This window comes from Nicotiana tabacum, chromosome 15, assembly GCF_000715075.1.
Source record: "Nicotiana tabacum cultivar K326 chromosome 15, ASM71507v2, whole genome shotgun sequence".
NCBI lineage: Eukaryota > Viridiplantae > Streptophyta > Magnoliopsida > Solanales > Solanaceae > Nicotiana > Nicotiana tabacum.
In genome coordinates this window covers 109,133,006-109,196,304 of record NC_134094.1, presented here as the reverse complement: position 1 = coordinate 109,196,304, position 63,299 = coordinate 109,133,006, and the positions used below count along the sequence as shown (strand labels likewise).

The 63,299-nt window shown below is 36.8% G+C and overlaps 4 protein-coding genes across 4 annotated transcripts; 2 read left to right on the top strand and 2 right to left on the bottom strand.

The window, feature by feature from the left end:
- Nucleotides 1–3,613: 3,613 nt before the first annotated feature.
- LOC107823952 (3-ketoacyl-CoA synthase 17-like) lies at nucleotides 3,614–6,229 on the top strand. The gene is made up of 2 exons (XM_016650663.2): nucleotides 3,614–4,532; nucleotides 5,470–6,229. Exons 1-2 carry the CDS (start codon nucleotides 3,659–3,661, stop codon nucleotides 5,979–5,981), a joined length of 1,386 nt encoding a protein of 461 aa, XP_016506149.2. The 5' UTR covers nucleotides 3,614–3,658; the 3' UTR covers nucleotides 5,982–6,229.
- Nucleotides 6,230–13,168: 6,939 nt separating this feature from the next.
- LOC107823955 (uncharacterized) lies at nucleotides 13,169–17,388 on the top strand. The gene is made up of 2 exons (XM_016650667.2): nucleotides 13,169–16,490; nucleotides 16,784–17,388. Exons 1-2 carry the CDS (start codon nucleotides 13,598–13,600, stop codon nucleotides 17,161–17,163), a joined length of 3,273 nt encoding a protein of 1,090 aa, XP_016506153.2. The 5' UTR covers nucleotides 13,169–13,597; the 3' UTR covers nucleotides 17,164–17,388.
- A 677-nt stretch (nucleotides 17,389–18,065) lies between these two features.
- Nucleotides 18,066–28,027, bottom strand: LOC107823954 (DEAD-box ATP-dependent RNA helicase 39). Its single transcript, XM_016650666.2, has 9 exons — nucleotides 27,229–28,027; nucleotides 25,357–25,452; nucleotides 25,085–25,273; nucleotides 24,874–25,014; nucleotides 21,059–21,199; nucleotides 20,052–20,194; nucleotides 19,366–19,495; nucleotides 19,210–19,258; nucleotides 18,066–18,641 (listed from the first exon to the last, which is right to left on the bottom strand). The coding sequence occupies exons 1-9, from the start codon at nucleotides 27,775–27,777 to the stop codon at nucleotides 18,190–18,192; spliced, it is 1,890 nt and encodes a 629-aa protein (XP_016506152.1). The 5' UTR covers nucleotides 27,778–28,027; the 3' UTR covers nucleotides 18,066–18,189.
- Nucleotides 28,028–30,225: 2,198 nt separating this feature from the next.
- LOC107764770 (ras-related protein Rab7-like) lies at nucleotides 30,226–37,008 on the bottom strand. Its single transcript, NM_001324860.1, is given in 9 exon segments — nucleotides 30,226–30,619; nucleotides 33,900–33,930; nucleotides 33,932–33,942; nucleotides 33,945–34,042; nucleotides 34,120–34,200; nucleotides 35,755–35,901; nucleotides 36,001–36,100; nucleotides 36,733–36,759; nucleotides 36,919–37,008. Coding segments are annotated over 9 exon segments (612 nt in total). The 5' UTR covers nucleotides 36,972–37,008; the 3' UTR covers nucleotides 30,226–30,555.
- Between the last annotated feature and the right edge of the window lie 26,291 nt (nucleotides 37,009–63,299).

Here is a 63,299-nt window from a genome sequence, read left to right as displayed (position 1 = left end):
CGGTTGCGCCAAAGATTTTGTGGCTGCGCTTTTCCAATGCAGTCAGTAGTGATTTTAGTTCTGAAAGCAGCTTCTCTGAATCTACTTTTGCGGACCGCATAATAGTGGCCACCTCAACAGTGGTCCTTACGCGGCCGCGCTTTTCTGCCGCTCTCATCGCTCCAGTCTCAGCCTTGGATTCGTGCAAGTTTGACTCCTTCATAAATTGATTATGGCTTCTTTGATTCATTTTTACCAAACCCTGCAAGCAACCACATTAAGTTAGTTTTCAGGAATACCTTTGCGCATTTTTGACCCAAACCTAAGCAAAAGAGAGCAAATAATAGGCTAAAACCCCTATCTATCAGTAATTTATCCCCAAATGTAAATGATACAGACAAGATCCATGTCCAGGTAAATTCATTACAATATAAATAAGTAAGGCAAGTCCATGCCCTGTGAAATCTATCCCGAATATATATAATCATCTACGCTAACTAGGGGTGTGTACAGACTCCGGAGGGGCTTCTTCAGTCCAAGCATGATATAAATCCTTTATGGCCTACTGCAGGCGGGCAGGCCCGATCAATATAATAATAAAGTCTATAAGGTCTGCAAGCGGGTAGCCCCGATCCATAAAATAGAAAAGCCTATAAGGTCTGCTGTGGGCGGGCAGCCCCGATCCATATAATAATAATGTATAAAGCCATTATGGCCTGCTGCAAGCAGACAGCCCCAATCCAATTAATGATAACATATATAAAGCCAATATGACCTGATGCGGCGCGCAGCTCGATCCCATAAATATCCTCACAATGGATGATATGAGTGAGTGTGAAATAATGGATATTTTATAAAAAAAAAATTGAAACAATTAATTAAATAGTAACACAACTCCATGGGTACCAAAAATATTGGCACGTAACCTAAATATGATCTTTAATAAAAGTTTCAACTCAATTTCTTTAATACGTGGGAAATGTTCAGATAATAACATGATTCTTTAATTTTTACAACTTCACAGGATTTATTCAAGTCACAATTTCTATGGTGCACGTCCACACGCTCGTCAACTATCGTGTGCATCACTTCCAAACAATTTATATAACACTAATTCGGGGATTTATACCCTCATAACCAAGTTTAGAAGTGTTACTTATCTCAAATCGTAAAATTCTTTACTGCACTAGGCCCTTGCCTCGTGAATTGGTCTCCAAACGCCTCGAATCTAGCCACAAATAATCTGATTTAGTCAATAAAATTTATTGAAATTAATTCCATAAGAAAATACTAATTTTCCAGTAAAATCCGAAATTTAGCTCAAAAATCACCTGTGGGGCTCATGTCTCGGAATCCAACAAAAGTTACAAAATCCGAAAGTTCATTCAACCACGAGTCTAACCATACTAATTTTACCAAAATTTGACCTCAACTCGACCTCCAAATCCTCAAATTTTATTTTCAAATCCCCGATTTATACCTCAAAAACACGTAATCTAGTCTGATTATTCGATGATAATTCAATATTATGGAGTAGAAATGATCACAAGTGACTTACCTCAAGATTTTTCGTGATTTCTCGCTCAAGAATCGCCCAACCCGAGCTTGAAATGCCCAAAAATGGCAAATTCTCGGAACTCATCCAATTTTATTCTGTCCAGGGCATGTCGCACCTGTGACCAGATTAGCCGCATATGCGGTCTCGCAGGTGCGACGACATGTCTGCATCTGCGATTGCCCAGAATGCTCCTTCTGCTTCTGTGCGTTTCTTTTTGCACATGCGACCACTGCCCCTCTTCACGTCTGGTCGCTTCTGCGATGGCTGGTGCACACATGCGGATTTGCACATGCGATCAGACCTCCGCAGGTGCGAAAATACCATAAGCAAAATTTCCAGCAGTGGTTTTAAGTCCAAATTTGATCTGTTAACCATCTGAAACTCACCCAACGCCACCCGGGACCTCAACCAAATATACCAACAAGTCCTATAACATAACACGGACCTACTCGAGACCTCAAATCACATCAAACAACACTAAAAACACGAATCACACATAGATTCAAGTCTAATGAACTTTGAAACTTTCAATTTCTACAAACGACGCCGGAACCTATCAAATCACTTTCGATTGACCTCAAATTTTGCACACAAGTCATAAATGACATAACAGAGGTATTTCAATTTTCAGAATTGGATTCCGACCCCGATATCAAAAAGTTAATCCCCCGGTCAAACTTCCCAAAAATTTAACTTTCAGCATTTCAAGTCTAATTCCACTGCGGACCTCCAAATAGTTTTCCGGACACGCTCCTAAGTCCCAAATCACCATACGGAGCTATTGAAATCATTAGAATTCAAATCCGATGTCGTTTACACATAAGTCGACATCCAGTCGACTTTTCCAACTTAAGCTTTCCATTATGAGACTAAGTGTCTCAATGCATTCCGAAATCTCTCCACACCCGAACCAACTAATCCGATAGGTCATAATACAGCTATAAAGCACAAATGGAGCAGTAAATGAGAGAACGGGGTTGTAATACTCAAAACGACCGGCCGGATCGTTACAGTATTATTGGAATAGGGAAAGGATTTAATGCAATGTAGGCATATCATTTCTAGTCTGAAGTAAATAAAAGCAGCGTATTCTGCCTGCTTAGAAGAGTAATAAATATTATTGACATCTGGATTGAACATCAACAAATTTCTACCTTATAAAAATTTATTAACAACCAAAATATAATTATTTTATGTTGGGTGCTATATTTGTATGTGAAACTAGGATAACATAGATATCCTACTAAAATATATTATAATACAAAACTTATAAGGGTTACGTTCAAAAACCTTTTTGGTAAACCTACAAGAGAAATTTTTGGAAGCCTAAGTCCAAACATCACTAGAAATGGACAGTGATTGTCAATCACACCATCATCATTAGTTGCCGATATCTCCAAACAATCAATTCCGCCCAAAATACCAACAAGGATCAATGTGGTAAAATGGTAATTCCTCCGTTTCAAATTAGACGAGGTACTTTCCTTTTTAGTCTGTTCCAAAATAAATGACATATTTCTAAATTTGAAAATAATTCAACTTTAAACTCTTCATTTTACTCATTTTACCCTTAATAAAAAGCTTTTATAACCACACAAATGTCATGATCCCACAAAGCTTTTACCCCTAAAGCTTTTAAGACCACAAATTTTAAAAGTCTTCTTTTGTTTTTCTTAAACTCCGTTCTTAGTCAAACTACCTCATTTAATTTAAAACGGAGGGAGTAATTATTTTTTCATTATTAATTAAAAGTTTCAGGTTTGAGTATAGAATTGTCTTTATTAACAAGTATTTTACCATATAAATTGAACTTTTCAGCGTTACTTCGGAGTTAGTCGAGTTTCAATACCAATATTTTCATTAAATACCGTGTACAGTATTTGTCATGTCGAGCACGTCGGTTCTTGCAATTTGCCAAATGCCAAATCTACATATAAATTAATCATTCTCATGAGCATTCAATGCTTTATGTCCCAACCCCCTTTAACCCCCCACCTCCCACTGCTCCTATCCCCCAAAATATACTTGTATATATAAGGAACTTTGATGTTGCATTTCTATAATTAGCAAGTTTTTTTCCCAATCAAAACCCTACGAAACAAAAGAAACAAGAACCCAAAAATGATACCACTACAAGCCCTCCAATTATCATTTTTAAGACTTTTATTCCTCACATTTTTCCTCCATATCCTATTCCATCTCCTCACCACCCACCTTCACCTTTTTCTATATTTTTTCGTCTGTGCATTTTTCTCCCTTCTCTACTACTATCATACTCGTCCACATAAGGTTTTTTTGTTAAACTATTCATGTTACAAGCCACCACCACACAGGAAATGTTCTTATCAAATTGGTGAATCATTCCTACTCAAGAATGTACACTTAGTGCAAGAATCCATCGATTTCATGCGTAACATTTACCTTAAATCTGGCTTAGGTGATGAAACTTATGGACCACCTTTCATTTTTGAAGAAGACAAAATGCCTACACTAAAGTCTGCAAATCAAGAAGCTCAAGAAGGGATATTTTCTTCCATTGATGACCTTCTAGCTAAAACCCTAATTGATCCACAATCCATTGACATTGTCATTGTTACATGTGGAAGTTTTTCGCCGTCCCCTTCGCTTTCTTCACTCATTGTGAACCATTATGAGCTTAGGTCCGACGTGAAAACATATAATTTGAGTGGAATGGGATGTAGTTCTGGGGTTATTTCCATTGATTTTGCTGCTAGGGTTTTACGTGGAAGCCAAAAAGTCCAAAATGCCCTTGTTGTGATCACCGAGAGCATAACACTGAATTGGTACAATGGTGATAATCGTTCGATGTTAGTAACAAATTGTATCTTTCGTGTTGGCTGTGCAGCTGCTATTATTAGCAATAATCCAAATCTTTTCCAAGATGCCAAAATGGAGCTTGTTCATTCTCTTAGAACACACCATGGTGCAGATGATAGTGCGTATAAAGCTGCATTTCAGGAGGAAGATGATAAAGGTATTGTTGTATATATCAGTTTTGAATGATCTGCCTTTTTTTGTTTGGCTTTGCATCCGATCTCCAGTACACGCATATGAACTCTGATTAGTGCAGCTTTACACGCATATATCAGCTTTACTGTGTAAGGCTCGAACATGAGACCTTTGATTAAGGATAAAGAGATCATATCCATCTTTATCACATACCTTGTGAATTCATATGGCTTGTAGGAATTAGGATAAGTTTTATATTTTTTCTAAGAGCATGCATTGTCGGATTATTTTTATTTATTCATATTTTAAGTCTTACGCAGTGTAAATTAAGTATACAAAACTAAGTCTATTAAAAAAGTAAATATAGATAATATCAATGATAATAATTAATAACCTGATAAAAAATAATTAATATATTATCATACCTTAACTATATTGATAGCATAAAAGATCATTGCATTGATACTAGTCATCTACAGTATTAATTTAAATCCTTCTAGACTTGTCATTGTTTTCCAGGTGATAGGTCTTATCTAATAGTAAGTCTAGAATTATCATCCGTCACCAATAAATATTTGTCATTTGATCAGTGGCAGAGCTAGGTTGAAGAGATGAATCCTCCTCTCTATATATATATTATCCCTTGACATATGAAATATTTTTAGTGAAGCGGCAAACGAGTTTAAAAATTGCTACTTTTGAATCCTCTAGTATTAATTTTTGGCGCCGTAAGGAAGTTTTCTCCACCTCTTTTGCTAATGTTAGACTCAGCTAGTCCAAAGATACTTCTGACATTGTATGAAATAGTGTATATTGGGCCAAACATATAAGTTTTTTAAAAAAAAAGGCCTCATCAAGAGTATTCGTACGCTTTATATGTAGCTTCGGCTTGACATTTTCATCTATCAGACTTTGTTCGCACACGCAATCAATAACAATTTAATATTACTTCTTTCTAACAGGTATTACCGGTGTTTCACTTACTAAAGATTTAATAAGAGTGGCAGGGATGAACCTACGTCAACACATCAAAATTCTCGCACCGCGAGTCCTTCCAATGACCCAACTAGCAAATTATGCTTACTCAATGATCATGACTATATTATCCCAAGGCAAATCAAAGCCAGTGGTTCCAGACTTTACAAAAGCTTTCGACCACATTTGTATACACACAGGTGGCAAAGCAGTAATAGATCAAGTGGGACGAGTTTTAAACTTAAGCGATGAAGTGACAGAGCCAGCTAAAATGTGTTTGAACAGATTTGGTAACACGTCTAGTAGCTTAGTGTTCTACGAGTTGGCTTATTTCGAAGCAAAAGGAAGAGTGAAAAAAGGTGATAAAATGTGGATGATTGCATTTGGGACAGGGTTTAAGGTAGGGAGTTTGGTGTGGAAATGGATTCAAGATTCAAAACAAGATTCTGATAACCCTTGGAATGACTGCATAAATAATTATCCATTGAAGATTTGGTGAAGTTGGCCAACCTATTGTTTTCTATTTTCACATAATTTTGTGGTGTGGGTGCCAAACATGCATTGGTCATTACTGCAAACAGACCAATTGTTTAAACTTTGGAAAGAGAGAACTCCACCGTATGTATCTGCATGTATTATTTTATAGAAAAGCAATAGCCAAAATAATTTTTTGGGGCACCATGTGCATGTATATTGATCATGTGTGGAGATTACATAGCTCATTTGTTTCCCAAAAGAAAATTGATACAAAAATATATGTAATAAATTGTTAGTTTTATTTCTTCACTTAATATTTATCTATATACGTATTTACTGATTATTAAAAGAACATGTTTAATTTTTATGCATGGACAGTGTAAAAAGAACTTGTACTATTAGTTGATCATTTGAAAAATAACTAATAATATGTAATTGTACATGAATTTAAGATATAGTATATATTAATAGTGAAGGAATTTTATACTATTGGTGTAACCTAACTGTTATAATAATATATTATTTTATTTTAAATATGATAATTTTTACAACAAATACACGATAATATATAAGATTCTTTACATCATCAAGTATATTAGCTAATTCCTAAAAGTTTTAGTAACACTTGAAACTCATTTTTTACGATAGCAGTATATAATGTTTGAACGTGTGCAAGGATTGAAACAGTTGTCTCCCTTGGCTCTTTTGTTTTCATTAGCTTTAATTTGTTGCGCTGTGTGAGAGGAGATGCACTTTTTCTCTGTACTTGGTTAAGAATCATTCTTATAAGGAAAAGGGAAATATTTTACACTCTTTTACTTATAATCTCATAACCTTCTAGGCAAATTAATGGTAAAATCTAATTGACTGCACTCCTTGATGTTTATACTAAATTACTAATACAAGGCATTTGTCTTGCGTACATATATTTACTTACTATAATTAAGTGATATATATTTTACTTTAACCCTTAATTTCGTGATTTTAATTTCGTGATATATATTCACTAGGTCTTCATCCTAGAGGTAAGGTTCTACTCCATAACCCTTAATTTCATAATTTTAATTGAAAATAAGTAATAAGCCAAGTAATTCTTGGGTATGAAAATTGTTTATTTTACATTCATGTACCATCAAGGGTAGTGGGGAGATTGATAAGTTCTTTTGGGTAAACTTTGGATAGTGGGGTAAAAGAATCCACCATAGGAGGATCTTGAAATCTTAATGCTCACTTAGTATTTGATAAAATGCTCAAGTGAGCTGGAACTGTGAACTCCTTCCTAATTTGTATTCAATTTTGCTATATCTCTAAATGGATCGAAGTGGCTAAGATTTTCAGAATATTGTAGTAATTTAAAAAGCTCGAGGCGAGGTATGTTGGCTAAACTTCTCTCATAGAATTGAATTCCCACGATGTTTTTGTAAGTCCCGAGTTGTCCATTATGAATTGACTTTTATGAATAAGTTTGGTGTCGAAAGATGTATTTATATGAATATGTTCAAAATGTCCTTTGGAATATTCTTATCAGGTTATGTTATTCTTCGGGAACGTGTTCAAAGTATGAGTATGTATTAAAATGTTGTGACTTCAAGTCAAACCCAAATGAAAGTGATCATATTAAATTGTGTAAGAAATCACATGTGCTTAAGACCCCAAATTGCTCAAATGTGTGCTTAAAGTCTTGAATAGAAATATTTGTTGTTGACAATCCGTGTTGATGTATGAAAGTAGAATAGTGAGCATAAATTATGAAGTACGGCCAACGTGCCAAGAATGATATTGCCTTATGGCCAATAATGCCAATAAAATTAATGACATGTAAAAGAATATGAATTGAGTAGTAAATACTTTTAATAATAAATGCCTTAGAAGTATCGTTTAGCCACCGAGGAAGGGTAGGTCGGAACAACTTAACCCCGAAACTACACGTGCCGGTGTAAGAGTAATTGAGGGGTAAATCTCCGTGTTAATGTGATGAGACTACTTTCCCTTATATGGGATGAGATTTGTGTGTTGAGATGTTTCCCCTTAAATGGGATGAGATTATTGCTAACGTGATGTGAAGTGATGTTGACCCACACGACATTATGGTGAGACGGCTTAGACGATCGGGCTAAGATCGAATGGCATGCAGTGCACATAGTGGTATTGTGAGTATATATCTCGGGTGAGACGGCTTAGTCGGTCGGACTGAGATCAGACTTCGTGCTAAGACACGGTAGTGTATCGGTGCTAAAGATCTCCCAACTTAAATTACTGAAACCTACTTAAAATTTACCTTTCCCCTAACTTTACACCTTGATATTGTTTGAGTCTCTTGTTGATTTCATGTTTTACTCTCCGTTTACTGTTGCTCGTTCTATTGAGAGGGTGTTTAGTTTTTCATACTAGTACTATTCCATATGTACTAACGTCCTTTTTTGCCGGGGGCATTGCATCTTTAATGGATGCAGGTGGTTCCATAGCAGGTGGTATTGATCAGTGATAGCAGCACACCCTCTCCTCAGTTGACTTGGTGAGCCCCAATTCATTTCGGGGTCCTGTATTTCTTATCCTTTGTACATAGAGTTTTGAGGTATAGTATGGGGCTTGTTGTCGGCACTGTCATAACACTCTTTTGTTCATGTTAGAGGCTCCGTAGACATAGTGTGGGTTGTACCTATTCTTGGAAAGTTAAACTAAAAATATTGTAATCGTATCATCTATTCCACTTTAACTATGATTGTACAAGGTACTGTTTTGGAGACTTGTTAATGACGTATCTGATGTAAATGAACTAGTTTTTCACATGACTTCTTACTGTCTAATTAATGAAATGTATTCTTCTCTTTATTCATGGGTGAGTTAGGTAGACGGTACTGTGCAAGCTTTTTCGACCAGGGGTAACTCTGTTGAGCGTCGGTCGCACTTCGCGAGGTCGGGGCGTGACAATTTTGACCAAGCGGGTCCGGGATTGACTTTTGTAGACTTATTCAATAATGATCTAAATTGAACCGCTTTCATTCGTGGGTAGTTTTTAAGGCTTATTTTGAATCGTTTGGTTGATAATTTGCTAGATTTGGTTGGTTTGGAGGCTTCTTCGAATGGCAAGGTCGTAGTTGAACTTTGAATTGGTTGCGGAGCGAGGTAAGTATCGTGGTTAACCTTGATTTGAGGGATTATGACTTGTTTTCCTATTTGCTATGTGTTTAATATGTGGGTAAAACATATATGTGAGATGACGAGTACTTATGCATTGTTGTTGGGTTAAAGCATGCATAGAACTTATTTCTTTGTGATTTATTGGCTCTTAAATTATGACACCCATGCTTAGATTAGATTATCACTTATTTGATCGTTCCTTCCGTTTTTATGGATTTATTGTGATGGTTGAGTATGTTGGAAGTTAAGGTTTGGTATCATAGAATCATCATTGACGTAAAGTACATACGTGCATTATTTATCTCCCGAATTTTTATATTCATTACTACATGGTAAGGAAGAGTGTTAAAGCATGAAGGGTGATGTCGTGCCATTTTATTACTTCATTTATTGATTAATACATTGTGAGGAATAGAGATAAAGCACGAAGGGTGATGCCGTGCCATCTATATCAATTATTCATTATTAGATGGGCAAATCGAGAGTAAAAGCACGAAGGGTGATGCCGTGCCATTTCATTATACTTATGTCATCATTTCATAGTAAGGTTGAGAGTAAAAGAACGAAGGGTGATGCTGTGCCATCTTTATTTCGTATGTTTATCCGTCTTTATTGGTTGATGATTTATTTGACGGCCTTGTGTTGTCATTTATGTTGTAGTTATCGCATCTTGTCCCCTTTTTTCTATATCCCCTCCCAACTGTACATATTAAATCTTTATTTGTTGCTGTTGGTACATATTTCTATGTTTGTACATGTTTAATTACGTGAGTGTCCTGTCATAGTCTCGTCACTATCTCATCGATGTTTGGCTCGACACTTACGGAGTACATTAGATCGGTTGTACTCATACTACACTCTGCACTTTTTGTGCAAATTTTGGTACTGGTCTCAACTGTACGTGAGGTGCACTAGCTTGGATTATCACATTCGGAGACTTGATGTAGATCTGTTGACGTTCGCAAACCTTGAAGTCCCCTTCTTCTTTCCTCTTTTACTGTTCATTTCATTCGAAATAGTTATATTTTATTTCAGATTCTCTTTGTAGAATTTCTAGTAACTCGTGTACTTGTAACACCAGATTCGGGCTTGTATTATATATTTCAGTTGTTATGATTTTTCGCACCTTACTTCAGAATTTATTTAAGTTATTTCGGTTTCTTTATTGTTGTTTAATTTGAACTGTTAAAAATGGATAAACTATTCTAGCGTTGACTTACCCAGCAAGTGAAATGTTAGGCGCTATCACAGTCCCAAAGGTAAAATTTTCGGATCGTGACAATTACATATTAATTATGTGGGACATTTAAAAAAGAAGATAATGGATAGTTTAGACTTGCAATACTCTTACAATTACGACTATTAAATATCTTTCATAAGGGATACAGAAAATTTTAAAAGACTTTGAATAGGAGTAGTCAATTTTGTGCCGCTTCGCTTTAGCATTAGCAAAGTATGTTACTTCTCTTTCGGTCCAAGTGCCTTTTTAGCCAAATCAAATTGATCTAAAATAAGTGTCAAGCTCTATGAAACCAAGACGGTATTTTCCAGATCTACCATTGCTCCAATCTATTTAAACAATTTCTTAGAAAGACGAATAAATCAAATAACTTTTATGATTAATTAATATTATTAGTCGTTTTTCTTAACAAAACTTTAAATAACACTGGATCGAAAAGAGTAACTATCAACATTAAGCCCTAAAACCCGTGCGGACGTTAAAGTGTATCCCCGTCTTCAACATTAATGTTCCTGAAAAAATGATGTTCAAAGTTACGGAAATTACGAATGAGTACAACAACAACAACAACCCATTAAAATTTCACTAATGGGGTCTGGGGAGGGTAGTGTATACGCAAACCTTACCCCTACCCCGAAGGAGTAGAGAGGCTGTTTCCGAAAGACCCTCGGCTCAAAAAACAAAAAAGACAAAAGGACAAAAAGGGAGACAATATTAGTATCACAACAACAATCATAGGATAAATAGGAACACCATGAAATCCAGAAGAAAGATGCAAAGCAAAGGGAGACAATATTAGTAAATATTAGTATCACTACAACAGTCATAAGAAAAATAGGAACACCATAAAATCTAGAAGAAAGATGCAAAGCAAAAGCGATAGCTAGTAAATAGGACATGCAATGAAAAGCGAAATAGTAAGCCACAACATTCCCACTAGCTATCTTAGACAAAAACCCTATATGGCTAGTCCCACCATGGTACGAAGTAAGGCACGACTCAACTACCTCCTAACCTACAACCCTAATACTCGACCTCCACATCTTCCTATCAAATGTCATGTCCTCGGAAATTACGAATGAGTGAATCTGTAAAAATTCTAGGTTGGTTTAACATATAAATACTCTCTCCCGTCCATTTTAATTATTTTTGTTTTGGCTATTTTCACACGTATTAAGGATCCACTTTTTAGCATTAATTAACAATAAAATTGACCATATTAACCTTAATTTGTTCATTAAAACTATAATAAATACTCCTAGGACAATTTTGGAAACAAGAAATTAATTGCTTCTTAATAACTGAAAAAATCAAATATTGTGGACGACAGAAAAAAAAACTAAAAAATCAATTAAAGTGGACCGAACGAAGTATTTGTTTGTACGGTGACTTTACACCACTCCACTAAATACATGACACATGTCTAATAAATATGGTTATCAAGAAATCATAATCAATCAATTAACATATATTTTTATTTTAAGTTATCACTTAAATTGTAAATTGGTACTATAATTTGATATAAATACTTAGTGCATATAAATTTTATTGGTTGAATAATTTGATACCGATAAACCCTAATCGTTACTTGTGCCTTAATTTAGTCTAAGCTACTAGGCTCTCTCATGTGACTACATTTTTCTTTAGCCCTACTCCCAAAATAGACCCACTACTGCCTCCTCGATAACCAAATCACACTTAACTTATTTTCACCATAGCTCACTCAGTGACTATGGCAGTAAAATGTGAATTCTTTAAAATGCATGAAAGTAGCCAAAAAAATTAATTAAAGTAGACGGTTAGAAAGAAGAAAACAAATACAAGAAGCTAGCTAGCTGCTTTAATTAGGTGTTCCTCTAAAAACACGCTTTTTCTTGAACGCTTTACTCATATTAATTTTAATGGGTATCGAAGTTTGAGATCACAGTATAGTCTATAAAATAAAGTATGTGTCTCATGCACCGGCGGATTTACAGTATAGTCCCGAGTTTTCGTGAACTCCATAATTGTGGCATAAAATTTATATATACATATTAAGAAATTACTAAATATATTTGATTGTGAACATAATTTAGTATACTATAACTTCAAATCTCGATTACACACCTCTCATCTTAATGAGAAGTTAAGAAAAGAAAGATACATAATTGGTTGCTTTATCCAATCCCCTTTCTTTTATGTTTCACAATCTCCTAAGCTGCCTCGCTGCTGTATCACTCCAATGTTTCTCCCCTTCCCTAGGCATTCTTGAAACCTCTCACTCAATGGCGAAGTTTATCCTTCTACAAAAGGTGTCATTAGGATTAATTAGATATCATTTTGTCTAATTAAAGCATCTACTTGTGATAATAGAGCTTCTGCAATCTCTCCTTCACTGAGGGAGATATTCTTCTATAAGGGATGTCGTCTGATATTACTTTGTTAAAAACTTTCACTAAATATTATATACTATAAATATGTCACTGGTCTCACTACACTATTACTATAATAGATTTTTCTTTGACTATTCTTTTGAGTACTTTTTAAATGTTTAAATTAATAATTATTGTGGCCTATAACTTTTTATATGTATTATTATTTCAAAAAACTTGAAAAATCTAAGTCCGATATACCGAAAATTAAATAGTTTAACTATCCTTCTCATGTACTAAACTCTTGCCACATAGAAAGGAGCAAAAGGAATACTAATTACTAACACACTTTGATATTCAAAAATAAATGTGGCGCCCTGATTACTTTGTTAAATAAACTTTAATTAAAAAGAAAATTTTGACATTTAAATATAATGCAGCTGCATTTGCTCTTAGTTTCTCACAAAAAAGCTTCATTTAATAAGGAAAGATAATAGAGCTCAAAGCTCTACTCCATGCTTTATTTTTCGTAAAATGCAAAATAACAGACTCGAGCGAAGTGAAGACAATGTAATAAGTTGGTTTTGTGCCACCATCCTCGCCACAACCACTTGTAATACCACCGTATGTGGAGGAAGAGTTCATTATTTCCGGTAAGAAAGTTTACATAAGAACTTTCTTTTCAATATCAAGAATAGCATTTTAGTGTTCTATAAAGGTAAACAATAAGTTTTACTTCACATGCATGATGTTTTCAACAAGAGATGGTGTGAGTTTGAAGCATTTCCATCACTAAACTAAAGCCTTTTTCACATGCATGTTGTCTCCTAGTGTAGACTTTCACTTCCACCATTTGTGTTGCCATTTCTTGACTTCCACTGTTAATCCATTTCAAAGGCTCAAAAAATGAAGAAGATGACAAACCAGCATTTTGTTACCTCTTCAGCAACTTTTTCATATTTTTTCATTCTTTTCTTCTTCTGTATAAGTTTGAGTCCAAGAAAAGCTGTATTAGTGAACTCTCTCTCCTCTGATGGACAAGTTTTGCTCTCTCTTCTCAAAGCAGCTGACCCTTATGCTAAATCATCATCCTCTGTACTTTCTTCTTGGAATACTTCAAGTTCAACTCCATGTTCTTGGCAAGGCATTTCTTGTTCTCCTCAACAAAGAGTTATTTCAGTTTCTCTTCCAAATACATTTCTTAATCTATCTTATTTACCCTTTGAACTCTCTTCCCTTTCATCCCTTCAGCTTCTCAATCTCTCTTCTACAAATATCTCAGGCACAATCCCTCCATCCTTTGGTTCATTTACTCATCTTAGGCTTCTGGACCTTTCTTCCAACTCTTTTACAGGGCCTATTCCCTCTGAACTTGGTGGGCTTACTTCACTTCAATTCCTGTTCTTGAATTCAAATAGATTAACTAGTAAAATCCCACAACAACTTGCCAATCTTTCTTTTCTAGAAATCCTCTGCCTCCAAGATAATCTCCTTAACGGGTCGATTCCTTCTCAATTAGGCTCCTTGGTGTCACTTCAGCAATTCAGGATTGGAGGAAATCCACAGTTAAGTGGCGATATACCAGCACAATTAGGCCGACTCACCAATCTCACGACGTTTGGTGTCGCGGCCACCGGGCTTTCTGGGGTTATTCCACGCACATTTGGTAATTTGATTAATCTCCAAACTCTGGCAATATATGATACTGAAGTCTTTGGTTCAATACCACCTGAACTTGGGATGTGTTCAGAGCTTAGGAACTTGTATTTGCACATGAATAAGCTCACTGGTCCAATACCTCCTCAGTTGGGCAAGTTACAAAAGCTTACTAGCTTACTTTTATGGGGAAATTCGCTTACTGGCCCTGTTCCGGCTGAGCTTTCAAACTGTTCATCTCTTGTAGTACTTGATGTTTCTGCAAATGATTTATCTGGTGAAATTCCGGGTGATTTGGGAAAGCTAGAGGTTCTTGAACAGCTTCATTTATCGGATAATGCACTTACTGGTGCTATTCCAATGCAGTTGAGTAATTGTAGTAGCTTAACAGCTCTTCAGCTTGATAAGAACCAATTATCAAGGACTATTCCTTGGCAAGTTGGGAACTTGAAGTACTTGCAGAGTTTCTTATTGTGGGGGAATTCGGTTTCAGGAACCATTCCTGCTGCTTTTGGGAACTGTACTGACCTGTATTCACTTGACCTGTCAAGGAACAATCTCACTGGTTCAATACCTGAAGAGATATTCAGTTTGAAGAAGCTGAGTAGGTTGTTGCTTCTTGGAAATTCGTTAACGGGAAGTTTGCCTCGAAGTGTGGCACAATGCCAGTCTCTGGTGAGGTTGAGGCTCGGTGAAAACCAATTTTCTGGACCAATACCGAAGGAGATAGGACAGCTGCAGAATCTTGTGTTTCTTGATTTATACATGAACCATTTCTCTGGTGAATTACCTTCTGAAGTTTCCAACATTACGGTTCTTGAACTGTTGGATGTGCATAACAATTACCTAACCGGGGAAATACCATCACCGTTGGGAGAGCTAGTGAATTTAGAGCAGCTTGATCTCAGTGAGAACAGCTTCACTGGTGCAATTCCAGGGAGTTTTGGTAATCTCAGTTACTTGAACAAACTTATTCTCAGCAATAATCTGCTTACCGGTCCAATTCCAAAGTCATTTAGCAACTTGCAGAAGTTAACTCTACTTGATTTGAGCTCCAATAGTTTATCTGGTGCAATTTCACCTGAGATTGGTTATATGACAAGCTTAACAATCAGTTTGGATTTGAGCTCAAACCGTTTCGCAGGCAAACTCCCTGAAACGTTATCCGGATTGACACGGTTGCAATCTCTTGATATTTCTCACAATATGCTGAATGGAAACATCGCGATTCTAAGCTCTCTGACCAGTCTCACTACTTTAAATGTATCTTACAATAATTTCTCAGGGCCTATTCCTGTAACGCCATTCTTTAGAACACTCACATCAAACTCTTTTCTTGATAATTTACACCTTTGTGAATCAATTGATGGCTCTGCTTGTTCTGCTCATATAACTGGAAGGACCGGATTGAAGTCTGTAAAAACCATAGCTTTGGTTGCAGTGATTGCGATATCTGTTACCATAGCTGTCGTGGCAACGTGGTTTTTTGTGACAAGGAAGTGGAGATATGAATTTGAGAAATCCTCAGGCATGTCAGCCTCTGCAGTAGGGGCAGAAGATTTTTCCTATCCGTGGACTTTCATCCCCTTTCAAAAGGCCAATTTCAACATTGACAACATCTTGGATTGCTTGAAAGACGAAAACATAATTGGGAAAGGTTGTTCGGGAGTTGTTTATAGAGCAGAAATGCCAAATGGCGAGTTGATTGCAGTGAAGAAACTCTGGAAAACAAAAAATGATGAGGAACCGATAGATTCTTTCGCGGCTGAAATTCAAATTCTCGGTCACATAAGGCATCGCAACATAGTGAAGCTCCTTGGATATTGTTCAAACAAGAGTGTTAAGCTTCTCCTTTACAACTACATTTCAAATGGTAATCTTCAACAGCTCTTGCAAAGTAACAGGAACTTGGATTGGGAAATCAGGTACAAGATTGCAGTTGGATCAGCTCAAGGACTTGCTTATCTTCACCATTACTGTGTGCCAGCAATTCTTCATAGAGATGTCAAGTGCAACAACATACTCCTTGACTCCAAATTTGAGGCTTATTTAGCAGATTTTGGACTTGCAAAGCTTATGAATTCTCCAAATTATCATCAAGCGATGTCCAGAGTAGCAGGATCCTATGGGTATATAGCTCCAGGCATGTATCTTTCAACTTTCTATTTCTCATTTTAAATGTTGGCTGCTTTTATAGGTCAATCTTTTTTCTTTTCTTTAATAAATACTGTGTGATGTTTTTTTATGTTTGTGTTGAACTGTGTGACCATTTCACTCTTAAAAGCTTAAGTTGATAGAGATGGTGCACTTATCTTCAACAATTTTCAGTTATAGGTCAAGACACAATGTCGTAATTTATAGTCAAATGCGGAAGTATAAACTAAACAAGTTGTGATTCATAGATTTTGACACAATTTTTAACAACTATGGTTGCAGAATATGGATATACAGTGAATATAACAGAAAAAAGCGATGTCTACAGCTATGGAGTGGTGTTGCTGGAAATATTGAGTGGACGTAGCGCGATTGAGCCTCAGATTGGTGATGGACTACACATTGTTGAGTGGGTAAAGAAGAAGATGGGAAGCTTTGAACCAGCTGTTACGATTTTGGATTCCAAGCTACAGGGTTTACCGGATCAAATGGTACAAGAAATGCTACAAACACTTGGAATAGCTATGTTCTGTGTGAATTCATCACCAAGTGAAAGGCCAACCATGAAAGAAGTGGTGGCACTTCTAATGGAAGTGAAGACCCCACCTGAAGAATTTGGAAAAACTTCTCAGCCTTTAATAAATCAGTCAACTCAAAGTTGATTCTTTTTGCTTATCTTTTCTGTCTCTTTTGTTTTAGAGGTGTAGGCATTTATTTTCTCTGATGCCAAGGTAGAAGAAAGGGTAGTCATTGTAGGAAAAGAGTAGCATTCAAGTTTCCAGGCATAGATTAGTGTAGGGATTCTTGTACAGTTTCAGAAAACATTTAGTGTTAGCTTAGTTGCCTCTTTATTTCTTCACTACTTTTTTTTTTATGCTGCATAATTTGCTTATATTGATTACAGTTTATCACATTTTAGTCTGCCATTGGCAAATTGATGGAAATTCAGCAAGCAACAACTACACCATGCTCATGGAATTGGACTAATCAATTAGCTTGTCAGCAGAGGTGTGCAATTCTAAGTTACATAAGGTTTTCAATTAATGTCCTTTTCAATCAATAGTAAAATAATACAATTTTAATGGTGGTAAGAAAGAGTGTGGAGGATGAGAGATACACTTACAGTTGAGAAAAAATTTCATCATCTTTCTTGATTGAAAAGGGGTTCCTATAGAGGTCAATAGTCCAACCAGCGGCTTAGACTTTCGCTTCTAAGACCAAGTCAGGGACTACTAAACGTCTCTCAGAGTGAATCTTTTCTGAAGTTTTCCCAGTCCAACCTGTTTTTTAGGTTTTGAGGGGTAGGCAATTAGCAGGAGAGAATTGCAAGAAAAGTGAATGCATAATCGAGCTTTTTCTCTTCAGGAATTCTTAGGTTACAACAACTTTTGCAGAAAGTGGTAAGGGTCACCTTAACTCACTATCCTTTTGGCAGAACGTTCAAGCAAAAGTTATGGAATCGTTGGTTGAAAATCTCCATATTCAAGAAGAGATTTTCTCCGTCTCTGAGAACAGTCTGACAATTGCAATATAGTGACAAAAAGGGAACAACAATGACAAGTCATGGAGAATGGCTATTGACATTGCACAATTTGATGACTGAAAATATCAAAATGACTAACCATAAATTTTACAAGGAGAGAGAAAAGAAAACAAAATTCAGTATACATGATTGAAACCTAGGCATGTTAACCAGCCCTAACATTTGCGTTTTTACTCGATGATGAACTCCTGCCCCTGAATCCAACAACATTTAGTTTCGACGTGGAGACGCTAGAGCTTCGGCTGTCTACTCGTCTCTTACCAGTGGAAGTGCTAACCCTCTTGGATACCTTGATTGCTATCTTCGGTTTTGACTTAGCTGGTACTTTGCCAGACTTTGCTCCAGGAGATGTTTTTGAATCGGTCTTTCTACCAACACTCGAGGATTTACCTGTGGAAGCTTTAGCCTTGCCTCTTGAATTTGAAGCTTTGACCAACTTTTCACGCTTGTCCTTCTGTTCAGTTATGCGAGACCTGGCAATATCCCTTTTGACACCGTCTACTGAGAGAGCCTCCAAGCTCTCATTCTTCATCATGGCTTCCTCGATGCGAGCGGCCAAAAGCAAGTCCTTTTTGGCAACCAAACTTGTAACTTTCCCTACACATGCAAAAAAGGTATATTGGAAACTTTGCAGGCTTGAGAGCTGTCAACCAAAACAAATTATAACCTAAATGATGAGCAATAAGAATTTCAAATGTGCATATATGAGTATGAAGTACATGTATCATTCAAAAACCAAGCAAGCAAAGCAACATTATCAAAATCACCATGAGGCACTGTGATAATTCCCTCTGGAAAGAGAATACTATTGGACAGATTAGGACTAACTTTTGGCATTTGTTGAACTTTTGGAGCACTCACGAGATTCCTGTTAGCAAAGATGTTAGGGTGCATTTTGTGGAGAGCATGTTTGGGGTAGGTTATCCACTTCTTTTATACCACTTATATACCAGGGATCTTCCCCCCATTATGTTCGATGAATAGTTACCTTATCAAAAAATTTATTCTCAGGGAAAGGAAAAACAGCTACGATTATTAAGAATGCACATCTAGTTTATGTAACGAGCAAACATGCTCTGCATTCACAGTACCAACAAAAAGCGGTCAAGTGAAGGACTAAACTCAACTAGGAAAACTAATTGTATTAAGATTCATGCAAACCAACCTTTGGCACCCATACGAGCAGTTCTTCCAGTGCGATGGAGATAATCAATCTAGAACAGGCAAAAGAAAAGGATAAGGATTTAAACATACAAAAACTGTTTTAGCTTGTAATGACTAAGAAGATAACATGTTAGGCAAAACCCAAGCAGGTGCTTACAGAATTCAAAGGGAAATCAAACATGACGACATGATCCACATCTAAATCCAGTCCTCTAGCAGCCAAGTCTGTGCAGACCAAAGTGGGACAATCTCCTTCATCGCTCTTAAACTTTGCAAGGTTTTCAACCCTGCAGAAGAAATGCTGTTACCAATGGAGGGAAAAAGTGGAGCATCTAAAACTTGATGGAGCACTTCTTACATTACAGGGACCATAACTCCATTATAAAGTCATGGACATTTCATCAATCTTGACTTTCTAACATCTTAGAATCTTTCACCTAAGAAAAAGTTCAGCATCTTTTTTGAACAGGAGAATAGTTCAGTATTTATGAAGTTGAGTTGCAAGCTGAGGCTATTGCTGTTATTTCCATCTTTTAACTGGAGGATAAAGGCACAAACAGCAGCAAAAGAGAAAATAATCATAGTGGAGGACAAGACCAGAATAATGTCAAAATAAATAATGACAAACAAGATGTCTTGTTCTTATGTTCCCCAGGACGATGGCTGATAACCAATCAATGATAAAGTCAGAAACTATAAGTGAAGGGTACGTAAAGGGGCTGAAGTATGGAGGAGGCCAAAGACTCACAAGTAAAAGCAAAACGATTAAGACAAGAGTCAGGGTAGTAGACTAGGCAATGTGTTGCCTGTTGCAGGAATATTATTCAACTTCTCTCTTCTTACCTTTGTTCTGCTGGAACTTCCCCATGGTAGTTAACAGTAGAAAATTGGTTTTCACTGAGAAAGTGATCCACAGCACGACTGGAATTCAACGTGTTACAGAATACCATCACTCTATTGCCCTTTGCTAAACTTGGCTCAAGAACCTGGAAAATTGCATAATGTAAATCAGAAAGCTTTTGCACCCAAGGGTGTGGCCTAGTGGTCAATGAAGTGGGTGAGAACCATGAGGTCTCAGGTTCAAATCCCAGCGGAGGCAAATACTAGGTGATTTCTTCCTATCTATCTATCCAAGCCTTGGTGGATAGAGTTACCTGATACCTGTTGCTAGTGGGAGGTGACAGGTATCCCGTGGAATTAGTCGAGGTGCGCGCAAGCTGGCCCGGACACCACGGTTATCAAAAAAAAAAAAAAATCAGAAAGCTTTGCTGCTTTATATATTGTGAGCTACAATGAGCACAATTATGCGCAGGGCTTTTTGTCGTTTTGTGAACAACTTGTACATTGCCACCCATGGCAAGAATTCACATCTTTCAAATATCAACTCAAATTGTAACATGAAACTACGAATGTTGAGCGCTATACCTATGTCACTAAAGCCAAGAGACAACAACAAGAGGAGTGATGTTAGTTCTCCTTGAAATCTTAAACATTTCTTCTTTCTCCAGCAAATTGACCAAAATTTTCAATTAGTGACAGTAAAACCCCATAGAACTCTAACGATAACAGCAGAATTTCTTCATTAGATGCATGAAACAGTTTGTCCACTAGTTATTCTTCACTTAGATTCCTCGATCCCAAGATGCAAAAGTCTTGTTTTGAGAAACGTGGACAAAATCAATGTCTGGAAAATTACCCGAACGGACTAAAAAATCTACACTCAGGTTTCATTTAGATTTATTTATTTTTTCTGTTGCTTCCCATTAGATACAGCTATCATATCACGCTGTACGTACACACTCATAGACATGCCTGGAATGACGGGAAAGGGTACATAAATAGTGCCACACCTGTAGCAACGCCTCCAGCTTGTTCTCAGAACCTGAAAGTTTGATGAAATCATGACGAGCAGAAGCAATCTTCTTATGTAATGTAGAAGTACGTAAATGCTGAATCCCTTGAAACTCCTCGTCAACCAGCTTTTGAACTGCCTGCAAAGCATACAAATATCAGCTGAAACCACCTCGAAGTAGAAAACTTGCAAACTGAATCAATTGAAAATGGGTAAGATTGAGATGAATCACATGCAAATAATTCTACATCACTAGAAATAAGCCGTACCGCAATGACACTATTACGTACAACTGCCTAATCAGTGCATACCTCCTAGACGGCAGGTTAAAGCAGTGTTTGAAAAAGCGATCGCTTCGTCGCTTTAAGCGCGAAGCGATCAGCCATCGCTTTTCCCTGAGGCGACTCGACCATGTGAAGCGTGCGCTTCAGTTGAAGAAGCGACGAAGCGCTCGCTTCTGTTCAGAGGGCCCTTTTTTTTTTTTAAAAGTTTGGGTCTGTTTTTTTATTATACAAAACAGACCCCTAAGACCAAAATTGACCATTTCTTCTTCTCTCTTCTTCGATCGACCAAAGCCTAGGGTTTCAACTTCATCGACATTGCTGACCAGTCCACGTAATTTTCTTCTTCTCCTTTCTTCTCATTTTTTTCTTTCTTCTTTCTTTCTTCTTCTTGTTCCCGTCCAGATTCTGCTCTTTTTTTCTTTCTTTTTCCTTCTTTCTTCCTTCTTCTTCGTTTATCTCTAACCAGTCCAGCGTCTGCACACTGTTCAGCGTCTTCTTCTTCTTCCTTTATCTCTGACCCGTCCAGTTGTCCGAAATGCCCACCGGAAATGAGGGATAAAATAAAGAATTTTGTTGAAAAGAAGGAGCAAAAAAATCAAATGAGTCATCAACCATTGGTGACCAATCTTGATGATGATGATGATATTGAAGAATTGTCACTTCCAACAAAACGGGGAAGAGATGCAATCTCTTCAAGCCATGGATCGACGGGTACGAGTAGGACTAAAGGTCCTATAGATTGCTATTTCCCAAAGAAGCCGGAAGCAAAGAGCAGTGGAAAAGATGTACAAAAAATTGCTAAGGACATTTTGAGGGATCGTGCAGTTAGAGTTTTTGCACGATGGGTCTATGATGCTGGGCTCCCCTTCAATTGTGTCAACTATACTGACACTTTTGGAGACTTGATTGAGGCCGTTGGTCAATACGGACCTGGAATGAAGCCTCCCACTTATCATGAAATCAGAGGTCCTTATCTAAATAAGAAAGTGGAGGAGACTAATAAAATTGTGGAGGAACATAAAGTTGTGTGGAACAAGTATGGCTGCTCCATTATGATGGATAAGTGGACGGCAAGAACTGGGAAAATGATTATTAATGTGTTGGCGAATTCTCCCAAGGGAAGTTTGTTTCTTGAGTCCATTGATGCTAGCGACTCATCCACTGACCACATCAAAATGTTCACCTTGTTTCAGCACACCATTGAAAAGATTGGACCAAGCAAAGTTGTTCAAGTGGTCACTGATAATGCGAGTGAAAATGTGAAAGCGGGTGGCATGGTGGAAGGAGCGTACAAGAATGTCTATTAGACTCCATGTGCTGCTCATTGTATCAACTTAATATTCGGGGACATTTTCAAGGAAAAAACCTTCTCTACAGTTTTTGGCCAGGGCGTTAGGGTACATTCTTATATTTCTCAGCAGCCCTTGTTATTGAATATGATGAGAAGATTCACCAGACAAAAATATTTGGTGAAACCGGGCAAGACAAGGTTCGCCACTACTTTCTTGACTTTGCATAGTATCCACTTGCATCCACTTGCAAAAAGCCAATTTGAGAAAGTTGTTCACTTCAGAGGAATGGAGCAAGAGTAAATTTGCAAAGGAAAGTGCGGGGAAAGATGTTGCACGCATTATTCTTTCTTATTTTTTTTGGAATAATGTCCTTCATGCTCTTAAAATTGGTGGTCCTTTGGTTAAAGTACTACGTTTGGTGGATGGGGAGCAAAAATCACCAATGGGCTACCTCTATGAAGCTATGGATAGGGCCAAGGAGGCTATTCAAGCATCATTCACTGATGAGCAGAAATATGCAAAGGTATTTCAGATCATTGATGCAAGATGGAGTGAGCAACTTCATAGACCTTTGCATGCAGCTGGACTTATTCTGAACCCGTCACTTTTTTATGATCAGCATGAGAATAATTCATTGGCTAGAGAAGTGTGGACAGGATTCCATGAGATTGTTATCAAGTTGAGTGGTGGGATCAATATGGTGTAAAGAATCCGGATTTACTGACTTTCGCCATCAGAGTTCTAAGTTTAACTTGTAGCTCATCCGGATGTGAAAGGAACTGGAGCGTTTTTGAACACATGAGAAATAAAAAGAATTATTTCGTGTTTTGAGATAAAGTAAATTATATCTCAATTATCCCAACTCCTACTAATTAGTTGACACATCTTGTTTGCAGATTCATACAAAGAAGAGGAATCGACTAACCTTGAAGCGCCTCCATAATCTAGTGTTCATAAAATACAATATAGCATTGAGGTGTCGCTACAACCACCGCAATCTAATTGATCCAATTCTTTTGGACAATATTGATGAGGCTAATGAGTGGCTAACCGGAGTCCCCGAAAATTGTGAAGATGAAGAAGTATTTGAAGGCGACTCTAATTTCACTTGGGGTGATGTTGCGGTTGCTAGTGGAGTTGGGGAGAATCCTTATGGTTTAAGGGGGAATACTTCAAGTTCAAGCTCGATTAGGAAGGGAAAAAGTGTGGCTACTACAAGTCGATCCTTATCCCTAATTGATGAAGATGAAAGTGATCATGAAGAGGAAGAGGAGGGGGAAGAAGAAGATGACAAGCAATATGAAGATAATAGAGGAATTCAAGATTTTGACAATCTTGAAGAAGAACAAGAAGAGTAGAAGAATAAGATGTTGATTCTAGTAATCTAGTAGCTTTGATTTTGCTTGTCCTATGGTTTGTGGAGGATTTGGTGGTACCTAGTACCTACTTTTAAGTTTTTAAATTGAACTTTTTGATTATTTATAATTTTATATTGTGTCTTTGCAAGGTTTACATTATGTTTTTTAAGAATTGCGCTTCGCTTTAATAAAGCGTGCGCTTCGCTTTTGAAGCGAGGCGAGCCCTTGTCGCTTTTTTGCGCTTCTCGCTCTTAAAAACACTGGGTTAAAGAATAACTTTGATGACAGGCCACTTACCTTAATACCCTTAGTAGTTAATAGAGTAACTTAATACAATGATAACACAACTTTCAGCTGTACTAAATGAAATTCTCGTTGTCTTGCACATGACATAATGATCCAAATAAAACTTTGCATTCTAGCTTTATTCTTTCAGTGCATACATAAATATCCTTCCCAAACCCAGTGAAAGAAGGATAATTATACATCAATATTAAGTGTTGCATCCATTATTGAAATTTATGGGACAAAGCTCTATCCACTGTTCTGGCCCATCTTTCCTTTACTTTGTGATTTTTAACTCCTTGAAAATTTCTACATAGTTCAGTAAATACACACTCAGAAGGTACATGACATTACCCTTTTGACAAATCTAAAAAGGGTCTGGAGACATCTAGTTCCACTTACGTCAATCAAAAGGTTAGATGACATTAACCTTTTGACAAAAGCTTTATTGCAATTTTGCCGCCAATCAACTTCAACCTAAACTATAAAGCTTTGTTTTTTTAAAACAAAAGCATAAGGAACATTTCTGCCAAAATAACCATCACTTTTTAAATAAATTATCTATTTAGCCTTTTCATAATCCATTTGGCATACCTTTGTCATTGTTGCTGTCACCAACACGGTTTGAAATCCTTCATCACCAGGCTTCGAAGCACGGTTTTTCAGCGGTGCAAGAAATTTTCGTATATCAGGACCAAAACCGCGATCAAACATGGTATCAGCCTCATCCAAGACCTATCCAGAAATTGTCACAGTAAGATATTTGGAAAACAAAGTACCTATTCCAGAAAGCAATAACAATTACCAAGTATCTGATGTCACCATAAACCACGTTTCCCTCTTCAATATGTTGTAGAACCCTGCCTGGAGTCCCCACAATCATGTCAATTGGGCCACCCAAAGAATCTTCTTGAGGTCTCAAACGGCCGCCACCACTAACCATGGTAGATCTGAACCGTGCATGATGACTGATAGACTTTGCCACACGAAAAACCTGCAATGGCAATTGGATTCTGTTGGCCGGAAGAGTTCTCTCACTTTTAATAAAATTGTTAGTTTCCGAAATGGTAAATAAACCTGCTCACAGAGCTCCCTAGTAGGGCATAGCACAACAGCTCGGGGGCGCCTAGGCTTCATGTGCATACCATGCAATTCCTCTTCTTGTCTCAACAACTAAAATATTAAACACCATACCTCAAATCAGGCTAAAAGGAATAAAGAACTTTGAATAAGAGTTAACCCACTAGTCAGCTCTAATACCATGTTACCTGAAGACATGAGTGTTTATATATTGGTTCACTGATACATCAGTCAGTGAAGTTTGTGCAACTTAAACCCGTTAAATTCTTTAAAACCTACAAAGCTAAATGCAAATACACTTTTCAACACAAGGAAGCTCTGTTTTGCAGAAGACATTCCCACTGGCATGATGTTTGATAACTACAAAGAAATTGTCAGACTGAATAACTCATTTTTATGCAAAGCCAAGCGAAGTTGGACGGGGAGTATGCTACCAATGATAAAGTATGTGTCTGCGTCATCGAATAACGCCATATGCAAAAATCTCCTTAAAATTACTAGACTTGGTCAAAGCAAGTTCCCAAGTTAACCTTGTTTTGATAAGGAAAGGTTAACCTCTCTCTCTAATTCTTGTTCCACACATGTTTCTTCTTTTATATGTATACCCTCTTGCTACACACGAATGAAAACCCAGAAAAGATATTGCAAAGGCAAAGTTCAGATGATCTTATAACACCCTCACCCCATCCCCACCCCACCCAAAAAAAACAAACAGAGTATGGTAAATGCAGAATGTTGATTCATTCTTGCGTGTGAATATTTATTCCTACATACAATACATTTCCAGAATAGAATGGAAGCAAAAGAACTGCATATGTGGCATTTAGGCTTAGTTGATGTTTCTTCACTTACACTAGGACTGGTGTTTCTAGGAGTTCGTCTTTTTTTTTTTTCTTTTTTTTTTTTGGTAAGATTTTTCAGTATAGAATAAGTGCATCATGTTCTAGATTACCCCAAATTTTCCCTAAAAGACCATTCACTTAGTAATGGAATGACACAGAGTATTTATCCTATAGTCGATCCCAACTAGTTTTGGATTGAAGTGTAGTTGATAGATTGATATAATTCATTTTTCGTTCAAATTGTTGGAATTTCAGGTTGCATAGCGCATCATCATCGATGAAGCATTTTTTTCTCCTAAATGAAATGAAGCAAGAGTAATCCAAACCATCTCCTACACACTAACCTAAGAAGAAAAACGGGACAAAAAACTACAGCAAATATCACTCAATAACTAATAACAACAAGTACAAGCTATTTGGAATGACACAGAGTATTTATCCTACGGTCGACCCAACTAGTTTTGGATTGAAGTGTAGTTGATAGAATGATATAATTCATTTTCATTCAAATTGTTGGGATTTCAGGCTGCATAATGCATCATCTTCGATGAACCATTTTTCTCTCCTAAATGAAATGTAGCAAGAGTAAGCCAAACCATCTCCTACACACTACCCTAAAAAGAAAAACAGGACAAAAAACTACAGCAAGTATTACTAAATAGTAACTAATAACAACAACAAGTACAAGCTATTATCGATAATCAAACGACCAAGGGAAATTTGCACTTTTAGTCCCTCAATTATCGGCAAATTCTAATTTTAGTCTTTGTGATGTCTGATTAAGCAAATGTAACCTTCAATAAATTGGAATGTGCACTTTTGATTCCTCTGCTTGTGTATCTTCAAAAATTTAACGAATCATATAACATTGCATCATTGGACTACCCATGTTTTACGTTAAATTTGGACTATCACTCCATAATCGAGGGTAATAATACAGTTCTAAATTTAGTCTAAAGTAACATATCCAAAACCACAAATTGTAATAAATTGAAGATTAAATATCTTAGATATATGAATGTTTCACCTGAACAATAGGCAACATATAAGCAAGAGTCTTGCCAGAACCCGTATGCGAACCCAAAACCACACTTTTCCCCTCAATCACAGCAGGTATCCCAATTGACTGAATCTCAGTCGGCACTTCAATACCCAGTTCACCTAACGCCCCCATTACCTCTTCACTCAAACCCAACTCCTCAAAACTCGACGCCACCGCCTTTTTCTTACTCTTCTTAACTCCATCATCATCCACCTCAGCTTTAAATTTTTGTGTTAATTGTTTGGGTTCTAAATTGGGCTTTGCAGATTCTTTAAGATGTCTAAGTCTAAGCCTTTCTAATAGAATTGAATGCTTAATGGGTTGAATTAGTGATTCTTCAGCAGTCGTAGTAGTTGTGGTGGTGGTGGTGGAACAAAGAGGTCTAAACCCTAGTAAAACCCTAGGGGTTTGGGGAAGAAGTGGTTTTGTGGCGAAAGGAAAACGGGAAGGGAGGAGAGAGAAAGAGAAACGGAGGGAAGAAGCGGAGGAGGAAGTGAGAGAGAGGTTTAGCAGTGCTCTTCCTGTTCCTCCCATTTTGCTCTGTGTTTTGGTTTGATGATTCAAATGGAGAACATAGCCTTCAGTTCTGATAATGGCATCCAAAAACAAAACAAAAATATAAAAATAGAAACTAAATATTGTTTTTTAATACAAACCAATAAATATCTTCTTCTATAATTGTGTGTGTATTGCCAAAATGTTTATCTTCTAATCATTTCATGAACTTTGACCTATCTATTTCTTGGCATATATTGCCCTCAAGAAAATAGAGTTTCTTTTACGTAGAGTAAAATTTATTGTATCCCTAACCTTTAAGGGTTGGAAACAATATCTCCTTGCGTTTTGAATGGGAAAGGGAACCCCTTTGTGCAAAAATTTTTGGGTGAAATAATTTTTTTAATAAAAAATTTTTCTTTTTTGAATAGATAATTTTTAGAATAATCAAGTTCTTTCATTATAGCCATTAGCCAAAAGCTAAAAATATGACAAATAATTATAATCTATATAATTATGGAGTTCTCTATTAGCCTTCTTCTTGCATAGTTTAAGATATGATATAATGCAAAAGCGCCTCCATAATAAATTTTTAAATGTGACATTATCAACTATAATTTTTGTTCAATAAAGATATTTTTAAATAAGTAAAGTTTAATAATTGCTTTAGTATAATAATTTTAATATACAAAAAAATACATAAATAAATTAATACTCATAGCAGCAATTCTTTCATCTAATATATATGTTAGAGAATCAACTATTTCAGTATATTTTTTCTCTTCAAATTGAAATGCTAAAGCATCCATGATGAAGGTGCGTTCATCATATTTCTTGAATTGAATTTATGCAAGATTTTTTTCTTTATAGCAAAAATTTTAACAATGGCCTCAATATAACCTCATTATAATAGAAAAATATTTTAAATTTTACAAGCAAGAAAGACAAAATTCAAGTATTGGTTTGGATGAAAAATATTATACTTCACGTTTGAAAGGATAAAGAGAGAGAAAAAATCTTTATTTTAATAAAGAAACTCTCACCAAAAAAATATTACTTAAGGGGGTTTCCTTTATCATTTAAAATGTGAGGGGTATTGTTTCCCAACCCTTAAAGGTTAAGGGGATAAAATGAATTTTATTCTTTTCTTAGATTAAAACATGTTATCTATAGTTCAAACTAGAATACATGAATATTCCCTAAATATTACTCCACTAGATATCATACATGCGTTTGGATATTTAAGGAAATTGTTTTAAAATAATAATGTACATTTAGCATTGTACAATCCTCTAATTTTGCTAGGGCGACTGTAGTCATTAGAGATGGCTTTTTCCTTCACCAAAGCCAAGGGAGGGCAGGAAGGAACCAAAAAAGTAAACTCCTAAAATATGAAAATTATTGAAAATAAATCAAACCTTTTTTAATAATGATCATGTCAATGTATACTGTCTTCGAACTTGTATTTAAATGATCAAGAATATGTGATTTTTCTCGACTTGTTTACCATTCTTAAGTATTATATCGAATATAGCTTATATATATATATATATATATATATATATATATATATATATATATATATATATATATATATATATATATATAGTAACTTTTTTCTTTTGCTCAATGTTTATTATAACTAGAGTCATGTATTGTTGTGCTATGAGTTCATTCTAAAACTAGTTTCTTAAAATAATTAAAAATAAAAAATAAAAAAGACTAAGCATCTCTTTCCCAAATCCCCTATGGAATATCTCAAGTCCAAAAGCGACTCTATTTAGGCGTAGTTAGTTTACATCTTGCACCCTCCGATAGAAAGAATGGATCATGTAATGTTGATTACTCTGGCCCCTATAGCAAATAAACCAGTCCCTCATCCGAAAGAGGGTAAATAGAAGTAAAAATGGCACGGGCTAGTAAGTTTTCGTACTTAAAAAATAGCTAGCGTTTGTAAAATCATTGAAAAATAGTCATTATTTTGCTACAATACGGACCGATCCGGCATAATATACTGGAGATCGGTGCACATGTGTATGAACTTCCGGTATATTATGCTGGAGCTCCAACACGCGGAAAGTTCCGACATAATATACTAGAGATTGGAGCACATGTGTATGAACTTCCAACATATTATGCTGGACCGATATATTATACTGGAACTCCAGTACATTATGCTGGAGTTCTAATATATTATGTTAGAACTCCAATATATTATGCTGAATTATTTTTCGGATTTTGAACAGTGTTTTCGTTCAAATTTATCTTTACATGAAAAATGGCTAAATTTAAATTACTTTTGAAACTGTGGCTATTTTTCAATTACCACTTGTAAATCTGGTTATTTTTAAATTTCTCCCAATAGAGTAGTATTCGGGCATACAGCATAATGACAAACAGGGTAAATATCTTACATGTAAGGTTGAAATCTAAAGTTCAAGGCAATGTAGAACAGTGGCAGTTACAATTCCAACTCATCTATTAGTGTATAACTCAAAGGAAAGGAAAATGCTTTTCGAAGTTCAGAAAGAAAATCCAAGTATCTAACAATCCATGAGGGAACAAATGCAAAATCTCAATCTTTATCACAGCGGTCTGCCATTGCGAGTACTAAATCTGGCTGAGTTTCACACCTCCAATATCTGAACGTGACAAAAGATGAGAGCTTCTTCCGAAACAACACCGAAGCCATCTGGAGACTATTCAATCCAAACGAAGTGGGTACACAAGACTGTCTATGGCCAAACGATGATGATACTGTCACACAAAAACTACGCAACATGGATTATGGTACACTATCCAATTGTTATGCCCAACTTAGCACGCACAACCACTTCTCTGCTCTGTCTCTGAAACTGCCTCCGGAATGCCCTGGAAGTATCTGTAAACAATGGTAAATAAGAGAGTTTTCAAGTCTTCTAGATCTAGCACCCCAAGAGCACTATTTCAATGTAGAGAGAAGGGTAGACATAGGAATTTAAGAACCGTAACTAGAAGTCAAATAAGTGCTAATGACAGGAAGATAAACTATACATGGCACATTGAAGAAGCCACACTTGCCCATCCAACAACTCAGTGTGTACACTGAATGTCTTAATAGAATCTACCTCCAGATACAAAGTATCACTAGAAAGCACCATCTTGTAATATAACCTAAATATTCCAAGCACATCAAAATGCCAACCTTTTTTACATACAGCATGTTTATGGAGAAAATCTTGACTAGATCCAAAACTGCACTCGTTCTGTAAGTCTAAAGCCCAAAGGTTCACCAATTCGGAATATTCGAAAATATGCCATACCCATCTTACATTCAAGGGGATCCTAGAAGCAATGCACTTCCACTTCTAAGTCATTTCATCATAATTCACCAAATTTTGAGCCGAAAAGCACTAAATCAGCCACTGAGAGAAGAAATGAGCAAGAGCCACAATGGTCCATATATACTATATTATACAATTTATTCAGCTGCCTGACATGAATAAAATTCTAACCAGCACAAGAGCCGGTTCAAGCTCCTCCTCTTCAACTTGACAGAGTAGAACCGGATTAGTCTTCACTGACAGAAGACTAATTCAAACAAGTTTCCAAACAATATAAACTTGAATTGAAATACTATGTGTTACGTCATGCCCACTTAATCATCCCTGAGACCATGTTTATGCTCTCAATTATTTATGTCCTATGATTTTAAGTTACTAACCAACAACCTTGGTAGAGCAGATATGACATTGTGAAGACCTTTACATTGCAAATCTTACTCATTGTAATATACAGGTAATTCTCTATTTTATACTCCTCCAATATAAGAGACAAAGGAAATGCTGGACAGTACTAAACCAATTAGAAGGACATCAACAACCAATGTCACTAAGGAATGAAGCAGCATGAATAAGACAATGAAGAGAAGAATCAGGCTGCATAATGGTCAACCTGTGAAGAACAATTGATGTCCTTCACAGTTATAAACATAAATAAAAGTTACTATCTGTTCCTCAACATTGTTGGAGGTGCGCGTAAAGCGCGCTTAAGCTTTCAAAATCAGGTTGTATGCTTTGGTGGAGGCGTCGAGGTACTGAGGCGTGTGCACCTTCAGCAATGGGTTCTGTTTTTAAGGAAACATCATCATATGTATATCTAATTATAATTTTTTCATTCTTTTGTCCAAATAATTATTTTTTGTATTTATAGTTACATTCTCTTTGCATTATATTTCTATGTTTTATTTTTCTTCATTGGAGCTTTTCTATGCTAAAGCCCACGCTTTAATTGCACTTTGCGCTTAAAGCTCCAAAGTTTTTGGATCTTTTTTCGCTTTTCGCTTTTGCCTATTCTGTTGTTCCTTAAGCCTAGTAATAGGCCAAATACATGCGTAGCCCCATAAACTTGGTACCAATTTCCACCTAAACACTCTAACTAAGGTTTGTTCCATTTAGACCCTCTAACCTTATTTAATCTGTACCAACCAGACCCCTCATGAGTCATGACTAACCACTACAAAAACTATCACATGTGAACTTCATGCCTGACATGTCAAAAAAAACGACTAAAAAACGCCATGTGACTTTTAACTTTGGCTAATCCCAAAAATAAAGTTTTTCAGCAAATAACTTTTAACTTTCTTCTTCCATACAACTCACCCCCACCTCAAACAGTAGTTTAGATAGCGTTTGCAAATCCCCACTCCGTCTTATTCTATAACGCCCCCCCTACACTGCTACTGTCTCCCCACCGTAGGCCCTACTCACAATTTTCAGATACCCATAAAGAAGAAGAAAGCTTTAAACTTTGTAAAGGCCAATTTTATTTGTGAGTTAAATTTTGTTTGAATTTATCCGAAGTTGATGTGTTCTTTGTTCTTCCCATATGAAAGAAAGAAGAGGTGGAAGTTTTCAGTTGTACTTCTGCTATTTTCCTTGTTTTTTGTTGATAATGATATATATATATATGTGTGTGTGTGCTACCTAGATGCTTTTGGAAGCTTTGTTATTGTCAATCAATGGCTTAAAAAGTTCATGGCCAAGTTCATTCTTCTGCAAATTATAAAAGCAATTGGCCCAAGCAAAACTGGAATGGTTCATTAAGGGCCGAAATTCTGGGAATTGACCCACTGTCGAGTTGCTTGAAAGCAACAAACAAGCAATTTTGCAATTGACCAAATTGATTTATCACCAACTAATATGAACTTTTGAAACTTGAAAGGGCTCGCCAATTACATCAATTTGAAACTTTGAGAGTGAAGATGGGGCAAAGTAAATGGGGAAGGAAATAATGAAGATGAAATAATGGGGAAGGAAGATGGGGGATTAAATATGGGGCAAACATTTATGTTATTACCGTTGGAGAAGGAAATTTGTCCAAAAAAATCTCCCTCACGCGCCTACAGGGTGAGGCAACTCACACTCTGAATCTAGTCAGCTTTTGTGTTAAAGTGAAACATAAGAAATGGGGTTGGAGGGCCAAAATGGAACAAGATTGAGTTAGAGTGCCAAAATGAAAAATTGGGTCAAGTTTAATGGGCTGTCTATGTATTTGGCCCAAGTAATAACTTCCACTAAAATCATGACAGAGACGAATACCATTCATGTCCCTTAAGCTTAGAGCTTCAAACAGTTGCACGTTTTCTTTTTCTAAAATATACATCACTATTGCATTACCTAGAAATGTGAATCAAAACGGAAAAAAATTTCTTTGCTAATGTTCCAGGCTCAGTCATCTTATCAGTTAAATTTTCAATATCTTAGCCTAGATTTCTGAACCTCAAAACCACAAAGTGAGCTGTACTTTAGATGGATTCTGAAGACCACCCTAACCTTGTGAAAGAACCTCTTTACTCTAGTCTTTGTCATAACTTTGCTTTTGCGATTTTCCATGTAATTGTCATCATTATACTTGACAGCTATACCTTCATATCCATAGTTTAAGAGGCATCTTTTGCCTATTTTAAAAAGACTGCTCCATCAAATTGCACCGAGATCTTCTTATTGCTCATATCTAAGAATCTTGATATTTAACATCTTTGGCCACCCATTCCTTAATTGGCTCAACTTAATAACTAGAAGAGAAAAGTTCTAGCTACATGTGCATTATATTGCATAGAAGCTAAGGACAACAATATTGTGCTTTCTTTATAATCATGCAAAAGGAAAATATAAACTCACATATCCTGCTCGTGCTCATTGGCCAAAGCAGTTTTTGCAATAGACAAGAAGGCGGCATCAACATTTATATCCTCTTTTGCTGATGTCTCAAAGTAAGGTATCCCTTTTGAAGAACACCACTCCTTTGCTTTCTTCTCAGAAACCTGTTGACCGTGCAAAGAATATATCAATAAAAGTTCAGGGATAATAATTGAAAAACAAAGCATTGTAAATGTCTTACCACTCGGCTATTTCCGCCATCTATATCAATCTTGTTTCCCAGCAATATGAAAGGAAATGTCTTAGGGTCTGGTGGGTTAGCCTGCAGAACAATAAACTCTATTGGTTCACATAGAACACATAGTTGATCTTTATTCAGCAATTCAATCAAATCTATAAATCAACTACTCGTCATCACAAACTAGTCATGGTCGGATCTAGAAAATGACAGAACATTTCAAGTAACAGCAAGAATGGTCCAATTAAGGTTTGACTTTGTGGAGTTCTATGCAGAAATTATGAGGATTCTTTTTTCTTCTGGAAGTTCAAAAAATTCTTATCTCCGTTACTAGGCTTTTCACTTATTTGGGGATTCACTAGAAGGCAGAAACCAAGTCTTATATTTGTTGTGATCCTATTAGGATAAGAATCTCTTGAGTGGTCATATAAAAGGGCAGTCAGGTGCACTAAGCTCCCGCTATGCGCGGGGTCCGGGAAGGGCCGGACCACAAGTGGTCATATACTTTTATGAATCCCAAACGCTGTGCCTAAATTGAACTTTTCATTGTTCTTTTTGATTGGTAAGGTTTGTCCAAAGTAGAATTGACAAGTTGCATGTGATTTGACACAAAAAGGCATGAACTCCTAAACCTTTGCCTCCAAAGAATAACCTTATGTGATACCCTATGCAATAGTCGTGGGAAATAGTATATGATTTCATCTACAAGAACATCACTGGCCAAGATGCTCCATATTTGGTTGCTTGTTTAAATTCAAGTTTACTTGTTCATAATTCCCAGTTCACCTAGATGTTGGAATTTAAACAGAAGTTTCTTATTCTCAATTAACACCTTGATAGAAAGGTGGCAAAATGTCTTCATTACCCACTTTTATACCTATAAATATGTAGAAAAAACAGCTATCATCTTTGTCGATTTTTCTTTTAGATCTTGTCTATCCCCAACTTCTCACTGCAAAACTTAGGCAGTACAAATGCAACATGATCATAATATAAATTCTTCTGTTAGTCTTGCGACCCTTTGCGAATTTGTCCATTTGAATGCACTGTGTATTAGCCACTTCAAAGGAAGATTATAATCAATCAACTAAATAAGGGCAGCCTAACAAGAACATGTCCTGATTGATGAACTAAAGGTATGATGACTTAGTATTAAATGCTCTTTCATTCCTTTTCGGATAATATCACATGTTATTCCATGCTCAATCAAGCGAGGACATAAAAATTAGATGGAATAAAGAGATACTAGTTTAAACTCAAAATAAAAACGCATTTACAATATGCTGTAAGGTCGAAGCTTCACTGACAAATAGGTATGAAATATGTTTTGACCTTCTGATTGTGACTTAAGATCTCACAAGTCGGTCCACATCACCAACTTAGCATTGTAATAGGCTAATAGCAAATGTTACTATGGATCAATGTGTCTATCATTAGTTGCTGTCCCTAATCCCAACCATATTCTACAAAGTAGGATTAAAAGAAAATATATTTCATCCTGAGTTACGGGCAACAAGCATCTCAGAGGAATTAACTACTTGTTAAAAACGTGGAATGTTACAGACATGTATGAAGAAGGTTCAAGATATCCTAACTAAGAACAGTAATAAGGAAAGACCACTGAAGCTGATGAGTTACCTGTTTGAGAAACTCTTCATGCCAGTTGTCAAGGTTGTCAAACGATCGCATTACATTGACATCATAGACCAAAACACAACAATCTGCTCCTCTATAAAATGCAACCCCAAGACTCTGAAACCTCTCCTGGCCCGCTGTATCCCATATCTACTCGTAAATCACAAACATAAGCTCATCCACTAAATACATAATCACCAAAACTATTGATCTCATCTTAGATATTGAAGACAAAGCAGAATAACCCACTTGAAGAGTTACGAGCCTGTCATCAATTTGAAGCTCCTTTGTCACAAAATCAGCTCCAATTGTAGCTTTATATTGCTGACTGAATTTCTTGTGTACATATCTATACAAGCAGTTAATGACCCACAAATACAAGCACATAAAGAGGCATAATGTACCTGGGAAAAGTGATCTAACAACAACCTATATAGCACAACATCATCAATATATGAGACGACAACGGGTAATGACTGTCAAAACAACTTTTAACTTTTCTCTTTCTTTTTCTTTTTTTGGATAACAGAAAAAATCCTTAGGGCCAATTGGCCACAGTTCAAAACTCGGTGTATAATGGGTCCGCCCTCTAACCTTTTCCACTTAAATAACATGTCTTTTGTTTGCGGAAGAATTCAAACATGTGACGTGGCCGAACCAACACATCACAAGTTGCACTCTTACCACTACACAAAAGCTTGGGCAGCTTTTAACTGTTTGTATTTTTCAACTATAGAAATTGGTATTTTTAGTAATACTTTATATATCATCCTTATTTTGGGACACAGGAAGTATTTTGCAATTTCATAAAATTAAAAAAGAAAATAAAGAGAGTAAGCTACCACATCTTTGAGCTTAAGGAAGGGCAAAATTAAGATAGTCAAAAATCTCAAGAAAGATTTTGAAAAAGACAGGTGAAAGTTAAAAAAGAAACAAATAACGTGATGTCCAATAATTGTGGAAAGTGGTACAGAAGGATACCGATTCATCAATGATGTTTTACCAACCCTGAATAACAAACCAAAAGAGAAATTAATTAATTAGTGAAATAGTACTAGATATACTCACAAAAAAGGAAATTACTCAACTTAGCCCTAGGATCAGAAATTGTAAATTGGAAAAAAAAAAAAAAAAAAAAAAAAAACTGTTTAAAACTTTAAATCGTACCCACTGTCGCCGAGGACGATGACTTTGAGCAAAGTTCGTCTACGCATAGACATGGAGATATTCGAGCAAAGTACAGTTTTTCTTTTTTGGGGGGTCAATTCCCTTTTGGGTGTCTGTAATTTCAAATGTTGGATCGGAGCTATTTAGAGTAGAGACAGAGGGTTGGGTAAAAGAGGCGCCAATTTAGATCGCTTTTAGTTACTGTGATTTGTAATTTGTTGGATTATGAAACTAGTAAATATTGTATTAATTAGTGATATTAATTGTAGGATTTAAGGAATTGCCGACAAGACAACCTTAAGCTCGACATCAGTCACCTACGTCCTACTGACCTTATCCTCTTTCTATTCTTATTTGAATTAGGTAAAAATTTATCACTCCCTCCGTCTAATATAAATAGTCATGATTACTAAACATAGTTATCTCGAATTATTTATCATTTTAAAAGTTCAAAATAAAATTAATTTTTTTTCTTTTTTACCCTTAGTAATAATTATTCTTGAAGATAGAGATAACACATAAATAAAATAAATATTCAATGAATAGAAATTATATCTTAAGACATAAATAAGAGTAGAATAATCTAATCCCTTTCCTAATTAATATTTCTTAAGGAGCGTATAAAAGAGAAACACGACGCATAATATGAGACGAAGGGAGTAGTAAATTATGTTAATTAAAGTTGATTTACACTAGTATTAACGAGATTCAATCATGAAAATTTGTTAGCTTCCATATCTTCCAAGAAATCAAGAAGGAGATTTTCTAGGGCTTGTCTTCAACGATAATGTCACGACCCAAAATCTAATCCGTCGTGATGGCGCCTATCGTGGTACTAGGCAAGCCGACCTTTCCAAAAATACTTTCAAAATTTAACATAAATGAATTAAGACATTTAAAATAACCGAAGTTTTTCATAAAAAAACGGGGGGTAAAACTCAATTAAAACATAAGTGCGAAAAAATAGCCTGACATCGGGGTGTCACTGAATCATGAGCATCTAAATATCCAATCTAATACAAACAGTGTCTGAATGTCAATACTGAAAAGAAAGAAAACATAGAAGGAGAGACAAGGTCTACGGACGCCGGCAACTACCTCGTAGTCTCCGGTACTCGATCGCGCACGAACTCAACGACATCCGTGATTAAACACACTTGGATCTGCACATGAAGTGCAGGGTGTAGCATGAGTACAACCAACTCAGCAAGTAACAGAAATGAATAAAGAACTGAGAAGGTAGTGACGAGCTATACAAATGCAGTTCATTTTCAATAATTTCAACAAAGAATAAACATGCTTTCAAATCCGGTAGTTCAAGTCAAATCAGTTTATACAGTTACAGTGCAAGTAATCTGGATATAGAATCTTTCAGAAATTTCACAACAATGACAGATAGCAACTAAGTGCATCAACAAATGGAAAACAGGTACAGCCTCTCAGGGCAACAGACACTCAACTCGTCACAACAGCTCAATCGCTCGACTCTCAGCCCTCAGTACTCACACTCAATCGGTACTTGTACTTACTGGGGGTGTGCAGACTCCGGAGGTGCTCCTTTCAGCCCAAGCGCTAAAATTCGCACGGACAACTCACATGCTATTGTAACAATATGTGGAACCGTACGGACAACTCACGTGTTGCACGGACAACTCACGTGCCATAGTATCAGTACCTCACAGACAGGCCCTCGGCCCCACTCATTCATCAACCTCCTTAGTCTCTCGGGCTCTCGAAAATCACAAAGATCAACCCAAACAAAGATAGCATAATGTATCAACAAAATCAAGAAGCGACTGAGATATGATACGCAAATGAAACCATGACTGAGTACAAGACATCAATTAGCAAGTAATTCAACAAGTATATGACCACTGCAGGTCCCAACAGTGATATCATATGGCCTAAGCATGGTTTCAAACATGAAAGACAATCAATTTCTCCCATCTTTACAGTCTCATGGGATGGACCAAGTCACGATCCCTCACGGTGTATGCTCGCACACCCGTCACCTAGCATGTGAGTCTCCCCCAAATATTCACATTATGAAATTCTCAGGGTTTCATACCCTCAAAACCAGATTTAAAGATTGTTGCTTACCTCAAACCGAGCCAATCTCTACTACAAAATGCCTTTGCTTCTCAAATCGGTCTCCAAACGTCCCGAATCTAGCCACAAGTAGAACAATATAATCAATATAGGCTAAAGGGATCAATTCCACAAGAAAGTACTAAATTATAGCCAAAAATCTGAAATTGGCCCGAACTTGGCTCCCGGGCCCACATCTCGAACCCAAAAGCCCATTCACTTATGAGTCTAACCATACCAAATTTACTCAAATTCGATAACAAAATCCCCTTCAAAACCTCAAAATCCCAACTCAAGAGTTCTTCCTCTTTTTTCCCAATTTCTTACCCTAAATCACAAATTAGATAATAAAATTAAAGATGAAATCATGGGATTTAACCAAAACCAAATAAGAATCACTTACCCCAATCAACTCCATGAAAATCCCTTCAAGAATCACCTAATTCCGTGTTCTCTAGCTCAAAATATATGAAATGGGTTCAAACCTTCATTTTTGAAATTAATAATGCCTGCCCAGATATCCTTTATCGCGATCGCGGAACATTCCTTGCAATGGCGAAGCACAACTATGTTGCCCCACATTTTTACCCTACGCGATCGCGGAATCACCCACGCGATCGCGGATCACTGCCTCTCATACCGACGCGATCGCATCTTACCTCACGCGATCGCGTAGAGGATTGACCACGCCTCCCCTCCTGCTCAAATCCTTCTACACCAATGCAACCTTAGCCACGCGTTCGTGAAGCACAACTTCGCACCCATACGCGATCGCATAGAAAAAACTCACCTCTGCCCTAAATAAGCATACGTGATCGTGAATGAATCCCTGCGATCGCGTACAAGGAAACAAGAACCTGTTGCAACCAGACTTCAGCTATCAAGCCAAGACCCCTGGGACCTCAACCAAATATATCAACACATCCCAAAATATCATACAAACTTAGTCGAGCATTCGAATCACTCAAAACAACATCAAAACACCAATTACACCCAGATTCAAGCCTAAAAAACTTCTAAACTTTCAAATTCCACAAATAATGCCGAAACCTACCAAACCACATCTGATTGACCTCAAATTTTGCACACATGTAATATTCCACATTACGGACCTAGTACAACTTCCGGAATCGAAATCCGACCAAGATATCAAAAAATTAACCCCCTGGTAAAACTTTTCAAAAAATCGACTTTCACGATTTCAAGCATAAATTAGCTACAGACCTCAAATTCACAGTCCGGACATGCTCCTAAGTCCAAAATCACCCAACGGAGCTAACGGAACCGACGGAACTCCATTCCGGAGTCGTCTTCATACACTTCCAACTACGGTCAAAATTCTGAGACTTAAACCTCCATTTAGGGATTAAGTGTCCCAAAACACTCCAAAAACCTAAACGAAACCTCCCGGCAAGTCACAATAGCAGAAATAGATATGGGAGAAGTAGTAAATAGAGGATCGGGGCTATTACACTCAAAACGACTGGCCGGGTCATTACACTTGTGCTGATTTACTTGCCATACTAACTTATCTGTTGTACATAAATAAGTATATAAATGTTATTATTCAGTAGTAAAAGTGACAAGGTAAGAATATATTGAAAGTCCTAATCAGTATTTTAAAAGGTGTGGGCAGGCGTGGGTGTAAGGCGGAGCATTTTACATATGCCTCAGCGGGGCGTATGCCCCATAGGTATTTAATTTTTAATATTTTATAAAATAATATAATAACAGTTAATATTTATAAACAGATAAAATTGCATAAAAATTGAAGAAATATATATATATATATATATATATATATATATATATATATATATATATATATATATATATATATATATGTGTGTGTGTGTGTGTGTGTGTGTGTGTGTGTGTGTGTGTGTGTGTGTGTGTGTGTGTGTGTGTGTGTGTGTGTGTGTGTGTGTAAAAAACTAGTCAAAATAATATATTATACGCTATTTACAAGTACAAGTAACTTGAGTCTAAAATAATAAAGTTTTCTAAATGGAGGGAAAAATGATGATTAACCTGCAATTTGAACTTTGAACTTGCATTCTATGAAGGAGAATGAAGTTCTCTTTGTATTTGTAAAAAAAAAGTAAATATTCGTTGCTTTTGGGAGATATTAGCAGACTAGCGGACAAGATAAAGAATTGAAAAAGACCTTGAATTAGGGTTTCAATCAATAAAAAGGTTTTGACTTTTACATTTAATACTTTTGAGTTACTTTTTAAACCTTTTGAGTAATTACCAAATTGACTTTTGAGAATTTGGGTATTATATGAAGAACTTATTCAACAAATTTTGTTTTAATTTGAAAAAGTCTCTGGGGCTTACTTCTCACTAAAAAACACATGCCTCAAACGTCCGAGCGTACGCCTCTTGAGACTTTCGCCCCACATCTTCGCCCCGGGGCTCGCCCCGAAAACGCCTTTTAAAATAATGGTCCTAATATACCATTGATGAGTTGATTTTGGAGGATGATGAATCATGATTGGTAGTAATGAATGAGTCGAGATTGTTTGTTGGTTGAATGAGTATTAATGAAGGTTAAAAATAATCCCAACAACATTAATAATTGGCTGGTTGATATGAGAGATAATTGATAGGCTTAGAATCACCATTTTTTAAGGTTGGTGCCGTTAGTGCACACTAGGTGCTTGATAAAATGCCCGAGTGATCCAAACTATAAACTTCTAAGTTAGACGTCACTTGAATGATTTATATTGTGTATATGGACTCTCGTTGAGTCATTTGGAACACAAGGAGTTATGGTTAGCTAAAAGAACATCCAAGGTATGTTGAGCTGAACCATTACATAAACTTATTTCTCCAACACTTATGTCTTCTAAGCATGTCTACATGTCTAATTGTGTTTTATAAAATATTAATATATAATTATGTGAGACAAGTAATCATGCATTACCTCTATATATGTGTAACGATCCGACCAGTTATTTTGCCTTCTAAATATTCGTTCCCCTAATTAAGACTCCCAGTATGTGCTTTTACTATTTTATGAATTGTGGGGATGGTTAGTTCAGGTTTGGAAGGGTTCGGGTTGAAATCGGAACACTTAGTTGCTTAATATTGGCTTAAAATGGTTATGTTTGACTTGAGTTAACGTTTTGAGTAAATGACCTCGAAATCGGAATTTGACGGTCCCAATAGGTTCGTATGATTATATTGGACTTGGGCGTATGTTCGAATCGAGTTTCGGATGACCCGGGAGCGTTTCAGCGCTTAATATTCAATGTTAGCGCATTGAAGGTTTTTCAAGTTCTTTAAGTTTGGTTTGGAGTTGATTTTGGTGTTATCGAGGTCTGTTTGGGATTTCGAGTCTGGGAATAGTTTCGTATGGTGATTAATGACTTGCACGCAAAAATTGGCATCACTCCGAGTTGATTTGATAGGAATCGGACGCGCGAAAGTATTTCTCGAAGCTTTTGAGTTGCATAATTCGATTCATGCATTTTGGCGTCCGAATCGTATTTCTAGATGTTATTTTGGTGTTTCGATCACGCGAGCGGGTCCGTATTATGTTGCTGGATGTGTGAGTGTAATTGGACGGTGTGAGCACCTAATTTTTAACTATATTTGAATTTTTACCACCTTCTACTATGTAAATATTTTTAAAAATTTAGTATATAGATATTTTTAGCTTTGTTACATATTTTTATATAGGGTAAGAATTAAAAATAATTTAAAAGGTCAAATTATTACTATTAGTATTATTTTTATCTTTATTTTAAAATAAAATAAATTAAAATAAACCGAAAAAATTATTTTTTTTTAAAAAATTTTCGGTTGGGAATAAAATAATATGAAAATTAAAAGTATGGAATAAAAAAGTAAAAGTAAAAGTAGGTTGAAATTGTTTAATAAAAAAGTAAAAGAAAGTGAAAAAAAAAAGTAAAAAAATGTGGAAATTTAAAAAATAAAAAGTAAAAGAAAGTTGGAATTAAAAAAATAAAAATAAAGGTAGCTGAATTTTGTTTTTTTTCAAAAAAAAAAGTAAAAGTAAGTGGAAATAAAAAAAAGTAAAATAAATGGGAAATTTAAAAAAGAAAAGTAAAAAAAGTGGGAAATAAAAAAAGAAAAGTAAAAAAATTAGGAATTTAAATATAATAAAAGTAAAGGAAAGTGGGGAATTATTTTTTCTTAAAAAGAAGAAAATTGTCAAGTGGGAATTCTTTCTAATTAAAAATTAATAATAAAATTAAAAAATTAACAAAAGAAATCTGAAAAATTCCGATTTTTTTCTATAAATAGAAGAGAAATGTGAGGAGAAAAAAGGGGGAGAAAGAGAAAAAAAGAAGGGAGGAGGGAATTGAGAGAAATTATTTTTCTTCTTCTACGCTAAGGGAATTTCTACTTGTGTCATTCTTTCTTTGTCTTTCTTTCGAAAAATCCAGCAAGTCATCACCCAAAACCCAACAAAAATACTTCATAACATCCCTTTTTACACGCCAAAGAGTGGAGTCAATAGTCGAGGATTCCGTTAGAGCTCCGTTCACTAGGTTTGATGTTATTCGTCGCTTATGCTTGTTCGACGTTCGTCTGAGTTATTGTACCTGTTCTTGGAGACTCATTTAATTGAAAATTTTGCATTAAAGATTTATTCTTCCCTCTGTTCTTTTTATCTTATTTCATGTGATTTTATTTATTTGCCTTTAAACTTTATAAATAATAATGTAAGTTAGTCCTTAAATGCTATATGCTTAATCACGTTTTTAGAAATATGGTATTCAAACTTGCTTTAAAGTTGGGAAGATTTGGACCCTAATGAGTTTGGGCTTCAATTTTTGGGTTGTAGGGTATTGGTATATGATGGTTTATTTATTCAAATATCTAAAATCATACACTTCTTCCACAAGTAATTCCATAATTTATGGCCTTCACAATAATCTCAAACTTAGGAAAGAAACAAATCATGAATGCGCTAGAATGCTTTAGGCGTACTCTTAATTAATTGAATCATCGTGATTATGTATACGCTCGCGTGACATAATTACGATTCCCAAAATTAAAATCAAGGTATGCGTTCGCGCAACTTTGGGCGAAACAACCTTAAATATAATAAAAATGCTATTAATTGCATGCACGTACACGTGACATGCTTTTGGCACAATAAAATAAACGGATTCACACACGTGATTCATTTCAAATATAATTCAATATTTTAATATAAAAGCGGATAGATAAAACATGAAAACCAATAAATCACAGATTATCTAAAATTAATTCAAGCCAAGTTGTAGTCAATAAAGCGACTGTGCTAGAACTACATGACTCGGGGAATGCCTTACACCTTCTCCCCGGTCAACAGAATTCCTTACCCAGACTTTGTTTTCGCAGACCAATAATAATAGAGTCAAACCTTCCTTTGACTAGGGATTCAAATAAAAGGTGACTTGGAACACCCAAAAAATCAATTCCAAGTGGCAACTCTATAAATAAATAATCCCTATTCAAATTTGTCACTTTAATTGAAAAAATTCTTTAATCCACAATAATCCATAACACATATATTTGGTGGGATAAAAAGGGGGTGTGACAGACGGGGTCCCCGGATGCAAAATAGATTGGAATCGGACTCGGATTTTGGACTTGGGGGAGCTGCTGGTGCTCCGGTTCTAGTGCATTCGCACCTGCGAGGTTTTTGGCCGCAGAAGCGGCCCATCGACCGCAGAAGTGGCCTAGAGCAGGTTGTCCAGTGGTCGCAGAAGTGGAGAGCTTACCACACATGCGAGCTCGTAGGTGTGAAGAAGATGGTCGCAGGTGTGGGCTAGGCCAATGAGGCCTGGATTCGCAGTAGCGGGCGACTATCCGCAGGCGCACATACTTCTCCGCAGAAGCGGACTTGGCCAAGCTGGGAGAGGACCGCACCTGCGATGGATTTTCCGTAGGTGCAGCGTCGCAGGTGCGCCCAAGGTCCGCAGAAGCGAAAATCACTGGAGTAGTGAGGTCCATTTAATGTCGGGACTTAGGCTTTTTGGCTCATTTTATTTTCTTGTTGGGCGATTTTAGAGCTCTTTGAAGATGGGTTTTCACCTAGCACTTTGAGGTAAGTAATATCTAAAAAATATGAGTTCAATACATGCATTTTGGGCAGATTATTAACATATAAATTGGAGAAATTATGGGTTTAGTTGAAAAATCTAGGTTTTGATAAAAATGAGATTTAACCATGAAAATGATTATAGAATTGGGTAGAAATTATATACTCCTATTTGAGTTCGTGAGGTTTGGGTAATATTTATCTTCTAAAATTTTCGGAAGCCGGGCACGTGGGTCCGGGGATGAATTTTAGAAATTTTCCAATTTGGGATTGGGTAATTGCTCTAATAGCTAAATTATGAACTTGTGAGCGTATATTGATTTAGTTATATAATATTTGGCTAGCTTCGGATTATTTGGCATCAAGTTGAGGCTTTAGAGCGAATTTGTGGGCTGGAAAGTGAGCTTTGAGACGAGGTAAGTCTCTTGCCTAACATTGTAAGAGAGAATTTATCCCATAGGTATTTTAAATTGCTATTTGCTTCTAATTGTGGGGGCTACGTACGCACGAGGTGACGATAATCCGTACGTATCTACTAATCATGCTTAAGTCCGGGTAGTTTTAGGATCCAAATCATGAAATACTTGTATTGTTTGTACTCTTTAATTTAAGTGCCTAAATTATACTGAAACTTGATAAAGAATTCGTAAAGGCCAAATTTCACTTACTTTAAGTTTTGGCGGGTTATTTGACCGTTAATAGAATTTGTGCTTTCTTGTGTATTAGTCTTGTGATAACTCTTAAATCGAATGTTCATACAGTATTCTCTATTCTTGTGAAGCGGGCCGAATGCCTCGGCAATATAATAAATGTATCTATGGTTCGTTCCTCTCGACCATCGGTAATGTACACATTATTCTGACGGGCCGTACGACCTCGGCATAAATCATGCGTGTTAATGCTTGGAGTTCGAATACACTTGATATTATTTTCATGACTTGAGAGGTTATAATTTATTTATTGGCCCAAAATTGATTTGGAATTAGTATGTATTAGTTGGATATTGTTGGAATTTACTATCAGTTAAAGAATCATTTATTCACTGCTTGCTATTATGTTATTATTATTTTTCACATATTCCATGCTTATTTAAAATTTATGTATTTTATTGTTGGCCTATAGTAAGTGTCGATATCGACATCTCGTTACTACTTCTTCAAGGTTAGACTGGATACTTATTGGGTACATGTTGTTTATGTACTCACGCTACACTTCTGCACTAATCGTGCAGGATCTGAGGCAGGTGTATCTGGTGTTCATTCAGGCGCGCACCCCCGTTATCCTAAGGCATAGTGGTGAGCTGCTCTCTGAGTCGGTTCTGCAGCACCCACAGTCTCTTTCTTTTGTATTTACTTTCTGTCTATCTCCTTTCAGACAGTAGCATAGGTGTTTTGTATATTCTACTAGTTGCTTATACACTTGTGATACCGGGTCTTGGAAACATGTTAGTAGACACTTGATGGCTTTTGAGTATTTATTTCACCATACTTGCTCTTTTATTAGTTTACGCTTTACTTTATCAAATTTTCCACTTCTCATTTACTTAATAAATAAAAATCAATTACTTTGAAATTATTACAAAGAATAAATACATGGCTAGTTCACCGTTGGCTTGCCTAGCGGCAACGTTAGGCGCCATCACGACCTATAAGAAAAATTGGGTCGTGACAATGTATGTGTTTCACAAAGCGTTGTGATTATAAGTGTTTTCTAGACTTCAAATGATCATATAATGATATGGTTTTCAAACGAAAATGACTACGATATGAATATTTTATGTTTAAATAAAATGAATATGATGTTAAAGCTTCCTTGAATATGAATATGATTTTATGGTCTTTAAATAATAATCCAAGTGATTATAAAATGAAAAGAACATGACATGTAGTTATTGAGCCTAACTTTAAAGATTACGATTTATGGGCCAAAGATACCAAAGAAACAAAATACAATGAAATATTTTGGAAGTATTCTTCGTCAACTGAGAAGATATTTACATAAGAAGTCAAATACCCGAAGTTATACGTATCGGTGTAGGACTATAATTGTACCATTGGATAGCCACCCTTGAATGGCTTCCCTCGGTTGGAATTATGATCTTGCTAGCAAACTTGTCAATACTCACATGGCATTGTGGTGAGACGCCTCGTTCCTCCGGACTAAGGTCGAGTACCATGAGCTACATATGGTAGCCATGTTTATATCAGTAACTAAGGAATCCCACTAAAATGTTAAGTTTGTTTAAATCTCAAACTCTTGTATGTTTTATGAAATAAAATAGTTATGACTGAAATTGCTAAATGAATTTTTTTATGAAATGTCTTACTAAATGATTGTTGTTCTAAATTGCATGTTGTCCCTTCAATGCTCTTGTCCCATTTTTATGTGAGGTACTCTTCATTATTTACTTAGGCACTTTTGTTAGGGCGTTGTATATCTTCGTGGATGTATGTATTGATATATTTGTATGATTTGGACCTTCGATGGGCATCTCTCTCTTTTCTTCAATTGATAATAGTGAGCCCACTATTATTTTAATGATTTAAGTAGCCTTTATAAAGAAGTTCAGTGTACATTGTGGATTATGTATTTATGTATAACAATGTTATTGTATTCATGCAATTATATATAAAGTGTTTGAAAGATTTATGAGTTATTATGCCGAATATTAATGATTCTAAATTCTTTTGAGATTTTTTTTTAGCATGAAGCATGCAATGTCTAACTCTAAGAATGAATCGAATGTTGGTTCACTTTATCACAAGTTTAAGGTATTGAGTGTCGTGTTCTACTCCTATAAGGTTTTGGGGCGTGATAAAGTTTTTTTAAGCAACTTTAAAATATTCAGTGTGCTATTAATACTGCACTCTATATATGTTATTATCTCGGTGCAGTAAGCAAATTGGATTCCCTAATAACAAAAAAAAAAAAAAAAAGAGAGAAAAAACTCAAACATACAACTTTATTGAATTGGCCTAACAAATAAAGAGTAAATAGAACTAATCGAAAGAAAATAGTGTTTACTTGAGCCTCGCTAATAAAAATATAATCTCGCATTCTAATTTAATCTTAGCCTGTTATTCCTTGTTTCTACATTGGAAAAAGATTGACATCAAAATTAGTAATAAACGAGAACATTCCCACCCTTTGCCACCTAACCTCATGCTCCTTAATTTGATCTGTAATTTTTTTTTTATGTCTTAAAAAAGTATATTTGAAGAATATATGTTCCAAATATCAAATTTACCATCTCCTGTTTCAACCAAAATAACGCAAGCTTTCTTACCAACAAAGCAAATGAAATTCACTGTAAAGATAATAAAAATTTCTTAATAATAACCATACAATCAATAATAATATAAAAAAGAGTAAGATCATTACTTACCATTTCAGTGATATCATTATAATAGTTCTGATCAATTAGTGTAAAACTATAAAATCGAGAAGGAATATACCAAGTAGGGGCAGAGGTCAAGGAGGAGGCTAGTAAAACTTTTGCTTTGGGAGGTCCTACAAATTTTTGATAGTGAATTTTGTAAATTTATTTTTGGTTAGATAATATCAAATTTAGTAGAAAAAAGAAAAAAGTGCATAATCTTTAAAATAAAAAAGAAAGAAAGAAAGGACACATTTTTTTAACAATAAAAATATTTTAAAATTTTAAATTAAGCTAATAAAATCTTTAAATTAGTAAATAATATTTTTTATAACAAAATTCAAGATAATGTATTACAAACATATGACATACATTTTTTTTTATTCGTATGGACATCGTATGTGTTCGCAGAGTATTATTTTAAGCCATCCTTGATACCAAGTTATATTCATATGGACATCTCCTCCCATCATTCTTCACATGGGATTTGACCCTACCTAATGGGGCTAAAAACTGGTTGAAGAATGGCATGGAAGGAATCCCAAATTTCAGAATACGAGCTCAAAGGAATACTTTTGATAATGGTTATGCTTGAAATTTTTGGTTATGGCATATTTGTACGCAGCTCTCCTTGTAACTAAGGATCTTAGAAGTTTCCCAAACTTGATATTTAATCCCATGTATACTGTCACAGGAACCTTTTTGTACAAGGATGAATTATTCATCCTTCTTATTTCGCAGGGTGGCTTGGACAAAATTCCAGTACACAGGCTATGTAATGTTGTTACAATCAATACATAGATTAGGCTATGCCTAATCACCACCAATGGTGGTTTTATTTAAAAAAAAAAACAATCTCCTCCCATCTCCATCATAGTGAAATACATTTTATTCGTAGGTGTTCGCAGAGTATTATTTTACATAATAAATATTTCGACAGTATGAATAGTCTACAAGTTAAAAATAAATTTTATTAATGATAATATTTCCAATAAAATATAATAATTATCTAACTAAATATGAAAATAAATCATACAATTACTTGATGAGAATCACATATGCTTATAAATTAGAAGTCGTGCAAAAAGTTTTATCTCGTTGTTTTTTGTTAAAATTCTCCACAAACCTGCAATTTATTGAAGTCACTTAAACTTTATATTTTGGCACAATTATGTTGTAAGAACTAAGCAGAGCTAAAGACGTGTGAACAACTAAAGTCATTCTGGAATATAGTGTAAAATCTTCGAACAAAAATATCTCGACAGTAACTCAGCCACGCGTCAGAAAAATTGAACGATACCTATAAAAACCATAAGATTATCCTCCCATGATAAATGTTTCACAGTTTAATAAATGTTCTTTAACTTGTTATAAACTCCTTCAATAAAATTTTCATGATATCAACTAAAATAGATATTCTCTTTAAATACAAAAAGAAAACATAATGTCTTAAAATATGGTTTAATAAGTACCATAGCATACATGGTAACTAGACTTTAAAACTAATTAAAAGTACAGAAATAAACTAGCTCAATAGACTAAACTGTAATATTGCTTCTTAATGTTCAAAACTCGAAAGCAGGTGTATACGGCCAAAACCGATTAGTTCGTCGTACGAACTGGTCGAGATGGTAATACTTTAATCGAAGAGCGTCTTCGTAATATCAGATTGAGGTTCGAAGTCAGGTCATCAAGTTTTGAGTTCTAGGACCGATCAATGTCAAGCTTGATATCATTATCGAGCTCGAATCCAACTCGAGCTACGAGGCGAAGCAAAATTATCGAGCTTAAGATTCACAGGCCGACCGACACCGACCCAGAATCGATATCAGACTCCGAATCGGAATCGAGCTCGAGTCAAGATCAAGAGCTCGAGTCAATATCGAGTTCGAGTCAATATCGAGCTCACAGATAAGAGCCGTTGCAACTGCACTAGGGGAGAGAATCTTGGCAGGAATTAGAAAAAAACTAATTCATCATGGGTTTTCCACTATGTATATTTTATTATATCTAACGTAAGATCCCTCCATTATAAAAGGGATGATTGTTATTTTTGTAAAGGCAAAGACATTCACATTGTAACAAGAATCCTATTTTCTCATATTGAAAGATTAACCTTTTGAGCTCCATTACTTCATTTTATTTTATTCATTCATTTTTTTCTTTTCTACTGTGTTTATCTTTCATTCTTTATAGTCAAGTTTGGATATTTCTATTTCTCTTTATGATTTGTGTCAAGCTATACCACATACCCTTAGAACTACGTACAAATTCAACTCTATTCTATTTTTCGGGTAAACAATTGGCTATATTCTTCAGATTAGACTCATTCCATTCCCTTTTTTCAGATAGCTCATACACACCAATTTTTATTATAGTGTGTGTAATAGGCGAGGTAATATAGCATGACTCCGTGCCACACATTTTATGGTAGACAAAATTAAAAAGTTTCTCCTTAGTCTTATCCGATCATCAAATTCTACAATCGCTTTAGAGCAATTTATCACATAAGTTGCACTTTCAATATCCAAGATGTGATTGACTTTATTAAGTTCTCCCTAAAACGTAACGTGCATCTTGTCGTTGTGTCTTCGATTTCAAAATGAGTGTCGCCTTATTTTCTATAACTCTTTATTGATTGTCCAAATAATTGATGTGAGGCTGCATTGTGTGTTGAAATACATTAGGTCACATGTTGCACAAAAGGCATCAACAAAGGCAACAACTATTAACTAGACAAATCCAACAACAACATGACAAAAGAGCACCGGGATTCTAGAGAAGTATCCCTCCTCCCGATAACTTGAATGCAAAACCAACTTGGCCAATAAATAAGTCAAAATGTCATTTTTACCTTTTTGCAAATCTATAATATCCAGATATAGATTAATCTGTTTTTTAGAGCAACTAAATCAAAAACATTTGCTTGAAGGACCTTAGAAAGACCTAGAGAATCAATAGCACCTCGATTTGGGATCAATAAGTTTGACATAAATGGGGCGTGACGTATAATAAATCATAAAATATTATTATGCCCAAAATATGAACTTTTCCGGAGCAACTTACTAGAGATTTTCAAGTTGTTAAACAAATTGCACAACCTTCTCTATTTTTTAATTGAAATCGATGGTTGTCTCGATAGTTCAATCAACTTAAATTTTACCTCATTGTTCTCTGTTAAAATACTTCATAAATATATAATTTATTAAAATCAATTTAATTTGTATTTTCACACAATTTTATTTCAAGAACTAAATAGAGCCAATAAGTAGTATCATAGCCATCAAGATCAATAGAGACTCTCATACCGTCTTAGTGTTTTTTGAAAACATAAAAGAAGCAAGAAGGTTAAAAATCCTATGTTTACAATCTTTAGTAATAGTAGGATTTTAAATAGCCATATAAATAAAGTAATAGACTTCTCCTGCCAAACATTTACCAAATTTTCCTTAACTTTATAAATGTTTTTAATTTTTATTATGATATCTAACTAAAATAGGTGGTTATCTCGATATTTCAATCAACTAAATTTTTACTTTTTTGGAATCTATTAAAATATTTCACAAATATATAATATATTGAAGTCATGTCAATTTTTATTTTCGGATGATTCTTTTTGAAGAACTAAGAAGAACCAATAAATAGTATCAGAGCCATTAAAATAAAAATCTAAAAAAGATTAAAGTTTTATTTTAATTTTTTTTAATAATCATATGACTTTAAATTATCACATGAACAAAGTACTTAATTAGTAGACTTCTGCTGCAACTAAAAAACTAAAATTTTTATTAAATCAAATGTTAGACTCCTCATCCAACTAAACAACTCATTATTCAAAAAAACGGTAACAATAACAAATGCTATATTCAACAGGTTTATCTTCCATGGCTGTGTAATAGTCAGGGCTGAAGGAATCCGACAAATAAGAGTTTTGAAAGTAAGTGGTGTAATTAATTTGTCTATGGATACTAGTGAATTTTCATTGGTTTAACAAAGACTAGCCAATAAAAATAGACAATGTGAAAATAAAGTAATAAAGACGTAATCTTCAATCATAAAAATATACTAGTACTCCATATCACAATTTCCCATATCTCTTCGGCGTATAAAATTCAAATATTCTTACTGCACAAGTGAGAAAGGGAATGATGTTGAGGACGGAGGGAAATAATGTGACACCCTAAGCAAATCCCACATCGATAAAACACGGGAGAGACCCTAGTGACGCGTTTTAAACCCGTGAGGGCTTAGGCCCAGAGCGAACAATATCACTAGCGGACTGGGCTGTTACATATCTTATCCGAGCCAGGTATAGGAATGTAATGATCCAACCGGTCATTTTAACTTTTAGAACCCCGTTCCCTAAAATAAAATTTTTCGTAGGTGCTTATAATGATTTATGACTTGCGGGGATGGTTGGTTCGGGATTTGGATGTGTTTGGGATGAAACCGGAATATTTGGTTCCTTAAGTTGGTCTTAAAATGCTAAGTTTGACTTCGGTCAACATTTTTAGAAAACGACTCCGGAATAGAATTTTGATGATTCTAACAGTTCCGTATGGTGATTTTGGACTTAGGAGAGTGATCAAAATTTTATTTGGAAGTCCGTAGTGAAATTAGGCTTGAAATGGTTAAAATAGGAATTTAAAGTTTGGAAGTTTGACCGATGAGTTGACTTTTTGATACCGGAGTCGGAATCTAGTTCTGAAAATTTTTATAGCTCCGTTATGTAATTTATGACTTGTGTGTAAAATTTGAGGTCAATCGGAGTTGATTTGATAGGTTCCGACATTAAATGTAGAAGTTGAAAACTCTTAGTTTCATTAAGCTTGAATTGGGGTATGATTCATGGTTTTAGCGTTGTTTGATGTGATTTAGAGGTCCGACTAAGTTCGTATGATATTTTAGGACTTGTTGGTATATTTGGTTGGGGTCCCGAGGGCCTCGGGTGAGTATCGGATGATTAACGGATCAAAAATTTGAGTTAAAAAGCTGCTGCAATTTTTCCTCTTCTGTTGGACATTCTAGGCTGTAATCGAGCCCAGATATCGAGCCAGATATCGAGCCCAGGGTTGACGAGGTACATGCTCGAGCTAGTGTATCGAAGCCATGATCGAAGGTCCAACTCGAGGGCCATGATCGAAGGTCCAGCTAGAGGGCCAGGATCGAAGGTCCAGCTAGAGGGCCAGGATCGAGACCCAAGATCGAGGGTCACGATCGAAGGCTCAAGGTCGATGCCATGATTGAGACTATGATCGAAGGCCCAACCTCGATACCCTGATCGAGGCCATGACCGAGGTTCAGGCTCGAGCCTGTGATCGAAGCCGCGATCGAAGGTAAGGCTCGAGGGCATGATCGAAGGTATGGCTCGAGGGCTAGGATCGAGACCCAAGCTCGATGCCCTGATCGAAGGCATAACCTCGATGCCCTGATCGAAGGCACATGTTCGATGCCGCGATCGAGACCCAGTTAGAGGACCAGTTCCGAAGGCTGCTGGGCAGTTTTATAAAAAGAGGGCATTCGTCCCATTTGCCATTTTTGACAAACTTGAGCTTGAGCAGAGACGACTTTTGGCATATTTTCAAGGGAAAAACATTGGGGTAAGTGATTCTAACTCAGATTTGGTCTACATATACAAGTGTATCATTATTTTTCACAATTTAATTAGTGTTTTGAGATTTGAGATTTGGAAATGTTTAGAAATCTCATAGAAACGAAATTTTGAGATTCCGGTATCGACTCGGAGTCGGAATTGAGTGAAACTGGTATGGTTGGACTCGTAATTGAATGGGTTGTCGGATTTTATAACTTTCACCGGATTCCGAGATGTGGGCCCCGCAGGCGAATTTTTGAATTAATTTCGGAATTTTTATTAAAAATGTAGTATTTTCTTATAGAATTTATTTCCTATAATTTTTAGTGATTGTATCGAATTATTTTGGCTAGATTCGAGCAAGACATAGTTGGATAATCGTGGAAAAGGCAAAATTGTGGATTAAATTGGAGCAAGACGAGGTAAGTCTCTTGTCTAATCTTGTGAGGGGGAAATTACCTCATAGGTGATTAAAATTAAATAATTATTGCTAATTGTGGGGGGCTACGTACGCACGAGGTGACGAGAGTCCGTGCGTAGCTACTATTAATGCTAAAGTCCGGGTAGTTTAGGACTCAAAGCATGCCTTACTTGTGTAAATTGTATTCTTTGATTTATTTATATTAATTGATATCTATATGAATATATTGTGAATTGTTAGATAAAGATATTAAAGGATGAAAATCTCATAGGCTTGATTGTCTGTTTAAATCAATTAATTGTTAAAAAAAATTGTTCTCCTCCCAAATTCATCTTATAATAAATATACTCTCCTTCCGGAGGCACATAAGAAAAATATTCTCATTTCTTGTGGAGCGGGCCGAACGCCTCGGCAGGATAGATGCATCTATGGATCGCGCCGCACGTCCCTCGGCAGTGTACACGACACTCTGGATCGGGCCGTACGTCCTCGGCAGAAATCGTGCTTAATAATAATAATTATACGATACTTTAATAATTTATTTCAGCTTGTGAAGCTAATTAATAAATTGGAAAATCCTTGGAATTTAATGAATTATTATTCTTGCTTGTTTAGGAATTAATTGTTACTCCTGTAAATGAGATTTAATTAATAAATTGGAATTTATTTGAATTGAAGGAATTTAATTAATATATTGAGAATTATTACATTTGAAGGAATTTGATTATTTTCGCTGATTAAATAAATTATTGTAAATTCTGTAAACCATGCTAATTTAAATTTTCTAGTTTTATTTCAATTATTATTGACCTATAGTGAGTGTCAAAGTCGGCCATCTCGTCTCTACCACTTCGAGATTAGGCTTGATACTTACTGGGTATACGTTGTTTACATACTCATACTACACTTGCTGCACTTTTTGTGCAGGATCTGAGACAGGTACTAGTGGAGGACCTATCATCACATACCCACGACATCCTGAGGCATAGTGGTGAGCTGCCTTTCTGAACCGTTCTGCAGCTACTAGTGTCTCTTCTTATATTTATATTCTGTCTATTTCATTTCAGACAGTATTTGGAGTTTTGTATAATCTACTAGATGCTCATGCACTTGTGACACCGGGTCTTGGCACACACATTGGTAGAAATTGGTATTTTATTATCTTCTTGGAATAAAAGTTTAACCAATGTATGTTTGACTTATTAGTTGGCTTGCCTAGCTGTAGTGTTGGGCGCCATCACGACCTATAGGTGAAATTGGGTCGTGACAACATGGTATCAGAGCACTTGGTTCACGTAGGTCTCACGAGTTATGAGCAGACCTAATAGAGTCTTGCGGATCGGTACAGAGACGTCTGTACTTATCTTCGAGAGGCTATATGGTGCTAGGAAACTACCTTTCTTCATATTCCATTGTGCAATTGATGTAGTACTAAATATCCTTCTCTTATTCTCTCATAGATGGTGGGAACACGCTCTAATGAGATTCCAGACCAGGGAAGAGCTACTCCCCCAGTTGCTAGAGGCCGAGGCAGAGGCCGAGGGAGGGCTCCAGCTCGTGGTAGAGGGCGAGGACGTCCCAGAACTATTTCGATTATGCCGCCAGTGGATCCAACATAGAATCCCATTATTGAGGAGCAGGGTGAGGTGCCTGTGGCAGAGCCAGCTCCGGTGGACTTTACATCTGCACCGGGATTTGAGGATGTCATGGGTCGTATGCTGCGATTCATGGACAATATGACTCAGGCCGGTTTATTTCCGGCAGACCCAGCCACATCTCAGGCGGGCGGGGGAGCACAGACCCCTACTGCGCAGGATCATGGACATGCAGCTGCTGTATATCAGACCCAGGATGCACTACCCGTGGGTGGAGTCCAGCCAGTGGCAGCAGCTACACCTGAGCCCAGGCCAGCTGTAGCCGCCGATCCTCAGAAACTATTGGACAGATGGACTAGACTACATCCTCCTGTCTTCGGGGGTGAGCGATATGAGGATCCACAGGATTTCATTGATCGTTGCAAGGATAGACTGTACAACATGGGGATATTGGAATCCAATAGGGTTGATTTCGCTACTTTTTAGCTAGAGGGTAGAGCCCGTAGATGGTGGCAGTCTTATGCTCTTGGCAGACCAGCAGATTCTCCTCCCATGACTTGGGACAGGTTCACCCATATCTTCTTAGACAGGTATATTCCACCCTCCCAGAGGGAAGAGTTGCGGTTTCAGTTTGAGCAGCTCAAGCAGGGTCAGATGTCAGTGACTGATTATGAGGCGAGGTTTTCTGAATTATCTCGCCATGCACTAATGATACTCCCTACTGAGGCGGAGAGAGTGAGAAGGTTTGTAGCCGGTTTACATACTGGTATTCAGGACACTATGGCTCGAGAGGTTGATGTGGGTACTTCTTATGAGCGAGTTGTGGAGATAGCCCAGAGGATTGAGGGTATACGTCAGCGGAGCCGAGAGCAGATTATGAGAGATAAGCGGTTCAGGTACTTTGGAGAGTTCAGAGGGGCTCTGTCCGGGGGCAGAGGTTAGTTCGTGAGGGGACAGTCCAGCAGACCCCCATATCCAGCACCACCACCTCCTCGAGGTGCTCCAGTGCGACCTTATCTCAATGCTATCCCAAAGAGTTCTTACCGCCCACCAGCTATTCAGGATCCTCCCAATGGGTATTTAGGTCCCCAGGGCCAGACACTTAGTCAGCAGCCCATCGCACCGAAGAGTTGTTACGAGTGCGGGGATCCTAGTCACATGCGGAGGTTTTGCCCCAGGCTTCGAGGTAGACCAGTACAGCAGGGTCAGCAGCCTATGCTTACCGGACCAGTTGCTCCACCAGAAGTCCGACCACCCAGAGGTGGAGGACATGTGGGTAGGGGCCGTCCTAGAGGTGGAGGTCAGCCAGGCGGAGGCCAGACAGTTGGCGCTCCAGCTCGGTTCTATGCTTTTCCGGCTAGACCAGATGCAGAGGCCTCAGATGCCGTGATTACACGTATTATTTCTATTTGTGGCAAAGATGCCTCAGTATTATTTGATCCAGGATCTACATTTGCTCCATTTCTGGGTATTTCTCGTGAGTCCTTGAGTAATCCTGTTTATGTGTCCACTCCTGTGGGCGATTCTGTTGTTGTGAACCGGATCTACCAGTCCTGTATTATTACATTCTATGGTTATGAAACTAGAGCAGATCTCCTATTGCTTGAGATGATCGATTTTGAAATTATTCTGGGTATGAACTGGTTATCTCCATATCATGCTATTCTAGATTGTCATGCCAAGACTGTTACCTTGGCTATTCCAGCATTGCCTAAGCTGGAGTGGAAGGGTTCGCCTGTTAGTTCATTTAATCGAGTTATTTCTTTTATAAAGGCTCAACACATGGTTGAGAAGGGTTGTTTGGCTTATCTAGCCTATGTTCGGGATACTACTGCAGAGACTCCGGCTATTGATTCAGTGCCTGTAGTTCGGGAGTTCCCCGATGTATTTCCGTCAGATCTTTCAGGTATGCCACCTGATCATGATATTGATTTCTGTATTGACTTGGCTTTAGATACCCAACCTATATCTATCCCAGCGTATCGCATGGCTCCGAAAGAATTGAAAGAATTGAAAGAACAACTTGAAGAGTTACTAGCCAAAGGGTTTGTCAGATTGAGTGTATCGCCTTGGGGTGCACCAATATTATTTGTGAAAAAGAAGGATAGAACAATGCGGATGTGTATTGATTATCGCCAATTGAACAAAGTCACTATTAAGAACAAGTACCCGTTGCCGCGTATTGATGATCTATTTGACCAGTTGCAGGGTGCTAGGGTATTCTCTAAGATCGACTTGAGGTCGGGGTACCATCAGTTGAAGATTCGGGATTCGGATGTTCCGAAGACTGCTTTCCGTACTAGATATGGTCATTATGAGTTTCTGGTAATGTCTTTTGGTTTAACTAATGCCCCGGCAGCGTTTATGGATCTGATGAACAGGGTATTCAGGCCATATATTGACTCATTTGTCATTGTCTTCATTGATGACATTTTGATCTACTCACGTAGTAAGGAGGAGCATGAGCAGCATATGGGAGTAGTGCTTCAGACATTGCAAGAACATAAGCTATATGCTAAGTTCTCTAAATATGAGTTTTGGCTAGAGTCTGTAGCATTTTTGGAACATATCGTATCGGGCGAAGGTATTAAAGTTGATCCCAAAAGATTGAGGCAGTTCAGAATTGGCATCGTCCCACTTCGGTGACGGAGATCAGGAGTTTTCTGGGTTTGGCAGGTTATTATCGTCGGTTCGTGGAAGGTTTTTCATCTATTGCAGCACCTTTGACCAAATTAACCAAGAAAGGGTGCTCCATTCCGATGGTCCGATGATTGTGAGGTGAGCTTTCAGAAGCTCAAGACATCATTGACTACAGCACCAGTTTTAGTGTTGCCTTCCGGTTCAGGGATGTATACAGTATATTGTGACGCTTCGCGCGTTGGCTTGGGTTGTGTATTGATGCAGGAAGGGCAAGTTATTGCATATGCTTCACGTTAGTTGAAGCCCCACGAAAAGAATTATCCGGTACATGATTTGGAGTTAGCTGCGATTGTTCATGCTCTTAAGATTTGGAGGCATTATCTTTATGGGGTGTCTTGTGAAGTTTACACTGATCATCGTAGTTTGCAGCATTTGTTCAAGCAGAGGGATCTAAATTTGAGGCAGCGCAGATGGCTGGAGTTACTAAAAGATTATAATATTACTATCTTGTATCATCCGGGCAAAGCAAATGTGGTTGCAGATGCCTTGAGCAGAAAGGCGGAGAGTATGGGTAGTTTGGCTTTCATTTAAGCAGAGGAAAGGCCATTAGCCTCAGATATTCAATCCTTGGCTAACAGACTTGTGAGGCTGGATATTTCAGAGCCCAGCCGAGTTCTTGCATGTGTTGTGGCCCAATCTTCACTATTTGAGCAGATCAAGGCTCGCCAGTATGATGACCCACACTTGGTGGTTCTTCATGAAACGGTACTACGAGTTGATGCCTAGGAAGTTATTATTAGAGCGGATGGTGTTCTGCGACTACAGGGTCATCTATGTGTTCCTAATGTGGATGGACTGAGGAAAAAGATCCAGGAAGAGGTACACAACTCTCGATATTCTATTCATCCAGGCGTTACGAAGATGTATCGTGACTTGAGACAGAATTATTGGTGGCGACGAATGAAAAAGGACATAGTTGAGTATGTAGCTCAGTGTCTAAATTGCCAGCAAGTTAAATATGAGCACCAGAGGCCAGGTGGCCTACTCTAGCAGATGACCATACCAGAGTGGAAATGGGAACGAATTACTATGGATTTTGTAGTTGGGTTGCCGCGGACCTTGAGGAAGTTTGATGCAGTTTGGGTGATTGTTGACAGGTTAACTAAGTCGGCACATTTTATTCCTGTGGTGACTATATATACTTCAGAGAGGTTGGCCCAGATTTATATTCAGGAGATAGTTCGGTTGCATGGTGTGCCAATTTCCATCATATTAGATAGGGGTCCTCAGTTTACTTCACATTTTTGGAGATCAGTACAGAGTGAGTTGGGGACCCGTGTAGAGCTCAGCCCAACCTTTCATCCGTAGACCGATGGACAGGTAGAGAGGACAATTCAGATTTTGGAGGATATGCTCAGGGCATGTGTGATTGACTTTGGAGGTTAGTGGGATCGTTTCCTACCTTTGGCCGAGTTTGCTTATAATAACAGTTACCAATCCAGCATCGAGATGGCTCCATTTGAGGTTTTATATGGTCGGCGATGTCGTTCACCTATCAGATGGTTTGAGCCAGGTGAGGCTAAGTTATATGGTACTAATTTGGTAAGGAATGCCTTGAAAAAGGTAAAGTTGATTCAGGAGCGACTTCGTACAGCACAGTCCAGACAAAAGAGTTACGTGGATCAGAAAGCGCGTGATATATCATTTATGGTAGGTGAAAAAGTTCTCTTGAAGGTTTTGCCGATGAAGGGAATTTTGAGATTCGGGAAGAAGGGCAAGTTGAGCCCAAGGTTTATAGGCCCATTTGAGGTATTGAAACGAGTTGGGGAGATTGCTTATAAGCTTGCATTGCCTCCCAGCCTATCGGGAGTTCATCCGATTTTTCACGTATCTATGCTCCGGAAGTATTATGCCGACCTATCACATGTGTTAGACTTCAGCACAGTTCAACTAGATAATAGCTTGGGTTATGAAGATGAGCCAATTGCCATTGTTGATAAACAGGTTCGCCAGTTGAGGTCCAAGAGGATTTCTACAGTAAAAGTCCAGTGGAGAGGTCAATCAATCGAGGAAGCGACTTGGGAGGCAGAGGAAAATATGCGGAGCAGATATCCAGACTTATTCAGCACTTCAGGTATAATTCTAAACCCGTTCGAGGACGAACGTTTGTTTAAGAGGTGGAGAATGTAATGACCCAACCGGTCATTTTAACTTTTAAAACCCCGTTCCCGAAAATACAACTTCCCGTAGGTGCTTATAATGATTTATGACTTGCGGGGATGGTTGGTTTGGGATTTGGAAGTGTTTGGGGTGAAACCGGAACATTTGGTTCCTTAAGTTGGCCTTAAAGTGCTAAATTTGACTTCGGTCAACATTTTTAGAAAACGACCCCGGAAAAGAATTTTGATGATTCCAACAGCTCCGTATGGTGATTTTGGACTTAGGAGCGTGATCGGAATTTTATTTGGAAGTCCGTAGTGAAATTAGGTTTGAAATGGCTAAAATAGGAATTTAAAGTTTGGAAGTTTGACCGATGAGTTGAATTTTTGATACCGGAGTCAGAATCCAGTTACGAAAATTTTCATAGCTCCGTTATGTAATTTATGACTTGTGTGTAAAATTTGAGGTCAATCGGAGTTGATTTGATAGGTTCCGACATTGAATGTAGAAGTTGAAAACTCTTAGTTTCATTAAGCTTGAATTGGGGTATGATTCATGGTTTTAGCGTTGTTTGATGTGATTTAGAGGTTCGACTAAGTTCGTATGATATTTTAGGACTTGTTGGTATATTTGGTTGAGGTCCCTAGGGCTTCGGGTGAATTTCGGATGGTTAAAGGATGAAAAATTTGAGTTAAAAAGCTGCTGCAATTTTTCCTCTTCTGTTGGACATTCTGGGCTGTGATCGAGCCCAGATATCGAGCCTAGGTATCGAGCCCAGGGTTGACGAGGTACAAGCTCGAGCTAGTGTATCGAAGCCATTATCGAAGGTCCAACTCGAGGGCCATGATCGAAGGTCCAGCTCGAGGGCCAGGATCGAGATCGAAGATCGAGGATCACGATCGAAGGCTCAAGCTCGATGCCATGATTGAGGCTATGATCGAAGGCCCAACCTCGATACCCTGATCGAGGCCAAGACCGAGGTCCAGGCTCGAGCCTGTGATCGAAGCCGTGATCGAAGGCAAGGCTCGAGGGCATGATCGAAGGTATGGCTCGAGGGCTAGGATCGAGACCCAAGCTCGATGCCCTGATCGAAGGCACAACCTCGATGCCCTGATCGAAGGCACATGTTCGATGCCGCGATCGAGGCCCAGTTCAAGGACCAGTTCCGAAGGCTGCTGGGCAGTTTTATAAAAAGAGGGCATTCGTCCCATTTTCCATTTTTGACGAACTTGAGCTTGAGCAGAGACGACCTTTGGCATATTTTCAAGGGAAAAACATTGGGGTAAGTGATTCTAACTCGTATTTGGTCTACATATACAAGTGTATCATTATTTTTCACAATTTAATTAGTGTTTTGAGATTTAGAAATGTTTAGAAATCTCATAGAAACGAAATTTTGAGATTTCGGTATCGATTCAGAGTCGGAATTGAGTGAAACTGGTATGGTTGGACTCTTAATTGAATGGGTTGTCGGATTTCATAACTTTCGCTGGATTCCGAGATGTGGGCCCCGCGGACGAAATTTTAATTAATTTCGGGATTTTTATTAAAAATGTAGTATTTCCTTATAGAATTTATTTCCTATAATTTTTAGTGATTGTATCGAATTATTTTGGCTAGATTCGAGCAAGACATAGTTGGATAATCGTGGAAAAGGCAAAATTGTGGATTAAATTGGAGCAAGACGAGGTAAGTCTCTTGTCTAATCTTGTGAGGGGGAAATTACCTCATAGGTGATTAAAATTAAATAATTATTGCTAATTGTGGGGGGCTACGTACGCACAAGGTGACGAGAGTCCGTGCGTAGATACTATTAAGGCTAAAGTCCGGGTAGTTTAGGACTCAAAGCATGCCTTACTTGTATAAATTGTATTCTTTGATTTATTTATATTAATTGATATCTATATGAATATATTGTGAATTGTTAGATAAAGATATTAAATGATGGAAATCTCATAGGCTTGATTGTCTGTTTAAATCAATTAATTATTAAAAGAAATTGTTCTCCTCCCAAATTCATCTTATAATAAATATACTCTCCTTCCGGAGGCACATAAGAAAAATGTCCTCCTTTCTTGTGGAGCGGGCCGAACACCTCAGCAGGATAGATGCATCTATGGATCGCGCCGCATGTCCCTCGGCAGTGTACACGACAATCTGGATCGGGCCGGACGTCCTCGGCAGAAATGGTGCTTAATAGTAATAATTACACGATACTTTAATAATTTATTTCAGCTTGTGAAGCTAATTAATAAATTGAAAAATCCTTGGAATTTTATGAATTATTATTCTTGCTTGTTTAGGAATTAATTGTTACTCATGTAAATGAGATTTAATTGATAAATTGGAATTTATTTGAATTGAAAGAATTTAATTAATATATTGAGAATTGTTACATTTGAAGGAATTTGATTATTTTCGCTGATTAAATAAATTATTGTAAA

Coding starts and splice junctions, on each gene's coding strand:
- LOC107823952 (XM_016650663.2), top strand. CDS start 3,659: ATGATACCACTACAAGCCCTCCAATTATCATTTTTAAGACTTTTATTC. Junction 4,533..5,469: donor TCAGGAGGAAGATGATAAAG/GTATTGTTGTAT, acceptor TCTTTCTAACAG/GTATTACCGGTGTTTCACTT.
- LOC107823954 (XM_016650666.2), bottom strand. CDS start 27,777: ATGGGAGGAACAGGAAGAGCACTGCTAAACCTCTCTCTCACTTCCTCC. Junction 25,274..25,356: donor CTAGGGAGCTCTGTGAGCAG/GTTTATTTACCA, acceptor TTGCCATTGCAG/GTTTTTCGTGTGGCAAAGTC. Junction 18,642..19,209: donor TGCTCGTATGGGTGCCAAAG/GTTGGTTTGCAT, acceptor TTGCATGTGTAG/GGAAAGTTACAAGTTTGGTT.
- LOC107823955 (XM_016650667.2), top strand. CDS start 13,598: ATGAAGAAGATGACAAACCAGCATTTTGTTACCTCTTCAGCAACTTTT. Junction 16,491..16,783: donor CTATGGGTATATAGCTCCAG/GCATGTATCTTT, acceptor CTATGGTTGCAG/AATATGGATATACAGTGAAT.